At 48.4% G+C, this 68,152-nt stretch overlaps 12 non-coding genes across 12 annotated transcripts; 1 reads left to right on the plus strand and 11 right to left on the minus strand.

Annotated features, from left to right (window-relative positions):
* Positions 1 to 21,538: 21,538 nt before the first annotated feature.
* On the minus strand, positions 21,539 to 21,625 carry trnay-gua (transfer RNA tyrosine (anticodon GUA)). The gene is given in 2 exon segments: positions 21,539 to 21,574; positions 21,589 to 21,625. It is a non-coding gene; the product is annotated as a tRNA-Tyr (tRNA).
* A 617-nt stretch (positions 21,626 to 22,242) lies between these two features.
* On the minus strand, positions 22,243 to 22,324 carry trnal-cag (transfer RNA leucine (anticodon CAG)). The gene has a single exon. It is a non-coding gene; the product is annotated as a tRNA-Leu (tRNA).
* Positions 22,325 to 22,765: 441 nt separating this feature from the next.
* On the minus strand, positions 22,766 to 22,838 carry trnav-aac (transfer RNA valine (anticodon AAC)). Its single transcript has one exon. It is a non-coding gene; the product is annotated as a tRNA-Val (tRNA).
* Positions 22,839 to 26,748: 3,910 nt separating this feature from the next.
* On the minus strand, positions 26,749 to 26,821 carry trnav-cac (transfer RNA valine (anticodon CAC)). Its single transcript has one exon. It is a non-coding gene; the product is annotated as a tRNA-Val (tRNA).
* Positions 26,822 to 35,437: 8,616 nt separating this feature from the next.
* trnat-ugu (transfer RNA threonine (anticodon UGU)) lies at positions 35,438 to 35,511 on the minus strand. The gene has a single exon. It is a non-coding gene; the product is annotated as a tRNA-Thr (tRNA).
* A 3,662-nt stretch (positions 35,512 to 39,173) lies between these two features.
* On the plus strand, positions 39,174 to 39,255 carry trnas-gcu (transfer RNA serine (anticodon GCU)). Its single transcript has one exon. It is a non-coding gene; the product is annotated as a tRNA-Ser (tRNA).
* A 281-nt stretch (positions 39,256 to 39,536) lies between these two features.
* trnak-cuu (transfer RNA lysine (anticodon CUU)) lies at positions 39,537 to 39,609 on the minus strand. The gene has a single exon. It is a non-coding gene; the product is annotated as a tRNA-Lys (tRNA).
* An 879-nt stretch (positions 39,610 to 40,488) lies between these two features.
* On the minus strand, positions 40,489 to 40,562 carry trnat-agu (transfer RNA threonine (anticodon AGU)). Its single transcript has one exon. It is a non-coding gene; the product is annotated as a tRNA-Thr (tRNA).
* A 342-nt stretch (positions 40,563 to 40,904) lies between these two features.
* Positions 40,905 to 40,975, minus strand: trnag-gcc (transfer RNA glycine (anticodon GCC)). The gene has a single exon. It is a non-coding gene; the product is annotated as a tRNA-Gly (tRNA).
* A 1,361-nt stretch (positions 40,976 to 42,336) lies between these two features.
* On the minus strand, positions 42,337 to 42,417 carry trnas-cga (transfer RNA serine (anticodon CGA)). Its single transcript has one exon. It is a non-coding gene; the product is annotated as a tRNA-Ser (tRNA).
* Positions 42,418 to 43,409: 992 nt separating this feature from the next.
* Positions 43,410 to 43,483, minus strand: trnan-guu (transfer RNA asparagine (anticodon GUU)). The gene has a single exon. It is a non-coding gene; the product is annotated as a tRNA-Asn (tRNA).
* Positions 43,484 to 45,036: 1,553 nt separating this feature from the next.
* On the minus strand, positions 45,037 to 45,110 carry trnat-agu (transfer RNA threonine (anticodon AGU)). The gene has a single exon. It is a non-coding gene; the product is annotated as a tRNA-Thr (tRNA).
* Positions 45,111 to 68,152: the final 23,042 nt, after the last annotated feature.

Here is a 68,152-nt window from a genome sequence, read left to right on the forward strand (position 1 = left end):
AAATGGCCTTGTCCGGTCTTCTCTTATCTGGGTATTTATTAAATATGTATTTGACTGCTGCTAGTCCGGCTTTCGTGTCTATGTTCGTGTACATGTTGTTAACGTCCAGGGAAAAGAAAAATGAATTCACTGGGATTTTAAAGTTTTTAACTAATTCGATGAAATGATAAGTGTCCTTGACATACGCCGGGTGTTTGGTCGATAAGGGGTTCAAAAAATGGTCGATGTATTGCGCTGTTCCGTAGGTCTCGCTTCCGCAATCCGAAACGATAGGCCTGCCTGGTGGAGTCACAAACGGCGGATTCCATTGTTCCGGCTTTTTATGGATTTTGGGTAACATATAAAATCTCCTTGCCCTCGGTTCCCCGGTTCCAATCAGGTAATTTCTTTGTTTGGCCGTAATAAATTTTTTTCGATACAATTCCATCATAATTCTTTGTACCATTGGGATGGTCTCCAAATAAATCGGGCCGTCTAATTTTTTATAGTATTCCTGATCCTTTAATTGTCGATAACCTTCTTGAATGTATTGGTCTCGTCCCATAATTACTACCGAACTTCCTTTATCATCCGGTTTTATTATTATATGTTTGTTAGACATCAATTCCCTTAACGCCCTTACTTCGGCCTGGGAGATATTTGGTCTCTCCCGTCGTGTCCATCCGAAACGTGCCAAATCTTTTTGGTCACCCTCAATCAGTGCTTTTAGTTCCGGTGACATCATTTCCGGGGGTGGCAACCAAGTGGACGGCCCTGAGAACGGTCGTTGTTCCTGCTCCGCCCTACCTTCAAAATATTCCATAATTCTAAGTTTCCGGTGGTAATCCTGTAAGTCCAATTTTCTTTGAATTTTTTGATTTTTGTATAAGTCAATCGTAGGTACAAATGTCAACCCCTTGCCTAATAATTTTAAATGTGCCTCCGTAGGGTGAAAGTCCTTGGTCAAAACCACTACATTCTCCGCCCCTCTGGGCAGTGTCTCCGGTATCCCCCTCCCTTCAAGGTTTAAGGGGGACACAAGTTTAAATAATCGATCCAATGCTCCAGCATGTGTAATGCTGTCAACTCGGTCCAATGAATGCAATCCCCCACCGTCTCAAAGTGTACCTCCGGCAGTAGGGGGATGCAGGGCATATGCCGGGAAATATGGTCGTTCATCTGCAACAGTACCCCCTGATGTTCTTCCTGGAGGTCGGTGGAGAAATTGATTAACGGGATCCAGATGTCTGCCTGTGGAAACCGCTTCTTGGCTTCCTTGAACGCACCCTGCAGTTGTTTGCAGGCTGTGGCCCTAAAGTTTTGCTCTTTACAGTTGATTCCGAATGACAACACTACTTTCTCCACTATGCCCACCACCTTCGCCTTCGCCATCAACAGTTCGGCATTGCGAAATGTGGCCCCCGGGAAGCTATCTATCTGCAAATCCGGGAGAGTGTGTTGTGGGAACCTGGACACATTCGAGTCTCCCAGAATCAACCACCGTTTGTTGACCGTCAACTCCCATTGTGTGTTTTTACGGTTGGTATTTGCATGCCTTGTTACTCTGAATCTCGGCCATTCCGGGGTGGGTGCGCAGTCCTCTTCTTCCTCGGATTCCCGAGTGTCTTCCTCTCTCGCCGATTCCGAATCCGAAGTGCTCTCTGTATCCTCTAATTCCAGTTCCATATTCTGTTCTTCCATCATCTCTGTATATATGTCGGCTCTTCTTCCACTGCCTATCAGAGGTAACGTGGGCGTCGTATCTAGGTCTGCCCCATGTGTGTCATCCATCAAACAACTCTGTTCCCCTTCACTCCTCGGTCCGTCTCTTTGTGTCGTGTTATCTCTCCCCCCTACATCTATCAGTTGTTCGACCGCCTGTGTGCTTGCTGTTCTTTCTTTTGTTTTTTCTCTTTTCCTCTCTCTCCTCTCTCTCCTCTGTGGCTTGGGCGAATCACCAAATTCCTGCTGGGGTCCCTCCGAAGCCACCGGTGCTTGCGTTGGTGGCCCCTCTACTTCATTCCTCTGTAGGGTTACGGGATCTTCCCCCGGCTCCGTCATGGTTCCAACGGAATTCCTAGCCACAGGTTCGGGTCTCGGCTGGTCAGGTTGTCGGACTTCTTGGTTGGATTGTTGGACTTCCTGTTGATCCGGGACTCCATCTTCTCCTAACGACTGGCCTATTCCCCCTGCCACTGGCGCACATGAGGCAATCCTTGCCCTTGCATGTTCGATGACTTGTCTCCTCAGTCGGGGAAGGTTTCGTTGGGCCCATCTCACTGCAACCTCAAATAGTTGGTTCCAATCTTGGATCCAATTGTCCGTTATTTCCCTCAATGTTTCCTCTAGGGAAGCCTGGTAATGGTCTTGGAGAATCACCAATGTTGTGTGGCCCCAATTTTTGGCATTCCCCCAAATTAACTCCTCCGTTATCGAGGAAGGGGAAGCCGGTTTGATCATCGTGGTCAAGATGTCCACCACCCTGTTGATCACTCTCGGCCCCTCGTAGTCTGGTCCGGGGGTCACATTTTCCAAGTGGTGTATCATCTTAATCACTTTTAGGAATCTTCGCACCCTCTGTCCCATTGCCGGATCCATTGGTTGTTGGTGCGTTCGAGTCTCCGTTCTCCATCTTGGCCATTGGTGATTCCTCCCCACTCCTTGACTCACTACAGATGCGTAGGAGCGAGACTGCGTGCGAGCTTGTCTTGGCGGACGACGGGAGGAGGTCCATTGACCTGAAGGTGGCACTGGCCAGTTAGGCGTGTAGGGCTGAGCCCCCCTGCCCCCTCTATTCGGGGGGGCAGTAGAGAATGCTCTGGCCCCCCTCCAGTTGGGACCTCCCCCCTGTCGGGACTGGGAGATGGCCCCTTGCGGTCGTGTGTCCCTCCTGTGGGCACGGGCACGACGCCTCCCGTGCTGCACTAGTGTCCAACCCCCCTCCCTTGGGTCCATGTTGGTACACCGAGTATGAAATTGTATGTATTTTTTTATGATTTTTTATGTTTTGTGATTTTTTTCTTTATTTTTATCTGATTTTGTAAATTTTTTTGGATTTTTTTTATTTTAAGAAATGTAAAAATAAACAAATAAACAAACACACAAACAAACAAGTAAACAAGCAAACAAATAAAGTTCTTAAACAAAAAAGACCTTAAAAGGCTTGGTGGGTGTGTTCTCGCGACGTTTCGGCCGCTGTGGGCCTTCTTCAGGCAAACACACCACTGATCAATTCACACAACTAATGCAGCTGGTGTTGATCCAACAAAAGCAAAGTGCAAAGTGAGGCACTTTCAACTTGCACTCCAACTTTAAAGTGTCTAAACCAAACTTGAAAGTTTCACTTGTCTTTTAACTTCTCCATTCTCTTTTTTCCTTCCTTCCCTTTCCCCATGAATTGAACCTTATAGATGATGTCTACCCATTCATGTATTTATATATTTATGTGTTTTTAGATATTTATTCATTTATTGATATATTTACATATTTATATAATTATATATTTATATGTTTATTTATTTATTTATTTATTGGGGTTAGGGTTAGGGTTAGGGTTGGGGGTAGGGTTAGGGTTAGGGTTGGGCCTAGGGTTAGGGTTAGGGTTAGGGCTAGGGTTAGGGTTAGGGTTAGGGTTAGGGTTAGGGTTAGGGCTAGGGTTAGGGTTAGGGTTAGGGTTAGGGTTAGGGCTAGGGTTAGGGTTAGGGTTAGGGCCAGGGTTAGGGTTAGGGTTAGGGCCAGGGTTAGGGTTAGAGTTAGGGTTAGGGTTAGGGCCAAGGTTAGGGTTAGGGTTAGGGTTAGGGTTAGGGTTAGGGGTTGGGGCTAGGGCCCCCATTCCTCCTCCCGTTCATCCACCTTCCTTCCCACCCTTTCTTCCTTTTAAGCCTTATTTAGTCCCCCCGGCATTTTAGTACCCAGAATCCGAATCCAATTCCTTTCTGCCCTTTTTCTATCCCTGTCTTCCCATCCCAAATTAGTTTGCAATCCCGCCACTCGCATTTCCCTTAACCCATGTCGTCCAAAATGGCGAACCAATGGCTTATCCATTCCTTTTTTGTTTTTAATGTTATATCTATGTTGCCACATTCTGATTCTAATCGAATTTTTGGTCTCGCCGACATATTGTTTTCTGCATTTTGCGCAAAATAGTACATATACACAATTGGATGTACTTAAAGTGAAATTTTGTTTGATTTTAATTACTCTGTTGTTCGTCCTATTAGTTATGAATTTAAGTTTATAAAAGTATTTCGGCGTGGGTTCCTTGGTCTCTCTCCGGAATGGTTTTATTCTTGCCTTGACCAACATGTCTCTGAGGCTTTTGTGTTTTCTGTAGGCTCTGATGGGGGTACATTTTGACCAGGCATCCATGTTCCCAAGTTTCTCTTTGTAGTTTTTCTTTATTATGGAGGTGATTACCCTACTTGCCGTGGAAAAATAGGTGATTATCGGAATGCCTCTTGTATCATCCTTTCTTGTCCTGTCCCTGAAAGTCTTCAGACAATGTTGCAGCATTGGCCTTCTATACCCCCGTTGTCTTAATGCCTTAAATAGAATCCTTACTGCTTCCCAAAAGTCTTCCTCCTGTGTACAAATCCGGTCAAATCGTAACAGTTGGGATTTAACTATGCCTCTAAAAGTATGTTTTGGGTGAAAACTATTCTTGAACAGAAGTGCGTGCGTGTCCGTTTCTTTAAAGAAAACTTTAATGTCTAATGTATTGTTTGTCCAAAATTTGGGTCCCTTATACACCGTTGTGTCCAAAAAATTGATTGAATTGTCATTGATTTCGTATTTTAATTTTATGGAGGGATCGTGTGAATTTAAAATGTCTATGAATTTTAGAAAGTCTTCCTTTGATCCCGACCAAATGCCCCATATATCGTCCAAATACCTTAAATAATGTAACGGCTGTATCGGGCATTTTCCTAAGGCCTCCTCCTCCCACTTGGCCATAAAAATGTTTGCATATGCGGGGGAGAACCTTTTCCCCATCGCCGTCCCCTTAATTTGCAAATAAAATTCAGAGTTGAATTCAAAGTCGTTCCGGGTTAAATTTATTTCCAATAGTTCCAAAATGGCCTTGTCCGGTCTTCTCTTATCTGGGTATTTATTAAATATGTATTTGACTGCTGCTAGTCCGGCTTTCGTGTCTATGTTCGTGTACATGTTGTTAACGTCCAGGGAAAAGAAAAATGAATTCACTGGGATTTTAAAGTTTTTAACTAATTCGATGAAATGATAAGTGTCCTTGACATACGCCGGGTGTTTGGTCGATAAGGGGTTCAAAAAATGGTCGATGTATTGCGCTGTTCCGTAGGTCTCGCTTCCGCAATCCGAAACGATAGGCCTGCCTGGTGGAGTCACAAACGGCGGATTCCATTGTTCCGGCTTTTTATGGATTTTGGGTAACATATAAAATCTCCTTGCCCTCGGTTCCCCGGTTCCAATCAGGTAATTTCTTTGTTTGGCCGTAATAAATTTTTTTCGATACAATTCCATCATAATTCTTTGTACCATTGGGATGGTCTCCAAATAAATCGGGCCGTCTAATTTTTTATAGTATTCCTGATCCTTTAATTGTCGATAACCTTCTTGAATGTATTGGTCTCGTCCCATAATTACTACCGAACTTCCTTTATCCGCCGGTTTTATTATTATATGTTTGTTAGACATCAATTCCCTTAACGCCCTTACTTCGGCCTGGGAGATATTTGGTCTCTCCCGTCGTGTCCATCCGAAACGTGCCAAATCTTTTTGGTCACCCTCAATCAGTGCTTTTAGTTCCGGTGACATCATTTCCGGGGGTGGCAACCAAGTGGACGGCCCTGAGAACGGTCGTTGTTCCTGCTCCGCCCTACCTTCAAAATATTCCATAATTCTAAGTTTCCGGTGGTAATCCTGTAAGTCCAATTTTCTTTGAATTTTTTGATTTTTGTATAAGTCAATCGTAGGTACAAATGTCAACCCCTTGCCTAATAATTTTAAATGTGCCTCCGTAGGGTGAAAGTCCTTGGTCAAAACCACTACATTCTCCGCCCCTCTGGGCAGTGTCTCCGGTATCCCCCTCCCTTCAAGGTTTAAGGGGGACACAAGTTTAAATAATCGATCCAATGCTCCAGCATGTGTAATGCTGTCAACTCGGTCCAATGAATGCAATCCCCCACCGTCTCAAAGTGTACCTCCGGCAGTAGGGGGATGCAGGGCATATGCCGGGAAATATGGTCGTTCATCTGCAACAGTACCCCCTGATGTTCTTCCTGGAGGTCGGTGGAGAAATTGATTAACGGGATCCAGATGTCTGCCTGTGGAAACCGCTTCTTGGCTTCCTTGAACGCACCCTGCAGTTGTTTGCAGGCTGTGGCCCTAAAGTTTTGCTCTTTACAGTTGATTCCGAATGACAACACTACTTTCTCCACTATGCCCACCACCTTCGCCTTCGCCATCAACAGTTCGGCATTGCGAAATGTGGCCCCCGGGAAGCTATCTATCTGCAAATCCGGGAGAGTGTGTTGTGGGAACCTGGACACATTCGAGTCTCCCAGAATCAACCACCGTTTGTTGACCGTCAACTCCCATTGTGTGTTTTTACGGTTGGTATTTGCATGCCTTGTTACTCTGAATCTCGGCCATTCCGGGGTGGGTGCGCAGTCCTCTTCTTCCTCGGATTCCCGAGTGTCTTCCTCTCTCGCCGATTCCGAATCCGAAGTGCTCTCTGTATCCTCTAATTCCAGTTCCATATTCTGTTCTTCCATCATCTCTGTATATATGTCGGCTCTTCTTCCACTGCCTATCAGAGGTAACGTGGGCGTCGTATCTAGGTCTGCCCCATGTGTGTCATCCATCAAACAACTCTGTTCCCCTTCACTCCTCGGTCCGTCTCTTTGTGTCGTGTTATCTCTCCCCCCTACATCTATCAATTGTTCGACCGCCTGTGTGCTTGCTGTTCTTTCTTTTGTTTTTTCTCTTTTCCTCTCTCTCCTCTCTCTCCTCTGTGGCTTGGGCGAATCACCAAATTCCTGCTGGGGTCCCTCCGAAGCCACCGGTGCTTGCGTTGGTGGCCCCTCTACTTCATTCCTCTGTAGGGTTACGGGATCTTCCCCCGGCTCCGTCATGGTTCCAACGGAATTCCTAGCCACAGGTTCGGGTCTCGGCTGGTCAGGTTGTCGGACTTCTTGGTTGGATTGTTGGACTTCCTGTTGATCCGGGACTCCATCTTCTCCTAACGACTGGCCTATTCCCCCCGCCACTGGCGCACATGAGGCAATCCTTGCCCTTGCATGTTCGATGACTTGTCTCCTCAGTCGGGGAAGGTTTCGTTGGGCCCATCTCACTGCAACCTCAAATAGTTGGTTCCAATCTTGGATCCAATTGTCCGTTATTTCCCTCAATGTTTCCTCTAGGGAAGCCTGGTAATGGTCTTGGAGAATCACCAATGTTGTGTGGCCCCAATTTTTGGCATTCCCCCAAATTAACTCCTCCGTTATCGAGGAAGGGGAAGCCGGTTTGATCATCGTGGTCAAGATGTCCACCACCCTGTTGATCACTCTCGGCCCCTCGTAGTCTGGTCCGGGGGTCACATTTTCCAAGTGGTGTATCATCTTAATCACTTTTAGGAATCTTCGCACCCTCTGTCCCATTGCCGGATCCATTGGTTGTTGGTGCGTTCGAGTCTCCGTTCTCCATCTTGGCCATTGGTGATTCCTCCCCACTCCTTGACTCACTACAGATGCGTAGGAGCGAGACTGCGTGCGAGCTTGTCTTGGCGGACGACGGGAGGAGGTCCATTGACCTGAAGGTGGCACTGGCCAGTTAGGCGTGTAGGGCTGAGCCCCCCTGCCCCCTCTATTCGGGGGGGCAGTAGAGAATGCTCTGGCCCCCCTCCAGTTGGGACCTCCCCCCTGTCGGGACTGGGAGATGGCCCCTTGCGGTCGTGTGTCCCTCCTGTGGGCACGGGCACGACGCCTCCCGTGCTGCACTAGTGTCCAACCCCCCTCCCTTGGGTCCATGTTGGTACACCGAGTATGAAATTGTATGTATTTTTTTATGATTTTTTATGTTTTGTGATTTTTTTCTTTATTTTTATCTGATTTTGTAATTTTTTTTGGATTTTTTTTATTTTAAGAAATGTAAAAATAAACAAATAAACAAACACACAAACAAACAAGTAAACAAGCAAACAAATAAAGTTCTTAAACAAAAAAGACCTTAAAAGGCTTGGTGGGTGTGTTCTCGCGACGTTTCGGCCGCTGTGGGCCTTCTTCAGGCAAACACACCACTGATCAATTCACACAACTAATGCAGCTGGTGTTGATCCAACAAAAGCAAAGTGCAAAGTGAGGCACTTTCAACTTGCACTCCAACTTTAAAGTGTCTAAACCAAACTTGAAAGTTTCACTTGTCTTTTAACTTCTCCATTCTCTTTTTTCCTTCCTTCCCTTTCCCCATGAATTGAACCTTATAGATGATGTCTACCCATTCATGTATTTATATATTTATGTGTTTTTAGATATTTATTCATTTATTGATATATTTACATATTTATATAATTATATATTTATATGTTTATTTATTTATTTATTTATTGGGGTTAGGGTTAGGGTTAGGGTTGGGGGTAGGGTTAGGGTTAGGGTTGGGCCTAGGGTTAGGGTTAGGGTTAGGGTTAGGGTTAGGGTTAGGGCTAGGGTTAGGGTTAGGGTTAGGGTTAGGGTTAGGGCTAGGGTTAGGGTTAGGGTTAGGGCCAGGGTTAGGGTTAGGGTTAGGGCCAGGGTTAGGGTTAGGGTTAGGGTTAGGGTTAGGGTTAGGGCCAAGGTTAGGGTTAGGGTTAGGGTTAGGGTTAGGGTTAGGGTTAGGGGTTGGGGCTAGGGCCCCCATTCCTCCTCACGTTCATCCACCTTCCTTCCCACCCTTTCTTCCTTTTAAGCCTTATTTAGTCCCCCCGGCATTTTAGTACCCAGAATCCGAATCCAATTCCTTTCTGCCCTTTTTCTATCCCTGTCTTCCCATCCCAAATTAGTTTGCAATCCCGCCACTCGCATTTCCCTTAACCCATGTCGTCCAAAATGGCGAACCAATGGCTTATCCATTCCTTTTTTGTTTTTAATGTTATATCTATGTTGCCACATTCTGATTCTAATCGAATTTTTGGTCTCGCCGACATATTGTTTTCTGCATTTTGCGCAAAATAGTACATATACACAATTGGATGTACTTAAAGTGAAATTTTGTTTGATTTTAATTACTCTGTTGTTCGTCCTATTAGTTATGAATTTAAGTTTATAAAAGTATTTCGGCGTGGGTTCCTTGGTCTCTCTCCGGAATGGTTTTATTCTTGCCTTGACCAACATGTCTCTGAGGCTTTTGTGTTTTCTGTAGGCTCTGATGGGGGTACATTTTGACCAGGCATCCATGTTCCCAAGTTTCTCTTTGTAGTTTTTCTTTATTATGGAGGTGATTACCCTACTTGCCGTGGAAAAATAGGTGATTATCGGAATGCCTCTTGTATCATCCTTTCTTGTCCTGTCCCTGAAAGTCTTCAGACAATGTTGCAGCATTGGCCTTCTATACCCCCGTTGTCTTAATGCCTTAAATAGAATCCTTACTGCTTCCCAAAAGTCTTCCTCCTGTGTACAAATCCGGTCAAATCGTAACAGTTGGGATTTAACTATGCCTCTAAAAGTATGTTTTGGGTGAAAACTATTCTTGAACAGAAGTGCGTGCGTGTCCGTTTCTTTAAAGAAAACTTTAATGTCTAATGTATTGTTTGTCCAAAATTTGGGTCCCTTATACACCGTTGTGTCCAAAAAATTGATTGAATTGTCATTGATTTCGTATTTTAATTTTATGGAGGGATCGTGTGAATTTAAAATGTCTATGAATTTTAGAAAGTCTTCCTTTGATCCCGACCAAATGCCCCATATATCGTCCAAATACCTTAAATAATGTAACGGCTGTATCGGGCATTTTCCTAAGGCCTCCTCCTCCCACTTGGCCATAAAAATGTTTGCATATGCGGGGGAGAACCTTTTCCCCATCGCCGTCCCCTTAATTTGCAAATAAAATTCAGAGTTGAATTCAAAGTCGTTCCGGGTTAAATTTATTTCCAATAGTTCCAAAATGGCCTTGTCCGGTCTTCTCTTATCTGGGTATTTATTAAATATGTATTTGACTGCTGCTAGTCCGGCTTTCGTGTCTATGTTCGTGTACATGTTGTTAACGTCCAGGGAAAAGAAAAATGAATTCACTGGGATTTTAAAGTTTTTAACTAATTCGATGAAATGATAAGTGTCCTTGACATACGCCGGGTGTTTGGTCGATAAGGGGTTCAAAAAATGGTCGATGTATTGCGCTGTTCCGTAGGTCTCGCTTCCGCAATCCGAAACGATAGGCCTGCCTGGTGGAGTCACAAACGGCGGATTCCATTGTTCCGGCTTTTTATGGATTTTGGGTAACATATAAAATCTCCTTGCCCTCGGTTCCCCGGTTCCAATCAGGTAATTTCTTTGTTTGGCCGTAATAAATTTTTTTCGATACAATTCCATCATAATTCTTTGTACCATTGGGATGGTCTCCAAATAAATCGGGCCGTCTAATTTTTTATAGTATTCCTGATCCTTTAATTGTCGATAACCTTCTTGAATGTATTGGTCTCGTCCCATAATTACTACCGAACTTCCTTTATCCGCCGGTTTTATTATTATATGTTTGTTAGACATCAATTCCCTTAACGCCCTTACTTCGGCCTGGGAGATATTTGGTCTCTCCCGTCGTGTCCATCCGAAACGTGCCAAATCTTTTTGGTCACCCTCAATCAGTGCTTTTAGTTCCGGTGACATCATTTCCGGGGGTGGCAACCAAGTGGACGGCCCTGAGAACGGTCGTTGTTCCTGCTCCGCCCTACCTTCAAAATATTCCATAATTCTAAGTTTCCGGTGGTAATCCTGTAAGTCCAATTTTCTTTGAATTTTTTGATTTTTGTATAAGTCAATCGTAGGTACAAATGTCAACCCCTTGCCTAATAATTTTAAATGTGCCTCCGTAGGGTGAAAGTCCTTGGTCAAAACCACTACATTCTCCGCCCCTCTGGGCAGTGTCTCCGGTATCCCCCTCCCTTCAAGGTTTAAGGGGGACACAAGTTTAAATAATCGATCCAATGCTCCAGCATGTGTAATGCTGTCAACTCGGTCCAATGAATGCAATCCCCCACCGTCTCAAAGTGTACCTCCGGCAGTAGGGGGATGCAGGGCATATGCCGGGAAATATGGTCGTTCATCTGCAACAGTACCCCCTGATGTTCTTCCTGGAGGTCGGTGGAGAAATGGATTAACGGGATCCAGATGTCTGCCTGTGGAAACCGCTTCTTGGCTTCCTTGAACGCACCCTGCAGTTGTTTGCAGGCTGTGGCCCTAAAGTTTTGCTCTTTACAGTTGATTCCGAATGACAACACTACTTTCTCCACTATGCCCACCACCTTCGCCTTCGCCATCAACAGTTCGGCATTGCGAAATGTGGCCCCCGGGAAGCTATCTATCTGCAAATCCGGGAGAGTGTGTTGTGGGAACCTGGACACATTCGAGTCTCCCAGAATCAACCACCGTTTGTTGACCGTCAACTCCCATTGTGTGTTTTTACGGTTGGTATTTGCATGCCTTGTTACTCTGAATCTCGGCCATTCCGGGGTGGGTGCGCAGTCCTCTTCTTCCTCGGATTCCCGAGTGTCTTCCTCTCTCGCCGATTCCGAATCCGAAGTGCTCTCTGTATCCTGTAATTCCAGTTCCATATTCTGTTCTTCCATCATCTCTGTATATATGTCGGCTCTTCTTCCACTGCCTATCAGAGGTAACGTGGGCGTCGTATCTAGGTCTGCCCCATGTGTGTCATCCATCAAACAACTCTGTTCCCCTTCACTCCTCGGTCCGTCTCTTTGTGTCGTGTTATCTCTCCCCCCTACATCTATCAGTTGTTCGACCGCCTGTGTGCTTGCTGTTCTTTCTTTTGTTTTTTCTCTTTTCCTCTCTCTCCTCTCTCTCCTCTGTGGCTTGGGCGAATCACCAAATTCCTGCTGGGGTCCCTCCGAAGCCACCGGTGCTTGCGTTGGTGGCCCCTCTACTTCATTCCTCTGTAGGGTTACGGGATCTTCCCCCGGCTCCGTCATGGTTCCAACGGAATTCCTAGCCACAGGTTCGGGTCTCGGCTGGTCAGGTTGTCGGACTTCTTGGTTGGATTGTTGGACTTCCTGTTGATCCGGGACTCCATCTTCTCCTAACGACTGGCCTATTCCCCCTGCCACTGGCGCACATGAGGCAATCCTTGCCCTTGCATGTTCGATGACTTGTCTCCTCAGTCGGGGAAGGTTTCGTTGGGCCCATCTCACTGCAACCTCAAATAGTTGGTTCCAATCTTGGATCCAATTGTCCGTTATTTCCCTCAATGTTTCCTCTAGGGAAGCCTGGTAATGGTCTTGGAGAATCACCAATGTTGTGTGGCCCCAATTTTTGGCATTCCCCCAAATTAACTCCTCCGTTATCGAGGAAGGGGAAGCCGGTTTGATCATCGTGGTCAAGATGTCCACCACCCTGTTGATCACTCTCGGCCCCTCGTAGTCTGGTCCGGGGGTCACATTTTCCAAGTGGTGTATCATCTTAATCACTTTTAGGAATCTTCGCACCCTCTGTCCCATTGCCGGATCCATTGGTTGTTGGTGCGTTCGAGTCTCCGTTCTCCATCTTGGCCATTGGTGATTCCTCCCCACTCCTTGACTCACTACAGATGCGTAGGAGCGAGACTGCGTGCGAGCTTGTCTTGGCGGACGACGGGAGGAGGTCCATTGACCTGAAGGTGGCACTGGCCAGTTAGGCGTGTAGGGCTGAGCCCCCCTGCCCCCTCTATTCGGGGGGGCAGTAGAGAATGCTCTGGCCCCCCTCCAGTTGGGACCTCCCCCCTGTCGGGACTGGGAGATGGCCCCTTGCGGTCGTGTGTCCCTCCTGTGGGCACGGGCACGACGCCTCCCGTGCTGCACTAGTGTCCAACCCCCCTCCCTTGGGTCCATGTTGGTACACCGAGTATGAAATTGTATGTATTTTTTTATGATTTTTTATGTTTTGTGATTTTTTTCTTTATTTTTATCTGATTTTGTAAATTTTTTTGGATTTTTTTTATTTTAAGAAATGTAAAAATAAACAAATAAACAAACACACAAACAAACAAGTAAACAAGCAAACAAATAAAGTTCTTAAACAAAAAAGACCTTAAAAGGCTTGGTGGGTGTGTTCTCGCGACGTTTCGGCCGCTGTGGGCCTTCTTCAGGCAAACACACCACTGATCAATTCACACAACTAATGCAGCTGGTGTTGATCCAACAAAAGCAAAGTGCAAAGTGAGGCACTTTCAACTTGCACTCCAACTTTAAAGTGTCTAAACCAAACTTGAAAGTTTCACTTGTCTTTTAACTTCTCCATTCTCTTTTTTCCTTCCTTCCCTTTCCCCATGAATTGAACCTTATAGATGATGTCTACCCATTCATGTATTTATATATTTATGTGTTTTTAGATATTTATTCATTTATTGATATATTTACATATTTATATAATTATATATTTATATGTTTATTTATTTATTTATTTATTGGGGTTAGGGTTAGGGTTAGGGTTGGGGGTAGGGTTAGGGTTAGGGTTGGGCCTAGGGTTAGGGTTAGGGTTAGGGTTAGGGCTAGGGTTAGGGTTAGGGTTAGGGTTAGGGTTAGGGTTAGGGCTAGGGTTAGGGTTAGGGTTAGGGTTAGGGTTAGGGCTAGGGTTAGGGTTAGGGTTAGGGCCAGGGTTAGGGTTAGGGTTAGGGCCAGGGTTAGGGTTAGAGTTAGGGTTAGGGTTAGGGCCAAGGTTAGGGTTAGGGTTAGGGTTAGGGTTAGGGGTTGGGGCTAGGGCCCCCATTCCTCCTCCCGTTCATCCACCTTCCTTCCCACCCTTTCTTCCTTTTAAGCCTTATTTAGTCCCCCCGGCATTTTAGTACCCAGAATCCGAATCCAATTCCTTTCTGCCCTTTTTCTATCCCTGTCTTCCCATCCCAAATTAGTTTGCAATCCCGCCACTCGCATTTCCCTTAACCCATGTCGTCCAAAATGGCGAACCAATGGCTTATCCATTCCTTTTTTGTTTTTAATGTTATATCTATGTTGCCACATTCTGATTCTAATCGAATTTTTGGTCTCGCCGACATATTGTTTTCTGCATTTTGCGCAAAATAGTACATATACACAATTGGATGTACTTAAAGTGAAATTTTGTTTGATTTTAATTACTCTGTTGTTCGTCCTATTAGTTATGAATTTAAGTTTATAAAAGTATTTCGGCGTGGGTTCCTTGGTCTCTCTCCGGAATGGTTTTATTCTTGCCTTGACCAACATGTCTCTGAGGCTTTTGTGTTTTCTGTAGGCTCTGATGGGGGTACATTTTGACCAGGCATCCATGTTCCCAAGTTTCTCTTTGTAGTTTTTCTTTATTATGGAGGTGATTACCCTACTTGCCGTGGAAAAATAGGTGATTATCGGAATGCCTCTTGTATCATCCTTTCTTGTCCTGTCCCTGAAAGTCTTCAGACAATGTTGCAGCATTGGCCTTCTATACCCCCGTTGTCTTAATGCCTTAAATAGAATCCTTACTGCTTCCCAAAAGTCTTCCTCCTGTGTACAAATCCGGTCAAATCGTAACAGTTGGGATTTAACTATGCCTCTAAAAGTATGTTTTGGGTGAAAACTATTCTTGAACAGAAGTGCGTGCGTGTCCGTTTCTTTAAAGAAAACTTTAATGTCTAATGTATTGTTTGTCCAAAATTTGGGTCCCTTATACACCGTTGTGTCCAAAAAATTGATTGAATTGTCATTGATTTCGTATTTTAATTTTATGGAGGGATCGTGTGAATTTAAAATGTCTATGAATTTTAGAAAGTCTTCCTTTGATCCCGACCAAATGCCCCATATATCGTCCAAATACCTTAAATAATGTAACGGCTGTATCGGGCATTTTCCTAAGGCCTCCTCCTCCCACTTGGCCATAAAAATGTTTGCATATGCGGGGGAGAACCTTTTCCCCATCGCCGTCCCCTTAATTTGCAAATAAAATTCAGAGTTGAATTCAAAGTCGTTCCGGGTTAAATTTATTTCCAATAGTTCCAAAATGGCCTTGTCCGGTCTTCTCTTATCTGGGTATTTATTAAATATGTATTTGACTGCTGCTAGTCCGGCTTTCGTGTCTATGTTCGTGTACATGTTGTTAACGTCCAGGGAAAAGAAAAATGAATTCACTGGGATTTTAAAGTTTTTAACTAATTCGATGAAATGATAAGTGTCCTTGACATACGCCGGGTGTTTGGTCGATAAGGGGTTCAAAAAATGGTCGATGTATTGCGCTGTTCCGTAGGTCTCGCTTCCGCAATCCGAAACGATAGGCCTGCCTGGTGGAGTCACAAACGGCGGATTCCATTGTTCCGGCTTTTTATGGATTTTGGGTAACATATAAAATCTCCTTGCCCTCGGTTCCCCGGTTCCAATCAGGTAATTTCTTTGTTTGGCCGTAATAAATTTTTTTCGATACAATTCCATCATAATTCTTTGTACCATTGGGATGGTCTCCAAATAAATCGGGCCGTCTAATTTTTTATAGTATTCCTGATCCTTTAATTGTCGATAACCTTCTTGAATGTATTGGTCTCGTCCCATAATTACTACCGAACTTCCTTTATCCGCCGGTTTTATTATTATATGTTTGTTAGACATCAATTCCCTTAACGCCCTTACTTCGGCCTGGGAGATATTTGGTCTCTCCCGTCGTGTCCATCCGAAACGTGCCAAATCTTTTTGGTCACCCTCAATCAGTGCTTTTAGTTCCGGTGACATCATTTCCGGGGGTGGCAACCAAGTGGACGGCCCTGAGAACGGTCGTTGTTCCTGCTCCGCCCTACCTTCAAAATATTCCATAATTCTAAGTTTCCGGTGGTAATCCTGTAAGTCCAATTTTCTTTGAATTTTTTGATTTTTGTATAAGTCAATCGTAGGTACAAATGTCAACCCCTTGCCTAATAATTTTAAATGTGCCTCCGTAGGGTGAAAGTCCTTGGTCAAAACCACTACATTCTCCGCCCCTCTGGGCAGTGTCTCCGGTATCCCCCTCCCTTCAAGGTTTAAGGGGGACACAAGTTTAAATAATCGATCCAATGCTCCAGCATGTGTAATGCTGTCAACTCGGTCCAATGAATGCAATCCCCCACCGTCTCAAAGTGTACCTCCGGCAGTAGGGGGATGCAGGGCATATGCCGGGAAATATGGTCGTTCATCTGCAACAGTACCCCCTGATGTTCTTCCTGGAGGTCGGTGGAGAAATGGATTAACGGGATCCAGATGTCTGCCTGTGGAAACCGCTTCTTGGCTTCCTTGAACGCACCCTGCAGTTGTTTGCAGGCTGTGGCCCTAAAGTTTTGCTCTTTACAGTTGATTCCGAATGACAACACTACTTTCTCCACTATGCCCACCACCTTCGCCTTCGCCATCAACAGTTCGGCATTGCGAAATGTGGCCCCCGGGAAGCTATCTATCTGCAAATCCGGGAGAGTGTGTTGTGGGAACCTGGACACATTCGAGTCTCCCAGAATCAACCACCGTTTGTTGACCGTCAACTCCCATTGTGTGTTTTTACGGTTGGTATTTGCATGCCTTGTTACTCTGAATCTCGGCCATTCCGGGGTGGGTGCGCAGTCCTCTTCTTCCTCGGATTCCCGAGTGTCTTCCTCTCTCGCCGATTCCGAATCCGAAGTGCTCTCTGTATCCTCTAATTCCAGTTCCATATTCTGTTCTTCCATCATCTCTGTATATATGTCGGCTCTTCTTCCACTGCCTATCAGAGGTAACGTGGGCGTCGTATCTAGGTCTGCCCCATGTGTGTCATCCATCAAACAACTCTGTTCCCCTTCACTCCTCGGTCCGTCTCTTTGTGTCGTGTTATCTCTCCCCCCTACATCTATCAGTTGTTCGACCGCCTGTGTGCTTGCTGTTCTTTCTTTTGTTTTTTCTCTTTTCCTCTCTCTCCTCTCTCTCCTCTGTGGCTTGGGCGAATCACCAAATTCCTGCTGGGGTCCCTCCGAAGCCACCGGTGCTTGCGTTGGTGGCCCCTCTACTTCATTCCTCTGTAGGGTTACGGGATCTTCCCCCGGCTCCGTCATGGTTCCAACGGAATTCCTAGCCACAGGTCCGGGTCTCGGCTGGTCAGGTTGTCGGACTTCTTGGTTGGATTGTTGGACTTCCTGTTGATCCGGGACTCCATCTTCTCCTAACGACTGGCCTATTCCCCCTGCCACTGGCGCACATGAGGCAATCCTTGCCCTTGCATGTTCGATGACTTGTCTCCTCAGTCGGGGAAGGTTTCGTTGGGCCCATCTCACTGCAACCTCAAATAGTTGGTTCCAATCTTGGATCCAATTGTCCGTTATTTCCCTCAATGTTTCCTCTAGGGAAGCCTGGTAATGGTCTTGGAGAATCACCAATGTTGTGTGGCCCCAATTTTTGGCATTCCCCCAAATTAACTCCTCCGTTATCGAGGAAGGGGAAGCCGGTTTGATCATCGTGGTCAAGATGTCCACCACCCTGTTGATCACTCTCGGCCCCTCGTAGTCTGGTCCGGGGGTCACATTTTCCAAGTGGTGTATCATCTTAATCACTTTTAGGAATCTTCGCACCCTCTGTCCCATTGCCGGATCCATTGGTTGTTGGTGCGTTCGAGTCTCCGTTCTCCATCTTGGCCATTGGTGATTCCTCCCCACTCCTTGACTCACTACAGATGCGTAGGAGCGAGACTGCGTGCGAGCTTGTCTTGGCGGACGACGGGAGGAGGTCCATTGACCTGAAGGTGGCACTGGCCAGTTAGGCGTGTAGGGCTGAGCCCCCCTGCCCCCTCTATTCGGGGGGGCAGTAGAGAATGCTCTGGCCCCCCTCCAGTTGGGACCTCCCCCCTGTCGGGACTGGGAGATGGCCCCTTGCGGTCGTGTGTCCCTCCTGTGGGCACGGGCACGACGCCTCCCGTGCTGCACTAGTGTCCAACCCCCCTCCCTTGGGTCCATGTTGGTACACCGAGTATGAAATTGTATGTATTTTTTTATGATTTTTTATGTTTTGTGATTTTTTTCTTTATTTTTATCTGATTTTGTAAATTTTTTTGGATTTTTTTTATTTTAAGAAATGTAAAAATAAACAAATAAACAAACACACAAACAAACAAGTAAACAAGCAAACAAATAAAGTTCTTAAACAAAAAAGACCTTAAAAGGCTTGGTGGGTGTGTTCTCGCGACGTTTCGGCCGCTGTGGGCCTTCTTCAGGCAAACACACCACTGATCAATTCACACAACTAATGCAGCTGGTGTTGATCCAACAAAAGCAAAGTGCAAAGTGAGGCACTTTCAACTTGCACTCCAACTTTAAAGTGTCTAAACCAAACTTGAAAGTTTCACTTGTCTTTTAACTTCTCCATTCTCTTTTTTCCTTCCTTCCCTTTCCCCATGAATTGAACCTTATAGATGATGTCTACCCATTCATGTATTTATATATTTATGTGTTTTTAGATATTTATTCATTTATTGATATATTTACATATTTATATAATTATATATTTATATGTTTATTTATTTATTTATTTATTGGGGTTAGGGTTAGGGTTAGGGTTGGGGGTAGGGTTAGGGTTAGGGTTGGGCCTAGGGTTAGGGTTAGGGTTAGGGTTAGGGTTAGGGCTAGGGTTAGGGTTAGGGTTAGGGTTAGGGTTAGGGTTAGGGTTAGGGTTAGGGCTAGGGTTAGGGTTAGGGTTAGGGCTAGGGTTAGGGTTAGGGTTAGGGCCAGGGTTAGGGTTAGGGTTAGGGCCAGGGTTAGGGTTAGGGTTAGGGTTAGGGCCAAGGTTAGGGTTAGGGTTAGGGTTAGGGTTAGGGTTAGGGTTAGGGGTTGGGGCTAGGGCCCCCATTCCTCCTCCCGTTCATCCACCTTCCTTCCCACCCTTTCTTCCTTTTAAGCCTTATTTAGTCCCCCCGGCATTTTAGTACCCAGAATCCGAATCCAATTCCTTTCTGCCCTTTTTCTATCCCTGTCTTCCCATCCCAAATTAGTTTGCAATCCCGCCACTCGCATTTCCCTTAACCCATGTCGTCCAAAATGGCGAACCAATGGCTTATCCATTCCTTTTTTGTTTTTAATGTTATATCTATGTTGCCACATTCTGATTCTAATCGAATTTTTGGTCTCGCCGACATATTGTTTTCTGCATTTTGCGCAAAATAGTACATATACACAATTGGATGTACTTAAAGTGAAATTTTGTTTGATTTTAATTACTCTGTTGTTCGTCCTATTAGTTATGAATTTAAGTTTATAAAAGTATTTCGGCGTGGGTTCCTTGGTCTCTCTCCGGAATGGTTTTATTCTTGCCTTGACCAACATGTCTCTGAGGCTTTTGTGTTTTCTGTAGGCTCTGATGGGGGTACATTTTGACCAGGCATCCATGTTCCCAAGTTTCTCTTTGTAGTTTTTCTTTATTATGGAGGTGATTACCCTACTTGCCGTGGAAAAATAGGTGATTATCGGAATGCCTCTTGTATCATCCTTTCTTGTCCTGTCCCTGAAAGTCTTCAGACAATGTTGCAGCATTGGCCTTCTATACCCCCGTTGTCTTAATGCCTTAAATAGAATCCTTACTGCTTCCCAAAAGTCTTCCTCCTGTGTACAAATCCGGTCAAATCGTAACAGTTGGGATTTAACTATGCCTCTAAAAGTATGTTTTGGGTGAAAACTATTCTTGAACAGAAGTGCGTGCGTGTCCATTTCTTTAAAGAAAACTTTAATGTCTAATGTATTGTTTGTCCAAAATTTGGGTCCCTTATACACCGTTGTGTCCAAAAAATTGATTGAATTGTCATTGATTTCGTATTTTAATTTTATGGAGGGATCGTGTGAATTTAAAATGTCTATGAATTTTAGAAAGTCTTCCTTTGATCCCGACCAAATGCCCCATATATCGTCCAAATACCTTAAATAATGTAACGGCTGTATCGGGCATTTTCCTAAGGCCTCCTCCTCCCACTTGGCCATAAAAATGTTTGCATATGCGGGGGAGAACCTTTTCCCCATCGCCGTCCCCTTAATTTGCAAATAAAATTCAGAGTTGAATTCAAAGTCGTTCCGGGTTAAATTTATTTCCAATAGTTCCAAAATGGCCTTGTCCGGTCTTCTCTTATCTGGGTATTTATTAAATATGTATTTGACTGCTGCTAGTCCGGCTTTCGTGTCTATGTTCGTGTACATGTTGTTAACGTCCAGGGAAAAGAAAAATGAATTCACTGGGATTTTAAAGTTTTTAACTAATTCGATGAAATGATAAGTGTCCTTGACATACGCCGGGTGTTTGGTCGATAAGGGGTTCAAAAAATGGTCGATGTATTGCGCTGTTCCGTAGGTCTCGCTTCCGCAATCCGAAACGATAGGCCTGCCTGGTGGAGTCACAAACGGCGGATTCCATTGTTCCGGCTTTTTATGGATTTTGGGTAACATATAAAATCTCCTTGCCCTCGGTTCCCCGGTTCCAATCAGGTAATTTCTTTGTTTGGCCGTAATAAATTTTTTTCGATACAATTCCATCATAATTCTTTGTACCATTGGGATGGTCTCCAAATAAATCGGGCCGTCTAATTTTTTATAGTATTCCTGATCCTTTAATTGTCGATAACCTTCTTGAATGTATTGGTCTCGTCCCATAATTACTACCGAACTTCCTTTATCCGCCGGTTTTATTATTATATGTTTGTTAGACATCAATTCCCTTAACGCCCTTACTTCGGCCTGGGAGATATTTGGTCTCTCCCGTCGTGTCCATCCGAAACGTGCCAAATCTTTTTGGTCACCCTCAATCAGTGCTTTTAGTTCCGGTGACATCATTTCCGGGGGTGGCAACCAAGTGGACGGCCCTGAGAACGGTCGTTGTTCCTGCTCCGCCCTACCTTCAAAATATTCCATAATTCTAAGTTTCCGGTGGTAATCCTGTATGTCCAATTTTCTTTGAATTTTTTGATTTTTGTATAAGTCAATCGTAGGTACAAATGTCAACCCCTTGCCTAATAATTTTAAATGTGCCTCCGTAGGGTGAAAGTCCTTGGTCAAAACCACTACATTCTCCGCCCCTCTGGGCAGTGTCTCCGGTATCCCCCTCCCTTCAAGGTTTAAGGGGGACACAAGTTTAAATAATGGAGGCTTTGCAAACCAGGACAAAAACTTTGCTCTCTGATGAGCGCAAAGCACAAAGTATTTTCGGGTACAATCCAGGGGTCTTGTGCTCTCATGGAAATGGCTGTTCTTTTCCAGCAGGAGTTGAGATGAAACGTATTCACATAGACACTCAAATGATCACTCAATCAGAATTTGCTGTTTGCCAATTTCAGACTGCGTGACAAAGACTCAAGTCCAACTCCATTGACAGGGAAGCGGAGGTCCTTCAGACAAGACGGTATTGCCATTCTTTGCCGGCAGACATAACACAAGACGCAGCTTGTCCTTCGAGCCGGACTTGAACCAGCGACCTAAGGATGCCAGCTTGAACCACTACAGTCCTCCGCTCTTCCAACTGAGCTATCGAAGGTCTTGTTGTTTTGGTGCGAATGAGTACAGCCAAGCGTTTGACAGCGTCTTCACTGTGTACTGCTTTCCTTTCCTGAGACGCCGGATCCAGAATCTCTTCGAAGCCGTCCGGAAGTCCTTCTCCATGGCTTCTCCAAACTCCTCCCATGTCAGAGTTTTTGGCTCAGCGAATGCCAAAGCCGCGGACCGCTTGGCCTGTCAGTTCCTGTCAGCTGAAGTCCCATGAGCCAAAAAGGCCCAATAGAACTCCTTCAGCTTGACGGCATCCCTCACCAATGGTATCCGCCAATGGGTTCTAGGATTACCGCCACGATAGGCCCTGACCACCTTAGGGCCACTGCCGCCTCGACAATGGAGGCACAGAACATCCCTGCCTCCCTCTGGATCTTGCAGGTCACTGGGAAGATATTCGGCTCGAAGGACCATTTGGTCCCGAACATGAAACTTTTGATCTGAGTGTCCCGGATTCAAGTCCCTGTTCAGGTGACCAGGTCTGAGGTCCTCTTGCAAACGCCTCCTTTTGCCCTCAAAATACAAGGACAACACCTTGGTACTTTATGGAAACTACATGAGGAGCCCGGCTTTTAACTGGAACTGTAAAGACTTGCGGCCCCGAACTGTCAGAAGTGGGATTTGAATCCACGCCTCATTAGAGACTGCAACCTGAATGCAGCGCCTTCGACCGCTCGGCCATCCTGACCCTCCAGGTCTCGCGCCTTCTGTTCCCTGAGAAACTAGGTCAGCTGTGGAATTGATCAAACATCAGGATGGCCACATCAATAAAAACAGAACAAAAAATGATATCTAGAGCAGCAAAAGGACTGATTAGCTCAGTCGGTAGAGCATGAGACTCTTAATCTCACGGTGGTGGGTTCGAGCCCCATATTGGGCGATTCAGCACTTTTATTGATACATCTGAAAGATATCTTTCCTGTTGAAAACTGTTCAACATGCAGAAAACATTTCATTGCAAATACACAAAAACAAGTCTTTTGACCAAAGGCCTGGGGGCTCACTTCGTAGGGCATCAGACTTTAAATCTGAGTGTCAAGAGTTCAAGTCCCTTCAGAGAACAAGCACATGTCCTTGTTCCTATTTGTCACCTTAACTTTTTTTTGTAAAAGAAGGACTTGAATGGCCATGTTTCCACCCAGTTTCGAACTGGGGACCTTTTGCGTGTTAGGCAAACGTGATAACCGCTACACTATGGAAACCTGAAGGAAGGGGCTTTTAAGGGGACTGAGCTCAATTTTATTCCACACATTAAAAATGTTACAAAAACAGGATTTTATTTTTCATTTAAAGAATACAGCCAGAGTCCGCCCGTTCCTCTCTCGGGCAAATAGAGAGATGCTGATGCATGCTTTTATTTCCAGTCGTATTGACTATTGCAATGCCCTGCTTTCTGGTCTTCCTAAAAGAAACATCACAAGTCTACAACTTTTACAGAACAACTTTTGCTGCACGTGTGCTGACGAGGACCAGAAGGCAGGCGCATATTACACCGCTTCTAAAATCACTGCATTGGCTCCCTGTATGTTTCAGGATCCATTTGAAGGTTCTCTTAATGGTTTTTAAATGCCTTGGGGGTTGTGGGCCTTCTTATTTTTCTGAATTTCTTTTACGTTATGAACCCTCGCGGTCCATCAGGTCCTCCAACACCGACCTGTTATGTATTCCCAGCCCATCAGAATCAGAATCAGAATCAGAATCAGAAAAGGTTTATTGCCATGTATGATCAAACACATACTAGGAATTTTTTTTGGTGTAGTAGGTGCATACACATCTATTAAAAAAGAATGAGGATACAAAATATGCAATACAAAATATACAGAATAACAGTATAAATATATGTACACAGTCTGTTTTTGTTTGTTATTCCGGAAGTGCAGTCTGATTGTTTTTCCTAAGAGTCCAAACTGAGCGTTAATGTAACGTATACAATGAAAGTGTCAAAGTGGCAGGATGAGGCAGAGGTGGGGTGTGAAGAGTGTCAGGTGGGGTTCCGGGCCTTGTTGATGAGGCTGACAGCAGACGGGAAGAAACTGTTCTTGTGGCGTGAGGTTTTGGTCCTGATGGACTGCAGCCTCCTGCCAGAGGGGAGCGTCTTGAAGAGTCTATGTCCGGGGTGAGAGGGATCGGCCACAATCCTTTCTGCACGCCTCAGGGTCCTGGAGGCGTACAGATCCTGGAGGGACGGGAGATTGCAGCCAATCACCTTCTCTGCAGACCGAATGACACGCTGCAGCCTGCCTTTGTCCTTAGCAGTGGCAGCAGTGTACCAGATGGTGATGGAGGAGGTGAGGATGGACTCAATGATGGAGGTGTAGAAGTGCACCATCATTGTCTTTGGCAGGCTGAATTTCTTCAGCTGCCGTAGGAAGTACATCCTCTGCTGAGCCTTCTTGATGAGGGAGCTGATGTTCGGCTCCCACTTGAGGTCCTGGGAGATGATGGTACCCAGGAAGCGGGAGGACTCCACAATGTCAATTGTGGAGTCACAGAGGGTGATGGGGACAGGAGAGGCTGATTTCTTCCTGTTGTCCACAACCATCTCCACTGTTTTTAGGGCGTTGAGCTCCAGGTTGTTCAGGTTGCACCAAGTCGCCAGATGGTCAACCTCCCACCTGTAGGCGGACTCGTCACCGTCAGAGATGAGTCCGATGAGGGTGGTGTCGTCCGCAAACTTCAGGAGCTTGACAGACTGGTGACTGGAGGTACAACCGTTCGTGTACAGGGAGAAGAGCAGAGGAGAAAGAACGCAGCCCTGGGGGGATCCGGTGCTGATGGTTCTTGTATCGGAGAAGTGTTTCCCCAGCTTCACACACTGTTTCCTGTCAGACAGGAAGTTGTAATCCACCCGCAGGTGGAGTCAGGCACGCTCAGCTGGGAGAGCTTCTCCTGGAGCAGAGATGGGAGGATGGTGTTGAATGCAGAGCTGAAGTCCACGAACAGGATCCTAGCGTAGGTTCCTGCGGAGTCCAGGTGCTGGAGGATGTAGTGGAGGGCCAAGTTGACTGCATCGTCTACAGACCTGTTGGCTCTGTAGGCAAACTGCAGGGGGTCTAGGAGAGGGTCGGTGATGACTTTGAGGTGAGAGAGCACAAGGCGCTCAAAGGACTTCATGACCACGGAGGTCAGGGCGACGGGTCTGAAGTCATTAAGTCCTGCGGTCCTTGGCTTTTTGGAAACCGGGATGATGGTTGCGGTCTTGAAGCAGGCAGGCACGTGGCATGTCTCCAGTGAGGTGTTGAAAATCTCTGTGAACACTGGAGACAGCTGGTCAGCGCAGTGCTTCAAGGCGGACGGAGACACAGAGTCCGGTCCAGCTGCTTTCCGGGGGTTCTGTCTCCTGAAGAGTTTGTTTACGTCTCTCTCGTGGATGGAAAGAGTCGTCACTGAGGTGGTTGAGGAGGGGGAAGGGAGGGCCATTAAGGCAGGTCTTGGTGGAGATGGCTGGAGCTGGAGCTGTTGGAAGGTGTCGAGGGGGATGGTTGCTGGACTGTCCGTTTGTCTTTCAAAGCGGCAGTAGAACTCGTTCAGGTCGTTGGCTAGGCGTCGATCGTTGATGGAGTGGGGGGCTTTAGGCTTGTAGTTGGTGATCTGCCTGAGCCCTTTCCAGACAGACGCAGAGTCGTTAGCTGAGAATTGGTGTTGGAGCTTCTCAGAGTACAGTCGTTTAGCCTCTTTCACCGCCTTGCTAAACTTGTACTTTGACTCTTTGTATTTGTTCATGTCCCCACTCCTGAAGGTCTCCTCCTTCGCCAACCTTAAATGTTTGAGTTTGGCTGTGAACCAGGGTTTGTCGTTGTTGTAACTCACCCTGGTGCGTGATGGAACGCAGCAGTCCTCACAGAAGCTGATGTAGGACGTCACAGCCTCTGTGTACTCATCCAGACTGTTGGTAGCAGTCCTGAACACATCCCAGTCAGTGGAGTCCAAACACGCCTGGAGATCCTCCACAGCCTCACTGGTCCACTTCCTTGATGTCCTCACTACAGGTTTGCAGAGCTTTAGTTTCTGCCTGTACGCAGGAATCAGGTGGACCATGATGTGGTCAGAGAGTCCCAGAGCAGCACGGGGGACGGCGTGATAAGCATCCCTGACTGTAGTGTAACAATGATCCAGAATATTCTCCTCTCTGGTCGGGCATTTGATAAACTGTTTGTATTTAGGGAGTTCGTGGGTGAGGTTGCCTTTGTTAAAGTCACCAAGGACAATAACTAAGAAGTCCGGGTAGGTCCGCTCCACACACAGTATCTGGTCGGCGAGCATGCGCTGTGCGTCCTGCACGTTGGCCTGCGGCGGGATGTAGATGCCAACCAGAATGAATGAAGCGAACTCACGGGGTGAATAAAAAGGCTTGCAGTTAATGGTGAAAGATTCCAGGTCAGGAGAACAGTGCTGCTGGATCACTGTCACATCGTTGCACCAACCACTGTTGATATAGAAACAGATTCCTCCACCTTTGGTTTTGCCGGAAAGTTCCGTGTCTCTGTCCGCGCGATGGAGTTGGAAGCCAGCCAGCTCCAGCGCAGAGTCCGGTATTAATCCACAGAGCCACGTCTCAATAAAGCACAAAACCGCAGATGAAGAGAAGTCCCTGTTTTTTCCCAACAGCAGTTGTAGTTCATCTAGTTTGTTGGGAAGTGAACGCACGTTAGAGAGAAATATCCCGGGTAGCGACGTGCGTAATCCCCGCTTACGAAGGCGCACGAGCGCGCCGGCCCGTTTTCCTCTCCTCCGGCGTTTCGCTGCGTGTGCAAGGGTGAGCGCACCTTTGACCAATATATCCAAAATTTCCGCTGTTGGAAGCAGGAATTTAGGAAATAAATCCTCTGGTGTTGCTCCCCTGATGTTCATGAGCTCTTCCCTGGTGAAAGAGCTCCCGGTACCGGCGCAAAAAACAGTTTTATAACATAAAACAAAGCAAAACAATGCGCACCAACACACCGAGGCAGCCGTCCGCGGCGCCATCTTGGGTAGATCAGTCATCCGGGAAATATGGATTGTGTGTCCAAACTGGGGATGGATGCTCGTGTACACACCTTCAGACATCAAGCAAATATCCTTGTTCCCATTTGTCATCTTGATTTTTTTGTAAAAGGAGGTCTTGAAAGGCCATTTTTCCACCCAGTTTCGAACTGGGGACCTTTTGCGTGTGAGGCAAACGTGATAACCACTACACTATGGAAACCTGAAGGATAGGGCTTTTAAGGGGACTGGTGAAGTCACAAAGCAGTTGCCAAACAATGAAACACGACGATGTGTCCAAAGTGGGGGCAGATTGACAATTGTCCAAATGGACAAAGATTTCTCCTTTGTAGGGAAAATTGTTCCAGAAATAATGGGCTTTTCTTCAACAAAACAAGACATCACAATCGCGGCTTGAAAGAAACACCTTAGCCACCCTCGGGGTCACTTTGATATCTCGGTGGACTCAACTTGTGCCCTTGGAGTCAATGGTTTGTAACCTCCTCTAACATTGTCTGGATGGCTGGATGTCTGGCCTTTTGAAGAATGAAGTTAAGGTCCTTTCAGCCAGCCAATAAGCCTTTTCAAATGATTTACCAAGTCACAACCTAAACAGGGATTGTTCTGAAAACCGGTCTTGAACCAGGGACCTTTAGAACTTCAGTCTAACGTTCTCCTAAGTGAGTATTTCAGCTTCTCAGGTGGTGTTCTGCTTTTTCAGTCGTGGGTAAAAGTGGGGGCAGGGTGAAGCTGTGTCTGTGCCACGTATGTTGCTGTGTACCTGGTCCAGTGTGTTCTCAACTTGGGTTGGAATGTCCCCATGCCGGTAACGGGTGGGGAATACAGTCCGTTGATGAGGATAAGAGCTACAGAAAATAGGAAGGATTTCACTGGTTGAAGTCTCCAGCTACCATAAAAACGGTCATGGGCCACAAGCCTGTTCTGAATTCCGCTTTGGCCAATCGACACTACATCAAGTCAGCAGCAGTCCTTGTTAGTATAGTGGCCAGTATCTCCGCCTGTCACATGGAAGATTACGCGGTTCGATTCCCAGACGGGGAGTTCCTGTTTTGTGTGTCACGTTGAACCTTGAGCAGGGTTGCGGTTGCAACAACCAGTCCGGGAGAACAAGACCTCTATTCATCTTCTTCTCCAAGTGCTCAGCTGTGTTGTACAATCTGACAGTCCTTTGCTACCAAATCATTCCACTCGTGGATAATGGACCTGACAAGGAAAATGACAGCTGTGGGATTTCAACCAGTGGCTCCTGAGCGAAAGGAGCCTTAATCTGGTGCTTCAGACACTCATCCGCACAACCCAAAACAGTGCCCTGATCAGGAAAAAACTGTGACCTTGTGAGGTTCGCTGACAACGGAGGACACTGAAATGGAGCCGCACAAAGGAGGGTACCTGCACTGTTTACGTGTCCGTCGACCAGGTAGACCGGGATTCGATTGGCGGACTTGGAATTGTTTTTATGTGCAGTGACAGCAGTTCACAGACAGCGCTGAAAGATGACCCGAACCATTCGACCAAGGACCAAGACAAATCCTATCTCCAGTCAAAACCTAACCAAATGTCAGTTCCCTGACCGGGAATCGAACAACGGCCGCGGTGGTGAGAGCACCAAGTCCCAGCCACTAGACAACCAGGGACTGCATCATGTCTGCACTCTGAAAGGCAGAGACTGTGTCGCTTTGATGTACTCCAGCAAAGGAACCAAAATAGTTCTGAGACTGGACCTTCTCTGCCAACACTGCATCAGCAGGGGAATTAGCTCAAATGGTAGAGCGCTCGCTTAGCATGTGAGAGGTAGCGGGATCAACGCCCGCATTCTCCATAAACTCCTTTGTTTTTTTGATGAAATGTTCCCAAGTAGCGAATACTAATCCGGGCCCCACTCCCGATATCTAGGCCAAATACAGCCATAGGTATCACCCTAAACTGGATTCAGAGTCCAGAGTGCTAACCATTACACCATGGAACCCTTTGTTTTGGATGTGACTGGCACCTTCTGGCGTAACAATGGAGGCTTTGCAAACCAGGACAACAACTTTGCTCTCTGATGAGCGCAAAGTATTTTCGGGTACAATCCAGGGGTCTTGTGCTCTCATGATTACTTACACTCCATGTGGGCATGTGCCCCCATTAGTAATTTCTGGCAAGCAGTGTGCGAGGACCTTTCTTTGGCACTTGGGACCTCTATTCCTTCCTCACCTGTATTATGCTTGTTGGGTGATCTTTCTACAGTCAACGTAGAAACAAATCACACACAACTCCTCATCACAGCGTTAAGCATTGCCAAGAAAACCATTCTTATCAATTGGAAATCCAAAAAAAAACTGAACATAGCCTTTTACAAAAATCTTCTGTTAGATCATATAGCAATTGAGAGAATGTCTGCTGAATCCAAAGAACAACTGTCAGAATTTCAATCTATATGGGCTCCAATAATTAATCTCTTAAATTAATCTCTTAATGTAATTCTCGAAGGGCTGAGTGTGCCTGTCTCTGCCCCTGGCGGTCTCGTTCCTCTGGCTTGGGGCATGGTCTTGGTCGCCGGGTTGCCCTGGCGTCTGGGGGGTGGGCGGGTGGGTGCCGTGTATCTCTGTCCCTTCCTGCTGGGCTGACCCCCTGGAGGTTCTGGTGGGGGTTGGTGGGGGGCTGTCCGGATCTGGGGATGGGGCGTGGGTGGGGTGGTGGTGGTCGTCCCGGGGGTGGTGCAGGCCGTCCCTCGGGGTGGTGGGTAAACGGGGAGCCGCATCCTGTGGGTGGTGGGCGCCTGCTGCTGCTGGGGGGGGCCTGTGTGCGTCCGGTGGCGCTGGTTCCTCCGCGGCCTTATTATTATTATTGTTATTATTATTATTATTGTTATTATTATTACTATTATTATTATGGTTACTATTATTATTATTATTATCAATTACTTTACTTTATTTTTATTTTTTTTATTTATTATTTTTATTCTCAATTTTAATTTTTGTGTATGGTAGGTGTATGGCCCCGGGTGGGGCGCCTGGTAAGCTCATACGGGAGGGGGGGTCTCGTTTGTGCAGCTTGGGCTCTGGGTGGGGAGGTGCGGTGCTGGGGTGGGGCATTACCTGCTTCCCTCCCTTCGGTGGAGGGATGGCTGGGTTGTGGTGGATGTGGGGCGGGCGGGTGGGGGGCTGGCTGTGGGTGCGTGGGTAGCGGGGCGGATAGCGGTGGGGGTGGTGCTCTGCGCGGCGTGGGCCGGGATTAGCGGGGGGCTTGCTTGGGGGGCGGGGTGGTGGGCTCTGGGTCGTGGGGGGGCCTCGACCAAGGGTTGGGGGGTGGGGCTGGCCGGTGGCTCACGGGCGCTGTGGTGGAGGGTGGGACTGGGGGGGGCATTCACTTTTTGCGGCTGTTGGGGTATCGTCTGCCTGGTGGGCTCTGCTGCCTGGTGTGTGTGTCTCTGTCCCGCCCTGGCACTCTTGGCTCACGAGCCCGGGGGGTGGGGTTGGGCTCTTCCCCATGCGGGTCCCGGTTCTCCTGCGGTCTCTGTGGTGTCACTCCCTGGGCTGCCATGGTGACGGATGTGTTGCCGGGGCGCGGTTCCTGCTGTTCTGGTGGTTGTAGGAGCAGCCTCGGGGCGTGTGGTTTGTCCGCGGCTCCTGGTGGTCCGGGGGTGGCATAGCTGGCTCAATCTCTGGTGGGGCCCTCCGGGGGGGAGCTGGCAGGCCGGACTGGCCGCCACGATGGGCTGGGTGGGGCCCGTGGTTGGTCCTGTGGCCCAGGGCTTGCTCCGGGCGGCTGGCTTGCCCGGCTCGGTTGGCCGGTAGTGCGGGGTGGGCGTGTGTGGGGCCCCGATCCTCCCTGCTGCACTGCACCACCTCACATACATGTAGGACTTTGGGGGGTGGCTTGCAACTGGTTTTGCCGGGGGCGAAGGGTTTCCTTGCGGATGCCCTTTTGTCCTCGGCATTCCTCTGGCTGGTCACCCTTCAATTTTAACCGCACCTTAGACACTCAGTTCTGGGGGGGGTCTGGGCAGGCAGGGGACCCACCATTGCTCAGCTTCCTTCCACACACACACACACATACACATACACCACACACATAGGTCAGCCCTATGGGACAGGCCTATTTTTAATTGCACTATCTACACAATACCATCTTCACACACACAGGTGTAGCGGGCTGGACCGGAGAGCCTACTGCCTACCCCCGCGATTGGCCCGCTGGCTGCTGGGGCTTGGCGGCTCGCTCGGGGTGCCCTGGGCTGCAGGATATTTTGGTCTGGTCTGCCTGGCCTTCCTGGGGGTCCCGCTGGAACCAGCTGACGCCGGGGCTTGCCCTGGTGTCATGATTGGCGCTACCTCCCTGGATCTGTCCTGGGTCGCGGGCGCCAACGTGCCCTTGGGGGGGCGTTCACCGGCCTCCAGGCAGTGGGGTCCGCGCTGCTGGTGGCCTGAAGTCTACGGTGGTGGCTTGGGGTTGTTGCGCTGTGGTGGCTGCTGCGGGGACCGGGCTGTGTGTTGGGAGGGGACCTGATCCTGCTCGTGGGTACGGGGGCCGGGGTGGCGTGTGGGGATGGGGAGCATGCTCCTCGGGGTGGGGCCTGCTGGGGGGGCGGTGCTCTTTCGGGCGTTTGGGTGTCTGCTGCCACTGGTCCTATGCTCTGCCGCATCGCTGTCCCTGTCTTTGCCCATCCCCAGTCTTGCCTTAGGGCTCGTCGGGGATGGTTCTCCGGTACGTGGGCGGAGCGCTGCTGGTTCTGGGGGCGGGGGGGGGGGCTGGCCCTCCCGGTGGATGGTGGGGTCCTTCGGGGGCCTTGCGCTGGTCTTAACTCCTCGGCTCTGGTGCGTGGCCTCCCCGTGACTTGGAGCTATGGCTCTCCCTCACGGGGGTGAGCTGCCCGGTGGATGTCGGCCGGCGCAGTGGAGCGCCTCACCACTCGCCTGCTCGCCCCCTCCACTTGCTCTTGTGCGGGCCTCCTCCCCTCGCCCGCTCCTTTGTCTGCCACACTGCAGTAGCCCTGATGCCGTGGTCGAGGGGAGTCTGGGGGTGCTATGCCTTGGCGGTCCGTACCTCCCTGGGCTCGGGGCCTGGTTGTGGGTCTGGGACCCCTGGGTCCCCCACCCTGTGATGCCCCGGACGCCCCACCCGGGGACGTCCACAGCATGTGTGTGTATTGAGTGGATGGGGTGTGCATGTGTCTGAGTTTATTTTATGTATTTATTGTTTTAAATACTTAGATAATTAATGATCAGTTTTATTATAATTATATATATATGTATATATATATATGTATATGTGTGGATGTGTATGTGGGTATATGGCCATGTAGATATACGGGGGGGGGGGCTCGGCGGGGGTCTGGCGTAGGGTGTTCCATCTCAACCGCCCGGTCCTCCATGGGGCAGTGTGCCCGGGCCTCTTCTGTCCTGGCCGGGGCGGTCCTATGTCGGTGGTCGGGCCTGGGGTTACCTGGGGCGGGCCGGGTTCTGCTTCCTGGGGGTGTGTGGGGGGCGGGAGGCGGTGCCTCCGGCCGTGGACGGGCTCCCTTCCGGCCGGCAGGGGCGCCCCTGTGCCCACGGGTGTGTGGCCTTCGATGCCCTTCTGCCCTAGTAGGGTATGGTCTCCCGCTGGTCTCGGGGGTGCGGCTCTCCTCCGGCCTGCTGGCGCCCTGTTGCCGGTTGGGATTGCTCCTCAATGGCCTCTTGCTGGTCTCTTCGGGGAGTTGCTTCGGGGGCGGGTCTTGGGGAGTCGGCCCTGGCTTTGCCCACACCCACGGGGCCGGAGGATCTCTGGCGGTGGGAGCTTGACCTGACTGCGTGGGGCGGGGTTTGCTGGGTGGTAGAAGGCAGTCTCTCTCCTTTTGTCATTCTCAGTGACAATTACACATTCACACACTCGCATTCACATACACAACACACCTCCATATGGGCACTCACAGCACATGGGTGCTTCTCTATACAATCTACTATCTTATCCCTGATGTTTATATAGTATTGGTATGCTATTATTACAGTAATAATGATGTCAAGCAATGAGATTTTAATTACTGTAACTGTATGGTTGCAATTGTGTTTACTATCATGGTTCATGTCTTCATTGTTACTATTGCTACTGGTAAGTTGGACTGTTTCATTCCACTGATATCATCTCCAGTGTGACCCTTAGCCATCATTGACATTTAACTGTTCTGTTTGTCACTGTTGTTGTTTTGGGAATTCTTGTTGCTGCTGTTTTTGTCTCTCCCTCTACTGCCCCCCCCCCCCCCCCCGACCCCACCTTTCTCTTCTCTCTTCTTCTTTTCTGTTCTTCTTCTTGCTCCGGTCCGGTCGTCCCAAATGGCATAACAAAGACATCAAATAACGGCAAATAAAATTTCATGGTACAGGGAAGTTGTAGCCAACACCTTTCCTGACACAGAGCAAATCTGTCTAGCATGTAAGGGCATTTAGATCAACAATACTATCTGCCCCAATGGCTGGACGGGACAAAAAAAAAAAAAAATAAAAAGAACAGTTTCTTCCCGTCTGCTGTCAGCCTCATCAACAAGTCCCGGAACCAGCCAAGGTGTTGAGGGAATCTGTTTCAGGGGCCTTAAAATCTCATCTCTCTTATTTGCAGATGATGTGGTTCTTATGGCCTCTACGGGCTGTGACCTTCAGCGCTTACTGGGACGGTTTGCATCTGAGTGCGAAGCGTCTGGGATGAGACTCAGTACCTCCAAATCAGAGGCCGTGGTTCTCAGTCGTAAAAGGGTGGAGTGCTCCCTCCGGGTTGGGAATGAGGTCCTACCCCAGGTGGAGGAGTTTAGGTATCTTAGGTATGGTCACGAGTGAGGGAAAGTGGGAGCGTGAGGTCGACAGATGGATCGGCGCAGCCTCGGCAGTAATGTGGTCGCTGTAACAGACCGTCGTGGTTAAAAAAGCTCTCAATTTACCGGTCGATCTATGTTCCCACCCTCACCTATGGTCATGAGCTTTGGGTCATGACCGAAAGAATGACATCTCGGATACAGGCAGCTGAAATGAGTTTCCTCCGTAGGGTAGCTGGACTCACCCTAAGAGATAGGGTGAGGAGCTCAGTCATCCGGGAGGGCTCAGAGTAGAGCCGCTTCTCCTTCACATCGAGAGGAGTCAGTTGAGGTGGCTCGGGCATCTAGTCCGGATGCCTCCCGGACGCCTCCCTGGTGAGGTGTTCCGGGCATACCCAGCCGGGAAAAGGCCCCGGGGCAGACCTAGGACATGCTGGAGGGATTATGTCTCACAGCTGGCCTGGGAACACCTTGGTGTCCTCCCGGTGGAGATGGAGGAGGTGGCCGGGGACCGGGAAATCTGGGCTTCCCTACCAAGACTGCTGCCCCCCGCGACCTGGACCTGGATAAGCGGAGGAAGACTGATGGATGTGGAGGTGGAGAGGTGTGACATTTCTGATCAAATTCAGAGGTCATGTGTTGGTCCCGAAAACGGTCTTTGCACTTTTTTACACCGATGAAAGGTATAAAAACAGCCCTGTTGCATTCGGAATCGGACCCGGGTCTCCGGGTCTGCTGAAACGACCGAAACATTCCCCATTCATTTCCAATTATAGCGAAAGCCCATTATGAATGTAATATACTTTTGTCCAGGAGTGGCGCTGTGGCCGCTTTTTCCTCCATCCATGTTGAACTTTGGGTAATAAACAGCACAATTGCTTTTTCCGAGCGAGCGAGCGACGAGACGGACAAAACTACAGTAAAAGAAAACAGCACAAATACTTGAAAATATTTTGTCTTTGAACTGTTCTGCTTTCATGTTTTTATGTGGCTGTTTGTGGTGTGGCGGTGCCACTTCCGCTATTGTTCGTTATTTACGACCGCCGCAGTATACCTATTACCCGTAGTATACCTATTAGCATTAGCAACAGTTACATTACATTAGCAACAGCTTCAGCCAAAGCAAAGCCAGGTAAAAACTTAATCATGTGTCCCTTTGTTCTCATAGTTGCATCTTGTTTGAACCAAATTACAAATGTGTATTTCATGGTTTTATTTGCCAAGAGCCCAAAAAAGATTGTCCATCCAAACTTCTCCAACTGCTGCCCACACTGGACCAGTGAAGACTGGAGGGAGGGTATTTCTCCTTTCTATGAAAAGGAGAAACAAAGACGGCAAAATAAGTGAACAATACGTATATTTATTATTCATAACTGCTTACATGTAGATTATTATTTATTTTTTATTATTGAGAGTGTTCTTGAGTGTGGTACCCTGATAAATAAATATTCTTTGTTACATTGCATTGATCCTCTCGCCCGAAGACAGCTGGGATAGGCTCCAGCACCCCCCGCGACCCTTGTGAGGAAAAGCGGTAGAAAATGAATGAATGACATTGCATTGATTTTGTATTTTATTTCAAGCACTGGTATCAATATAAGCCTGATAGGAATAGTTTGTAATGATATAGGGATTAATTGGAAAACAATAATATTGTGGAGAAGAAAACAGTCACTTGACTGATGACTTAGACGGGATTTGAAAACCTGAATTCATTTCTCTGAAGTCTCTCTGCTTCTCCAACGTCTCTCTTGCATCCCGATTGGCTGGCAGCAAATGTCAACACCACACGCGCGGCCCCCGCTTGGCAAGTGAGAATTCTACCACTGAACCACCAATGCCACGTGGGAACACACTGTAAGAGAAAAAAATTAAACTATCAAGTGGATGAGCCTCTGCAAAGTGGCGCTGAATGACAAAACATGGCGTAACGGGATCCACAACAATCATGTCAGCTGTGGATGCACCATTGACTCGTTTTTGAAGGGCAAGTGACAAAAAGAGGTACGTGGGTCAGAAATCAGCTGCCAAAGTTTCACGGACTAAGCAGCCAGGCACTGCTGGGATTTGAACCCAGGATTTCCTGTTTACAAGACAGGCACTTTGACCAGCTAAGCCACAGCGCCAGCCGAGGAAGTCACCCTGGCAATGCTACCTTTACTCTTCTAGACATAAACTGCTCCAACGCTGAGATGATGCCATTTGTCGTGTGTCATTCGGTCAGCAGGGGGAGAATCCCGTATATTTGGCACCAATACAAAGGGTTTACCAATTGGGAAGAATGCAAGGGCTCTCCACAAGTGTCACACAAGGGTCTAGAAACGGTCCCTGGGACTGACACAAATAACTAGGCTGTTAATCTGGACTAACTGTTAGAATAAAAAGTAAATTCAATTATTATAGTGTTAAGTTATCACCCTTATATCCGTTTGCTTAGACGATAGACAATAGTCTTGAGTGTTTTAAAGCAGGAACATTCCATGACGCTGACCAGCAACTCCCAGCACCACTAATCTTGCAGGTGCCTGGGAATATCAGTAGCTACCTTGAAGATGTTCCTGTTCATCATGCAAAATGGGCCAAGATAAGAACACATAAGAACACAAAAAGTAATTGCTCTCACATACACACACACACATAGACAACAAGTACAGCTCGTGCAACTGCTTGCTTCCCCCTCCCCTTAGAGTTGCACGACCATGTATTAGGGACCTCCTAAAGAAAATAAAAAGAGAGGAGCATGAATGGCATCCTCAGAGTGGAGCGGCATGTCACTGGGTTTGTTTTTTCACTCTTCTCGCTGCGAGAAATTTTGAATTTTGTTGTCTGTCTCTTCTGTAATTAAAGTGTCACAGGAGTTTGAACCTGAACCTGAAGTTTGGTGCTGCATTCAGGTTGCAGTCTCTAATGAGGCGTGGGTTTGAGTCCCACTTCTGACAGCTTCTTGCATCTTGAAGTGGCGTCACCCTTCATTCTAAAGTGGCCGAGGCTGCTCCTCATGGGCAGTAAACCAGGGGTGCTTTTCAAAATGACCGCTGCTGAAAAGTATACAAAGCAGACCTATTGCATTCTGGGGTCTTGCGTTTCTCCAGAAAACAGTCTTTGTTCTTCAACATGACCTCTGATAAAAAGTATGAAAACCAGAGTCATGGAAATACCAGTAGAGGACTGCTGGAATTAGAACCAATGAGCCCCTCTTTGCTTGGCATGTAATTTGACCAACTAAAGCATAGTGCCTGCGAAGCATGCAAACTTGACAATGATGCCTTTAGTAAAAAAGGAAATCCTGTGCATCTGGCACCGACACAAAAACAGTTCACCAATGGGGAAAAATGTTCATAAAAGGGAGGGAGCCCAAAGCCAAACACATGTGTCAATTGAGCGGCCCTGGGTGGGCTCTAACCACCAACCTCTCAGTTAACAGCCGAACGCGCTGACCAATTGCTGCATAGAGACTACATCCGCATCACTGCAGTAAGGTTTCAGTAAGTTTCCACTTTTGACAGAAAGTTGCAAATACTCAAGTGCTGTCCACCTTAACTCTCAGGTGGTCCGGTCTGTTACTTTTCAGGTGTCATTCTGAATTCTGCCCTTTGGCAGGAAAAGAGCCTTTGTCCTTTTTCAACATGAGCTCTGGGTAAAAGCTTAGATATACTGTATTGGCCGGGAATCAGACCCGGGCCTCCCGCTTGGCAAGCGAGAATTCTACCACTGAACCACCAATGCCCGCCTGAGGTGCCTACCTTTTAACTGGAACTGGAAAGGCTTGTGTAGCCCCGCACACAAACCAAGTGTCTTCCTCACATGCACACCCAATGTGGGTCTCAAACCCAGGACCCTGAGAGTAAGAGTCTCATGCTCTACCCACTGAGCTAACCAGGCCTTTTTCTGCTGTAGATATAATTTTTTGTTTTTCTTTTTTATCGATGTGGCCATCTTGATGTTTGATCAATTCCACAGACAACCTTGTTTCAGAAGGAGTGAGACTTTCAGTCATCTGTAGTTCTACAGTCTCCGACTCAGGCAACATCTTTGTACCCGACATTTCCAATTTATGATCACTCTGCAACCGCCCCTGAACAGACACCCATGTCCACCCTCTCTTGGGGAACTATTGACTCGACTCAATTAAATGACTAAAACTAAAACCAAAAGACCATAGTTGGAATCCTCCCAGCCTCGTTGGCATATCAACGAGTATGTCCACACCCCGAGGTTATCAAACTCGCTCCCAAGGAAATGTTGGAACTCGGGAAAGCATTAATGGCAAGAAGTAGGATTAAGAATCCTACTTCTTGCCAAAACCTACCCTTTGAAGTAGAAGGAGAAGCCTACCCTATGGTAGAAGATAAGATATGCCTTTATTCACCCCTCAGTGGGAAAATTTGCAAGTTCCTGCAAGTTCCGCAACAGCAGGGGGAGTACCTCAGTATGTTTACAGACCATGGACTCCTCCTAAATTTAGATAAATAGCCTTATCCATGCCAAAACCACACAACAACCTTGACCAAATCCTGACTGACATAACTGACTTGGTACATAATCACCGTCTCAACGGCACTGAATTAGCCCAACTGTTGACATTGACCACAGGCTCCAAGTATGGTGCTTTTTGTACGGCCATTTAGCCAATTCTGCCAAAGAGGAATTCAGAACACGCTCGTGGCCCATTGCCATTTTTATGGTACCTGGCGACTTCAACCAGTGAACTCCACTGTACCACTTATCCTCATCAACGGACTGTATTCCCCACCCTTTACCAGCATGGGGACATTCCAACCCAAGATGAGAACACACTGGACCAGGTACACAGCAACATAGTACGTGGCACAGACACAGCGTCACCCTTCCCCCACTTTTAGCCCAGACTGAAAAAGCAGAGAACCCCCTTTGCAGCTGAAATTGTTCAGTTGGGAGAGCGTTGGATTGAATCTCTAAAGGTCCCTGGTTCAATCCCAGTTTTCAGCACAATCGCTGTTTACATCGTGAGTTGGCAAATAGTTTGTAAAGGGGTGACTTTGTTCTCTTGATTTCATCAACATCGATCACGACAACACAGCCAGACAATTACATATTAAGACCAGACAAGTGCAGTTGGGAGGTGACGTACAACAAATGTTCACAGCATTAGGTCTGCAAAGTGTTCAGCTGATGCACATTTACTGGAAAGGAAAATGGGCTTTTGTCACGGTAGCCATGCCGACACAAGCTAAAATGTTTCTCCCGCCAGGACAACACCCACATGAAATTCAAGCTTTGCTCGCAGACAAATAAGAACCAGCTGAAATGAGCAATCTGCACCTCCAAGTCTGAGTTTATGGTTCTTGCCCAGAAAAGCATAGCTCACAGCCGTAATTGTATAGTGGTTCCTACTCTGTGTTGTGGCCACATCAACCCCGGCCGATTCAGGGTCATGGCAGGTGTGTGTTGCTTTTGTAATTGTATTGTCTGAAAAGACAAGATTGTCTGTCCACTTGAAGTGTGGTGATGTAAGAGTACACTAGTTTTGACCACACCTGTATTTTTAGTAAACATTATTAGCATGCAATGAATCAAAGTATAAGGTACGATGTCGGAGATCGAGAACGCTTTTGTTGGCAAAAAAGCCATAACATATCATTTCGACAATAAGGATATCAAACCCGCTATTTCTTGCATGTAAAGCAAGAAACTCTGGCCTTTGAGTTAAATCCCCCCGCTGCACAGGAAGGCTGCCACAATTTCTGCAACACCAAAACACTAACTAAGATGTGTCATTTTGAGTCAACAAGACCATGTCCACAAAGGAGATGAGGTGACCGAGAGGTTAAGGTGATGGACTGCTAATCCATTGTGTTCTGCACGCATGGGTTCGAATCCCATCCTCATCGGACTATACTAATGCACCAGTTTTGACACCACCTGTGTTTTTAGGAAACATCATTAGAATGCAATTAATCCAAGCATCCGGTACGATGTGGGAGATTGAGAATGCTTTTTGCAGGCAGGCATCGATTCCACTTCATCTCACATGCGAAGTGAGCGCTCTACCATTTGTGGTCCTACAAGAATGGGATTTGTTTTTGTGTACTTCGAATGAAATGTTTTCCGCATGTTGCAGAATTTTCCACAGGAAAGAAATCTTTAAGATGTATCACCAAAAGAGCTGAACCGCCCAATGTGGGGCTCGAACCCACGACCCTGAGATTAAGAGTCTCATGCTCTCCCGACTGAGCTAACCGGGCATTTTTCTGCCACGATATCACTTTTTAATTTTTTTGAATTGATGTGGTCTTCTTGATGTTTGATCAATTCCACACCCAACCTAGTTTCTCAGGGAACAAAGGAGCGAGAGGTTCAGTCATAGCTGAGAACTTTGGAAGTGTAGTCATCTTAACCCTCCTGTTATGTTCATTTGCCAGGAACAGCCATGATGTTCCCGGGTCAGTTTGCATGTTTATTTATCTGAAAGATGTCCAACACCAAAAAAATCCCCACAAGCATTGTTAGTTATTCACTACTAACTCCATTACTAACTATTCTATCAATGTTTAGAGCAATGGTGTACCTTACCTCTCACAGGTAGTGGTTTAATTAATTTTAATTAATTAATTAATTGAATGAATCAGAGGCATCATGAACAGTCTGCATCAAAACATTATCTGAAATCCTGTGGCAGGTTTCTGGCATTGATTCTTAATTCAGTTGCCATCCCTGATAGATGGTAATGGTAATGGTAATCATGCCCGCGTGGCAGGCGAGTCTCTTTGCTTGTCTGACGTCTGTGTCGCATCCTGATTGGCTGGCAGCAAATGTCAACAACACGCGCGCGGCCCCCGCTTGGCAAGTGAGAATTCTACCACTGAACCACCAATGCCACGTGGGGACACACTGTAAGAGAAAAAAAATTCAACCGTCAAGTGGATGAGCCTCTGCAAAGTGGCGCTGAATGACAACACATCACAATGTCATACTCTTTGGATTCAAGCACCTTCTGGCGTAATGGGATCCACAACAATCACGTCAGTTGTGGATGCAACGTCAATTCGTTCTTGAAGGGCACGTGACAAAAAGAAGTACATGGTTCACAAATCAGCTGCCAAAGTTTCACTGACCAAGCACCCAGGCACTGCTGGGATTTGAACCCAGGATCTCCTGTTTACTAGACAGGCACTTTGACCAGCTTAGCCACAGTGCCGGCAGTGCATCTGGCACCAACACAAAAACAGTTTGCCAATGGGGAAAAATGTTCATACAAGGGAGGGAGTCCAAAGTCCAACAAATGTGTGAATTGAGAGTCCCTGGGTGGGCTCGAACCACCAACCTCTCAGTTAACAGCCAAACGTGCTGACCAATTGCGCGACAGAGACTACAACAGCATGACTGCAGTAAGGTTTCACTAAGTGCTGTCCACCTTAACTCTCGGGTGGTCCGGTCTGTTACGTTTCAGGTGTCATTCTGAATACTGCCCTTTAGCAGGAGAAGAGCCTTTGTACTTTTTCAACATGAGCTCTAAAGAAAGGTACAAGCTAAGATATACTGCATTGGCCGGGAATCGGACCCGGGCCCCCCGCTTGGCAAGCGAGAATTCTACCACTGAACCACCAATGCCACATTGGGAAACACCATCGGAGAACAAATTAAATTGTCGAGTGGATGTGCCTCTGCAAAGTGGCGCTGAATGACAAAACATCACAATCACAACACACGCACGGGATGCCAGGGGAGGCCGAGTACTAACAGAGCTGAGCGAGAGGGCATAAGAAAAAAAATTGTGACCTTGTGGTGGTTACCCGACAGCACCAAGGATATGGCGCACGTCTGATGCGTAATGCATGCCAGGTGATGTTCATCTAGCGAGCGGACATTCTTGTGGGGGACAAGCTCAACAGTAGGAATGTTGAGAGAACTGACCAGTCCGCTATCAATGAAGTTCTCGTCCGCCCCAGAGTCAATTAATGCTGTGGTAGGAGAAGCTTCCCCCGCCCAGGATATCTGAAGTCGGCCCACCAAAGCGGATGATGCAGCCGGTGTGGTTGGAGCGGGCAGTGCCAGCAGCTGGGGAATATCCCTGGTGGAGGAAGAGCGTTGGCGTGCTGGGCGAACTGGACAGCGGGAAATTGTGTGTAGGACTCCCACAATACAGGCACAGCCACAGGCGTGGACGGTGACTCCTCTCCGCTGACGAAAGGCGACTGGCTCCCAGTTGCATGGGGACGACACTCCCGACGTCATCAGACGGCGCTCCGATGCTGGAGCAGGGAGGGAGGAGTGGTGCCAGAAGAGCCCCAGGAGGTGGGATTTGGAGCCGACGTGTGGGTCGGCGAGGCTCCGCCCTCCGCTGTGCGCTGCGCTCCCGCAGCCGGTTGTCGAGTCGAATGGATAGCGACAGAGAGCGGCTGGAATGACATGGCGCTGCGGAGCGCATATCGGGCGAGCCTCAGCCAACAAGTGCAAGATGAGCTGGCCGCTCGGGATGAGACCCAGACGCTGAGGCTCGCCCGATACGCGTTTCGTAGCGCCTTGTCATTCCAGCAGCTCTCTGCCGCTATCCCGGTTAGCTCAGTTGGTCAGCGTGTGGTGCTCATAACGCCAAGGTCATGGGTTTGACCCCCCGTACTGGCCACTCTTCTTTATGTGCTCCAGGAACAACAAAAGGGCGACAACCCACTGGCCCCCATATCCAGCATCACACCACCCACCCACCTGTGAAACACCCTCGACAAGGCCGCTGAAAGACCGGGGAGAGGTAAAGAAAACAGCATGTCAAAGCAGAGTGGCAACAAAACTCTCGGCCACCGAGACTGCAAGAAGCAGATCAATGGGGACAGTGGACCCCATTATCCTCTACCCAAAATTTAGACCTCCAAAGTAGAGAATGCGGACTGTGAAAGGACAACACCCGGCCCTCATAACCAACAGTACTCCACCACAAGGTAAACAGCATGGCGGCAACAAATGCCCAGCCAAAGCGTCACAGACAGGATTCCAACCTGTGCGGGGAAACCCATTGGATTTCGAGTCCAACGCCTTAACCTCTCGGCCACCGTGACTCCTTGGAAAAGACCAATGGGGGCAGGTGACCCCATTGTCCTAGAACCAAAATTTTGCTGATGTCAAGGATCAGCTGGCAACATGTGCATGGGAGGAAGACACATGGTTTGTGTGAGGGGCTACACAAGTCTTTCCACTTCTAGTTAAAAGCCAGGCACCTCACATTGTTTCCATAAAGTACCAAGTGATTGTCCTGTTGCCCTTGTATTTTGTGGGCAAAAAGGAGGCGTTTGCAAGCGGACCTCAGACCCTATCACTGGTCACCTGAACAGGGACTTGAATCCCGGACACTCAGATCAAAAGTCTAATGTTCAGGTGACTGGCTCAAACTTTGTCTTGTCTGACCACTCTTTTGTCCGGAAGATATTTGGCTAATGTGGTCTGTTTTCTTAAACCTGCAAATGTCCAAATACACAAGGGTATTGTCTTTGTAGGGAGCATTGTAGTACATGTGACATGTATACTACATATGACATCAGAAATGATGGGTCTTTATTCAACAGAAGAAGAACAACATTTCTTTTAAATAACAGCATAGGAGCTGCTGAAACACAGAGAAGGCACTGCTGGGATTTGAACCCAGGATCTCCTGTTTACTAGACAAGTCTGTCAAAAAATCACAACAGTATCTTGTAACAGTAAGAGGTGTCTTCTCTTAAGGGCCCCTGCTTACCAGTTGATGGGGTTTGACTTGATTCCTTTTAACATAAAAGCATTCTGTCGTCTCTTAATCTATAATCCTGGCTGGCGCTTTTGCAAAAGCTAATATTTTCAAGCAGAGCTTCTGTGTTTCACCAGACCTGTGCAGAAACAAACTGAAATCTGTGACTTGATCAACCTAACTTCTGATCAAATGTGTTAGACCATGGAAGCTGGAATGTGCTTTTGAAAAGTCATTGACACGCAGTTTGCCAATTTGGAACCACACAAGTGCTGTGCAAGAGTGGAGCGCAAACATGAATGAACAGTGACACTGGTGACATCCAGAGAACGTCCCTGGGTGGGCTCGAACCACCAGCCTCCCGGTTAACAGCCGAGCGCGCTGACCGATTGCGCCACAGAGACGGACACACTGCCAACTTCTGTTCAGTTGAAGCCATACTAACGCATGCTATGCGTCCAGCATGCCCTTTGTTTTGGATGTGACTCGCACCTTCTGGTGTAACAATCGAGGCATTGCAAACCAGGACACCAGCTTTACTCTTTGATGAACGCAAAGTATTTTTGGGTACAATCCAGGGGTCTTGTGCTCTCAGGGAAATGGCTCTGTCCTTTTTCAACATGAGTTGAGACGAAATGTATTAAAATAGACAGACTGCATTGGTCACTCAATCAGAATTTCTCCGTTTGCCAATTTCAGACTGCGTGACAAAGAATCAAGTCAAACTCCATCGACAGGATGGACAGGGGACAACAAAGCAGGGAAGATAAGGGATATGGAGGAGAGGGGAAAGATGAGACCGCCTTTGTTAAGAGCCAGAGAAGAAGCTCTCATCTCTGCAAGGTCAAGTACAGTATGCCAGAAGATTTTACCTTGTGAGTTGTCCTCATTCAACAACGGCCTGGATAGCTCAGTTGGTAGCGCATCAGACTTTTAATCTGAGGGTCCAGAGATCAAGTCCCTGTTCAGGCGGTGAAGGTAGGCCCCTTCCCTGAATAACTTGTTTAAGTAAACCTTTGCGATCTTCCAGGACTGTGGGTAAACGCCATTCTCAATAATTAAATTGAAGATACAGTGCGAGACAGGCACTTTGACCAGCTTAGCCACAGCGCCAGCTGTGCATCTGGCACCAACACAAAAACAGTTCGCCAATGGGGAAAAATGTTCATACAAGGGAGGGAGTCCAAAGTCCAACACGTGTGAATTGACAGTCCCTGGGTGGGCTCAAACCACCAACCTCTCAGTTAACAGCCAAACGCGCTGACCAATTGCGTGACAGAGACTACAACAGCACACAAGGAATAACTTGTTTAAGTAAACCTTTTCGACCTAGCACCTTTGCGATCTTCCAGGACTGTGGGTAAACACAATTCTCAATAATTAAATTGAAGATATGAGTTTCTCATGGAACACAAGGAGTGAGAGGTTCAGTCATCACTGGGAACTTTGGAAGTGTAGTCACCTTAAGTCAGGTCTGCTTTGGTGAACTTCAGAGGCATCATGACCAGTCTGCATCAAAACATTATCTGAAATCCTGTGGCAGGTTTCTGGCATTGGTTCTTAATTCAGTTGCCATCCCTGATAGATGGTATTGGTAATGGTAATCATGCCCGCATGGCAGGCGAGTCTCTTTGCTTGTCTGACGTCTGTGTCGCATCCTGATTGGCTGGCAGCAAATGTCTGAGAATTCTACCACTGAACCACCAATGCCACGTGGGGACACACTGTAAGAGAAAAAAAATTCAACTGTCAAGTGGATGAGCCTCTGCAAAGTGGCGCTGAATGACAAAACATCACAATGTCATACTCTTTGGATTCAAGCACCTTCTGGCGTAATGGGATCCACAACAATCATGTCAGCTGTGGATGCAACGTCAATTCGTTCTTGAAGGGCAAGTGACAAAAAGAAGTACATGGTTCAGAAATCAGCTGCCAAAGTTTCACTGACCAAGCACCCAGGCACTGCTGGGATTTGAACCCAGGATCACCTGTTTACTAGACAGGCACTTTGACCAGCTTAGCCACAGTGCCAGCTGTGTATCTGGCACCAACACAAAAACAGTTCGTCAATGGGGAAAAATGGTCATACAAGGAACAGAGTCCAAAGTCCAACACATGTGTGAATTGAGAGTCCCTGTCAGGTTCAAACTCCTCCAGGTCTCTGGTGGTGAAGAAGGGGAAAGTCACAGACCAGTTTCGCTTCTCAGTCAGAGGCACCCAGATTCCATCGGTGGGGGAGAAGCCAGTTAAGAGCCTGGGCAAGATCTATGACTGTACCTTGAAGGACACCGGAGCACTCCAAGCAACATCAGAGGAGTTGGGAACCTGGCTGACCGCAGTGGATAAGTCAGGATTACCAAGTTTACCAAGTTTAAAGCCTGGATCTACCAACACGGTATCCTGCCACGCCTACTCTGGCCGCTGCTGGTCTACAATGTGCCACTGACCACCGTCAAGGGCTTCGAGAGGAAGGTCAGCTGTTTCCTGCGGAAGTGGTTGGGCTTACCGCGAAGCCTCAGCACCATCGCCTTGTACGGGAGGAGCAACAAGCTGAAACTGCCCTTAACTTAACACTATAATCATTGTATTTACATTTTATTCTAACATTTCCCTCCTGTTTATCACACATTTTCTGTTTGCAGTCCCTCCTAGGCTCTCCTCTCGGTTTTCACCTAGCAGGTCATTGTTAGGGTTAAACCCAAAACATTATCACCAACTGTGAAAGAAGACACAAAGACGTGAGATATAGGCTTGCAAGGAGAGTGATCAGAGACTGTTCAGTAACATTCATCCAACCTACTCTGAAAAACAGTCCCTGCTCCCCTTCTTTTATTAAAGTTTAGGTGTGCCCTATTACATAGGTCTCAATCGTCTAAGGGAGGGGGAACAGTTCACACGGTTGAGACTGGTTTCAACATCAAGCAAGCATATTTTGAGAAAGCAAAGCAGAGACAGATAGTTCAAGGATATCAAGAGAAAGCAAAGAGAAAGCAGTGTCTAAAGGAATGTGATGCTCTATGCAAGCGTGTGATCTATGTGCATGTAATAGTAACTTGGATAATATGAAGAATGTGATTACATGATATTAACTTGGATAATATGAAGCAAGCTTATTAAATGTGAGTACATGATATATTCAGTTTTATTCCAACAGTCATCTATGTCAGAAATTGTGCTTACACCTGAACGGAAGTGTTCTCGTCGTCTGAGTCAAAGTACTTGTCTTGGTCAGGAAACAAGTCAGGGGCATGTCCATGATGGCTATCTGAGTCGTCACTGTCATCGCTGCCACCTGCCACCAGTAGGGGGTACATTTCATTTACCTTGTTGTAATTGGTGCCATGGCTAAATCCACAGTCCATGTGATTGTAACCTTCAGGATAGGGATACAACAACATCCACATAAGGCACACAAAAGAAGGGCAACAGCGAGTGCAATAAGCACGGACATCACATAAGGAGACCATTGTCCCACAAGTTTTCTCCAGTCACCGAACATCTCAGTGTCAACACCAGTGTTCCTTCATCTTGGTGTTTAGCACCTTTAAACCAGAAATCGCACGCAACAGCATTCCTGTGGAATCTGTATTGTTGGGGATGGACATGCCACATTGGTCGCCAAGCATGGCGCACACTCCTTGCTGATGTGCCAGCAGTCCATCCAAGGCGATACGATTCTGGAAGGCCATGAGTGACGTGGCATGGAGTTGTTCTCCAATTGCTGTGAGTCCGGCCTCGGTGTAGTTCCCAAGCTTTTGTATGTTATAGTGGAGGTAGTTAATCCTATCCGCATTTTTGTTAACTGTTATCCATGGGATAATACTTTTCAAACCTGATGCAACCTGATTTACTAGTTTGTATTCGTCTGGTACCCCTCGTGGCACGCTGATGGCATCGATGTCGGTGGGATTGTCTTGCATCATCCAGTCGGGGGCTGGAACTTCTCTCTTCCTTTGGAAGTAGTTTGGGATGTGGTGTTTATCTGCTTCAATGATAGCACTTAGTAACATGTCAACATTCATAGGGTAAATAGATACTGGAATCAGTAATGTCACTACTGCACATGTTCCGGTCATGTTATAAACGATGTCATCGAGGTATTCGTCCTCGCACCACTATCACACGTCTGCTCTAAAGTACTAAGTTGATGGGGGTGTGTTTCCTCCTTCTGTGTTGTAGGTAGCTTGATTTTTTTTACATGTCTACAATATTTGAACTCAACGTGACCTACATTTTTTTGCGGTTCCTTTTAGCTGTACACTGGTGAAATTTGCTCGGGCTACTTTAGTAGAGAATGGTGGGGGCCTTTTTGTCTCATTGACTACTGGGAATATAGTGTTTATATCATATAAACATTCTCGACAAAAACATTCTAATATTCTGAACATGATGGTGACAGTGTGGACATTTTTGTCATTACTTCAGGGACTCAAGTAGCATTGATCAGTGCTGGTACAATCTGGAGAAGTGGGGTCATGGTCATACATGCAACACAACTAATATTTTTAACATAGTTTGCTGCACTTTTTGCTGCTTGTTCAATGTTTAAAACCCAGTTGTTAAAAGTTCCTGAAATGGTTCCATGGTGATGCCTTCCATTTTTACTATTGGATTCATTACAATAATCATATAGACATAAACATTTATTAATTATTATATTATTTATAGCTTAACCCGACTACAATAGTTATTGTTAAGCCGGGGGACATTTTGGTTACTGTTTCATTTTTGTGCCATTCTGCTACAGTGCCCTCAAAACCAGGATGCATTGTTGGGTTTTCTGGCCAAGGGTATGTGCTATAATCTTCACTGCTCAGCACGATGCCCCAGAGTCTAGGACTCTGAAGTCCCCTGCGTCACAGACGGGTCTTTACCTTCCTCGTCAGACTCCCGAACAATGACTAGTTTACAATGCGATTGATGTACCTCTTTTTGCAATTTCAATGTCGTCAATGTCGTTAACAATACTTGATAAGGTCCTTCCCACTTGGAAAAGTGTCAGTGTTTTCTTTTTACACTTATAAAACAATAAAGTCCATGTGTATTACTTGAAATAAATATTGTGGTTTTTGAAATTGGCCACACCGAGGTCGGAAGCTGCCCTGGGCTTTGTGTTTTGCACACATTAAACACGCTCTACAAATTTTTTGGAATAAGAATTAAATTCATACATAGTAAAGTGGGTGTTAATAGTGTGGCACATCCCTCCTGTTGAAACATGTGCAAAACCATGGCTCAAAATAGCGTCCCACTTATGCAAATTTTTTGGCAAGATTGTTTTATTATCTGTCGACATATTAACCTTTTTGTCCAGGGTTGCTTTATTCCTAAGACAGTGGTCAATTCCTTGCTTTGGACTCTGTTGTTGCATGTCTGCCAGAATCTCAAAGTCTACTTGTAATTTTTTAGTGTTAAGATGGTTCAGTTCCTTTAGTGCTGCTTGTTTTATCATTTTATCAGCGAACGCATTTCCTAAGGATATCGGATCAGTATTATTTGTAATATGTGTCATGCATTTACATACAGCAATTTGTTTTGGCAATTGCACTGCTTCTAGTAATGCTGTTAGTAATCCGTCATGAGTTACTGGTTTTCCCGTTGATGTTATCATACCTCTGTTTTGCCAATATTGTGCAAAGGTATGTACTGTTGAATATACATATTGGCTATCAGTATAAATTGTCACCTTTTGACCTTTCATTAATTTGCATGCTTCTGTAAGCGCTACTAATTCTGCTGCTTGCACAGAATAAGAGGATGGTAAATGTTCTGCTTCCAACACCATATCTTGTGTAACAACTGCATAGCCTGTTATTGTTTGTCCAAAATTATTTTTCTTCAAGGAACCATCTTCAAAATCTCCTCTTTTTGTTAGTGCCTGATCTAATATGTCTGGTCTACACTTTGCAGTTTGTGTTGTTAGTTCATAACAATCATGTGGTTGGCCTTCCTCAGGGAGTGGTAGAAGGGTAGCTAGGTTGAGCGTGGTGCATCGCTCAAGTGTTAAATGTGGTTGGGACAAAAGTGTTGCCATGCAAGACAGATGTCCAGCAGGAGACAAAAATGTCACGTTAGTCTGTAATAGCAGGGTGGAAACCGCATGAGGTACTTTCAGTACGAGTAGATGGAATAATACAATGGTTGCACTTGTTTCCACGGCTATAGATGCTGCTATTACAGCCCGCACACAAGGTTATGTAAGACCTTTACAATCTACTGTTTGTATAAATGTTTTGCTGTAATCAGGTAGTGCTAGAATCGTACTTCCTACCAGTATATATATATATTTTTTTTTTGAACACAGAATGCTTTTTCTGCCTCATTCGTATTTACGTTTGCAAAAAAAAACAAATATATATATATATATATATATATATATATATATATATATATATATATATTGGGGTGTTCAGCCCTTATATGGTGATTTTTTTTCTTTCGAAATTTGAAGCGGCTAAGTGCTGAATCGGTTCCATTTCGTAAAACCATTAACTGAGCAAAATAACAGCTTTTTTCACACACGCATTCCCGTGCCTCACTATACCCAGGTATGTGATAACAACGTTGTACCAGTACCAGGTGCCCACTGAAGGACGAAGTTGCATGCACTGCCAGCCGAGCCCAGTCCAGTTTGCTGCCCCTAGGCGAAAGCTCCTATAGTCCGCTGCCACAGGGGCGAGAAGCCGATGCCTTTATTGTCACATTACACATAGGTAGACACCATTACACGCAGCCAATGCCATTACCATGTGTTGCTATAGTGTGAAGGTGCGTTCACTGTACATGCTGTTAACTCGTAAAGTAACTGTTTTGTTTGCGTGTTCTGTTTGTTCTCTGTTCAGTATGCACACTCGGCATACTAAACACGGACCAACAAGGCCAGAATGGTGTCACTACAGACCATCGGATCGGTTCACGAAGGATTTTTTGGTTGGCTGGTACTCCTGACGGTGATGCTGAACCACTCGGAAGATGAACTGCCGCTCCTCTTCAGACTTGGTAAGAGCCACGTTGTAGTCTGTGGCGAGCTTTACAGCTCGTTCAGCGGCGTCATTGACCACCTTTAGTGCTGCCAGAGCCTGAGGCATGATCTCCAGGTCCTCCAGAGTTCGCGGCGTGTCGACCATCAACTTCAAGAATAGGTTCTGAGACCGTTGTGTGACGAACAGACTTAACTTCAAGTCAGCTGTTTTTGGACCAGCCTTCACGTTGAGGTTCACCCGACGGAGGTCCTTCTTTGTTGGCGGCACAGATGCCATGTTCTCCAGCATCTCCTTCTTCTCGTCCGGCGACACCTTCTTGGAGAACAGGGCAAGACCAACGAGATCCTCGCTCAGGTACCATAAGTGGCCCTTTACTTTCTGCATCGCCTTCCCCGCCACGTCAGCATCGACCAGTTGACCATAGGCTTCGATTTCCTTCACTAGAAGCAGGTCGTTGATCGGAGCGTCCGCGGCGTAGGGAGCCTCGAACCAGTGGCGCACATAGACAGAGACCAGGAAGGTACACAACCACTGGATGGCCTGTTCCTGGTGCTTGCTGATGGCGAAGTTCGCTGCTTCCTTCAGCTGCCGTCGGAAGAGGCATATCTTCAGACAGTAAAGCCCCTTTGCCATCCAGCGGGCTCGGTGGTAGGCTCCAGGTCGGCGGAATGCCATCTTGGTCTTCTTCCCCAAGTAGGCCAGTGTCAGGTTCAGCAGCTCCAGGTAGTCGTCCCTGGTTTCGGCCTTCTCCCAACTCTGCCATGTGATGACGGCATGCCAGGAAGAGGAGTCGGGATCCAATAGCTCGCTCCACTACAGCACAAGCGCCACCGTGAACGCCTGTGTTGGCAGCTGTCGTATCAAAGCAGAGTCCCGCCAGCCAAGGTTTGACTTGAGGCCATTCTTTACAAAACCTTCAGGATTGCTCCTCCCATGGCCACGCCAGTCCCTGCCGGGATGGAGGGGACGGACAAAATCTTCTCCAGACCCATTCCTGTCACCACAATCGCCAAGCGATCGCTTCGCCCACCCTCAGGATCCGGGAGGAGCTTGCCGTCGAAGTGGAGGATCAGGGGGACTTCTGGTTTGAACTCTTCTTGAAGGCTCTTCCCCAGTTCAGTACGCACCTCTTTTCTAGCTTCATGGAGTGATCCAACAGACAGAGTCAGTTCTCCAACGTTGACCCCCGCAGCCATGAGGGCAGGAGTGGCCCTCGTGGATACCCCGGCTCGGTCGCAGGAAGCAACGAAGAGTGGATCATCGATGACGCGGCGCCGATTGACTGACGGCCCTGGCTGAGGTTCATTCCCCAGGGGTGATACTCATCGTCGTCGTGATCGTCTTCAGATGAAGTGGCTTGAGATCGCTCACACTCAACCGCTGATTTGGCCAAAAGTCTGTCGATTTCACTCTTCGACTTCCAGCGACGCCTCTCGAGGTCCTTTTGTTTCTTGTCTTTTGCCTTGATTCTCGCCTCGTACTTCTTATCAGATCCACCTAGGAACATCACCCGGGCACCGCGTTGATCCCTCAGGAAGTCCCTGTCTTCTTGAATTTCAATGTGGGACATCACGTTCCCTTTGGCGATGTCGAAAAGACCTAGACAATACTTATTGTACTCTGCTTCTTTCTTTTCCTGTGCTTCCCCTCCCCTGTGTCACGCCGAGGAGAGGGTAAGACCCAAGAGAAGCACGCAGGCAGGAGTAGTTTGCAATAAAAGGTCTTTATTGCCTCCTCAAAAAGCAGGATAGTGACAACAAAAAACTATGGTGCAAAAATGGAGAGCAAACAGAAAAGGCACCACGAAAAAGACTAGCAAGGCTATACAAAACTAACTTCTTAGTGCAGGTAGGGAGCAGCTACCTGGCTGGCAGGAAGGCGTCGGGCAGGAGACTATGTGGTGGTGGAAAAGACGGAAAAAGGCTCAGGTCCAAACAGGCAAGTGGCGTGCGTCCATGTGGAACAATACTACGACGCCTTCCTGCTGCCACAGGTGTGCCTAAATGGAAGGTGGTGATTGAGAACACCTGTGGCTGGCCGGGTAGCTCCTCCCATCAGGGCGAACTGGGGCCTGAGGGGAGAGAGAGAGCATGAGTGACAGGCAAGTGCAAATGGTGACAAAACCAGTAGGCTGCTCCAGGAGCAGTAAGATGGTGTCACGCAATGGCGTGACAGTATTCCCCCCTCCCAACTAACCGGGCGGGCCTACCGGGTTACCTGGTTTATCGGGAAATCTCTGATAAAAGTCGGAGATGAGGGACGGGTCAAGGATAAGGGCGCGCGAAACCCACGAACGCTCCTCGGGGCCGTAACCCTCCCAGTCTATGAGAAATTGCACCCCTCTGCCACGCCTCCTGGCGTCGAGGATGGACTTAACAGAGAATGCCGGATGGCCGTCTAGAAGCCGGGGGGGTGGTGGAGGCACGGGTGGAGGGCTAAGCTCGCAGGAGGCAACTGGCTTCAGGAGGGACACGTGAAACACTGGGTATCTCTTGATGGACGGAGGGAGTTTGAGCCTGGACACAGGGACACAGGGTTGATCATGCGCACCACCTCGAAGGGACCAATGAACCGAGGGGACAGCTTCCTGGATCCACCAGCCAACGTGAGGTCCCGAGACGACAACCAAACCCTCTGACCGGGCCTGTAGTCAGGAGCTGGTCTGCGGTGACGATCGGCCAACCTCTGGTTACGTCTGGATGACCGCACAAGTGCTGCCCGAGTGTCTCGCCATACCCGGTGAACACGGCGTAGCAGGGAGGCCACCGAGGACACGGAGGACTCCGCCTCTTGGGTGGGAAACAGGGGTGGCTGGAATCCTTGGGCGACGTGAAAAGGAGAGCGGCCCGTAGAGGAGCAAACGAGGGTGTTGTGGGCGTACTCCACCCACGGCAGGTGGAGGGACCAGGAAGTGGGGTGCTGGTGGCATACACACCGCAGGGCTGCCTCCAAGTCCTGGTTTGCTCGCTCCGTCTGGCCATTGGTCTGTGGGTGGTATCCAGAGGAGAGGCTCGCTGTGGCTCCCAGAGACTTGCAGAATGACCTCCAAGTGGCTGCTGCAAATTGCGGACCCCTGTCCGATACCACGTCCAGTGGAATGCCATGGATACGCACCACATGTTGGACCAAGAGTTGGGCTGTCTGCATGGAGGATGGCAGCTTGCGGAGCGGAATGAAGTGAGCGGATTTCGAGAATCTGTCGACGAATGTGAGAATGACGGTGAAGCCCTTCGAAGCCGGTAGTCCAGTGACGAAGTCCATGGCCACGTGAGACCACGGGCGGGAGGGAATGGGAAGGGGCCGCAACAACCCCGCCGATGCCAGACTAGAAGACTTGTTCCGAGCGCAGGTGGTGCAGGCCGCTACGAACCGCCTGATGTCGGAGTGCAGGGATGGCCACCAGAACCTCTGAGCAAGCAAAAAGGCGGTGCGTCTAGCCCCCGGATGGCAGGCGAGTTTGGAGCAGTGAGCCCAAACCAGGACTTCCGAGCGAAGGTCTTGGGGAACAAACAGACGGTTGGGTGGGCAGCCAGGGACCGGAGGTGCTTGACTGTTTGCTTCTTTCACCCGCCTCTCCACCTTCCATTGGAGCGATCCCAGGATGCGCGACTCGGGTAGGATGGTCTCCCAAGGGCGGGGCTCCACCGGAGGTGCGAACATCCTGGACGGGGCATCGGGTTTTCCATTCTGGGAGCCTGGGCGGTAAGTGAGGGTGAAATCAAACCGAGTGAGGAAGAGGGCCCAGCGTGCCTGGCGGGGGTTCAGCCGTTGGGCGGCGCGGATGTAGGACAGGTTCCTGTGGTCCGTGACAATGACAAAAGGGTGAGCCACCCCCTCCAACCAGTGCCTCCACTCCTGCAGGGCGAGGATGACTGCCAGGAGTTCACGATTGCCAATGTCATAATTACGCTCGGCGGAGGACAGACGTCTGGAAAAGAATGCACAAGGGTGCCATCTCTGGTCCGTGCTAGTGCGCTGGGAGAGCACGGCCCCGACCCCCGTATCTGACGCGTCCACCTCAACAAGAAAGGGACGAGAAGGGTTAGGGTGAACAAGTAAAGGAGCGGTAATGAAACATGATTTGAGGTGGTTAAAGGCTGCGTCGGCCGCAGGGGACCATAAAAAGGGTGTCTTGGAGGATGTGAGCTTGTTCAGAGGTTCCGCGACCTTGCTAAAGTCTTGGATAAAGCGCCTTAACGAACAGTCGGTTGGCTAAGAGCCTCTGGAGCACCAGGCGAACGTGTTGGAAGTGAGCGGAGGCAGAGGGGGAGAAAATGAGGATGTCGTCGAGGTAGACGAACACGAAACGTCCAATCATGTCACGTAATACGTCATTAATGAGGGCTTGAAAAACAGCGAGTGCATTAGTGAGGCCGAACGGCATGACGCGGTACTCGAAATGTCCCAGCGGGGTGTTGAAAGCAGTTTTCCATTCATCGCCCTCACGGATGCGCACAAGGTGGTAAGCGTTGCGTAAATCCAGTTTAGTAAACATGACAGCACTATGGAGGGGGGTGAAGGCAGCGTCGAGCAGGGGCAGAGGATATTTGTTCTTTATCGTGATTTTGTTAAGGGCAGGGTCGCAAGGAGCCGTCCTTCTTCTTAACAAAGAAGAACCCTGCCGCCAGGGGTGAGGAGGAGCGACGTATGTGGCCAGCCGCGAGCGAAGAAGAAATGTAATCCTCCAAAGCCTTTTGCTCAGGCAGAGAGATATTATAAAGGCGCGAAGAGGGGAGTGGCGCTCCCGGCAACAAATCGATAGCGCAATCATAAGGACGGTGGGGTGGAAGTGACATGGCACGATCCTTACAAAAAACCTGGTGAAGGGAGTGATATTGCTCGGGCACAAAAGAGAGGTCGGGAGGAACCGGTGGCGACAAGACAGAGTGAGAACTGGGAGACGAGGCGGAACGCAGACAATTGGAGTGGCAGAAATCACTCCAATTGGTAATTTTAAGTCCAGACCAGTCAATTACAGGGTTATGCTGTCTGAGCCAAGTAAGACCAAGGACCACCGGCGCCGAACGAGAAGGGATGACAAAGAAGCTAATAGTCTCTAGATGGTTACCAGTGAGACTCAGAGCGCACATACAAGTCTGGTGAGTGATACTAGCGAGGTGACCCCCGTCGAGAGAGCGAACGGACTTGGGAGGATGTAACTTGACAGTGGGTAATTTGAAGCGTGAAACTAAGTTACAGTCAATGAAATTATCATCAGCTCCAGAGTCAATAAGTGCCTGGACAGGTACCGCCTCCCCCCGCCACGACAGCGTACCTTCAATCTGGAGGCGTCCGATGACTGGTGAGGTCCTCTGTGATCCCTCGCTGGAGGGGGAGCGGCGTCGGCTCCTGGGACACACGGGGCACCTGTTGACGGAATGCCCCGCCTCTCCGCAATACAGGCAAAGACTAAGTCGCAGCCGTCGGGCCCTCTCTGCCGATGACAGGCGGCTGGCCCACAGCTGCATGGGTTCGGTCCCGCCAAGAGCCTCCAACGGGGGTCCGCTGATGTCCGAAGGGGGGATGAGGGGGTCCGGGAGGTTGTCTGGAGGGGCTGGCAGCGCCAGGCGTGGGACGACGATCCGTCCTGGCCTACGTTGGAGAGCGCGCTCCCGCAGGCGGCCATCCATCCGAATGGAGAGGGCGATGAGCTCCTCCAACGTGTTTGTCTCGTCCCGCGCGGCCAGTTCATCTTGCAGGTGAGGGCTGAGGCTCCCCAGGAAACTGCAGCGGAGCGCCTTCTCATTCCAATCGCTCTCGGTTGCCAGAATGCGGAAGGTGACGGAATGGTCCGCGACGGAGGCGCCGCCCTGGCGAATAGACAGCAGGCGCATTCCAGCCTCCCGCTCTCGCATGGGGTGATCAAACACCCTCCTCATCTCAGCCACGAACAAGGTTAAATTGACCAGTAGCTCCGGTCTCTTCTCGGAGATGGCCATGGACCAGCGAGCCGCGCGGCCAGAGAGGAGGCTGAGCATATATGCCACCCTGGCTGCGTCCGTAGTGTACGTGGCGGGCTGCTGGGCGAAGGTGAGGGAACACTGGTGAACAAACAACCCGCACTGGCCGAAGTCTCCTCCATACCGGGCCGGGTGGGGAATGCTGGGTTCGCGGGAAGAGGCGCCAAGTGGTGGGAGAGGGGGCATGACTGTCGGAGGCTCGTCGGAGGAGGGGGCAGGAATACGGGCATGGATCTCCTTAATAAGGCTAGCCATGCCTTCAAGCATCTGCTCGTGACGGCTGATGGACTCACCGTGAGCTTTGAGGGCAAACAAAATCTTCTCCTGCTCTGCGGGGTCCATGCTTCATTTGGTCGTAGTATTCTGACACGCCGAGGAGAGGGTAAGACCCAAGAGAAGCATGCAGGCAGGAGTAGTTTGCAATAAAAGGTCTTTATTGCCTCCTCAAAAAGCAGGATAGTGACAACAAAAAACTATGGTGCAAAAATGGAGAGCAAACAGAAAAGGCACCACGAAAAAGACTAGCAAGGCTATACAAAACTAACTTCTTAGTGCAGGTAGGGAGCAGCTACCTGGCTGGCAGGAAGGCGTCGGGCAGGAGACTTGGCACCACTATGTGGTGGTGGAAAAGACGGAAAAAGGCTCAGGTCCAAACAGGCAAGTGGCGTGCGTCCATGTGGAACAATACTACGACGCCTTCCTGCTGCCACAGGTGTGCCTAAATGGAAGGTGGTGATTGAGAACACCTGTGGCTGGCCGGGTAGCTCCTCCCATAAGGGCGAACTGGGGCCTGAGGGGAGAGAGAGAGAGCATGAGTGACAGGCAAGTGCAAATGGTGACAAAACCAGTAGGCTGCTCCAGGAGCAGTAAGATGGTGTCACGCAATGGCGTGACACCCTGGCGTGGTTTTTCATCACTTTCCGGTATTTCTCGTATTCCACCTTCAACTTTTGAACGGCGTTACGTTTTTCTGCAGTAGTAATGGAGGATTGGTTCCACAAACGGATGACCTCCTCAATGACCAGCGCTGATGCTGAACTCAGATCCTGTTTCTCATTCTTGAGGAAGAAGAAAAGTCGCAGGAGGACCTCCTTGACTGTCGGGAGCTGTTTTAACGAGGACAAACTCTCTTTCCGAGCATTTCCTAGAAGCACAACGTCTCTCTTGGATCGTGTGCTAGCCATCTGGAAAGAAAGAGAACGGGTAAAGCATTACAGTAAGAGTAACTTCTCCCAAGCAATAATACACGCTAGGCTGATGTGGTGAGGCACGGGATAGGGATGTCGCGGGAGAAATTGCAAACTGTGGTGCAATACTCTCGGGTAGTAGAGCTGAATCAAAACTCAGCACAACGAATATCACAAACTTTTATTTTTCTGAACACCCTAATATATATATATATATATATATATATATATATATATATATACATATATATATATATATATATATATATATATATATATTCCTAGCCTAGCATGACCGTCAACTCCGTCTTTGCACAAAGAACTGCTAACTCGGTCTTTTTTTTTTTTGTCCCGTCCAGCCATTGGGGCCATTGTTGATCTAAATGCCCTTACATGCTAAACAGATTTGCTCTGTGTCAGGAAAGGTGTTGGCTACAACTTCCCTGTACCATGAAATTTTATTTACCGTTATTTGATGTTTTTGTTTTGCCATTTGGAAGAAGAACAGAAAAGAAGAAGAGAAAGGTGGGGGGGGAGTAGAGGGAGAGACAAAAACAGCAGCAACAAGAATTCCCATAACAACAACAGTGACAAACAGAACAGTTAAATGTCAATGATGGCTAAGGGTCACAATAGAGCTGATATCAGTGAAGTGAAACAGTCCAACTTACCAATAGCAATAGTAACAATGAAGACATGAACCATGATAGTGAACACAATTACAGCCATACAGTTACAGTAATTAAAATCTCACTGCTTGACATCATTTTTACTGTAATAATAGCATACCAGTAGCATATAGACATCAGGGATAAGATGGTAGATTGTGTAGAGAAGCACCCATGTGCTGTGAGTGTCCATATGGAGGTGTGTACTTCTGTGTATATATTCATATATGTGTGCGTAAGCGTGCTTGTGTATGTGAATGCGAGTGTGTGAATGTGTAATTGTCACTGAGAATGACAAAAGGAGAGAGACTGCCTTCTACCACCCAGCAAACCCCGCCCCGCGCAGCCAGGTCAAGCCCCCACCGCCAGAGATCCTCCGGCCCCGTGGGTGTGGGCAAAGCCAGGGCCGACTCCCCAAGCAACTCCCCTAAGAGACCAGCAAGAGGCCATGGAGGAGCAATCCCAACCGGCAACAGGGCGCCAACAGGCCAGAGGAGAGCCGCACCCCCGAGACCAGCGGGAGACCATACCCCACTAGGGCAGAAGGGCATTGAAGGCAACACACCTGTGGGCACAGAGGCGCCCCCGCCAACCGGGAGGGACCCCATCCACGGCCGGAGGCGCTGCCCCCCACACACCCCCAGGAAGCAGAACCTGGCCCGCCCCAGGTAACCCCAGGCCTGACCACCAATTTAGGACCGCCCCGGCCAGGACAGAAGAGGCCCGGGCACACTGCCCCATGGAGGACCGGGCAGTAGAGATGGAACACCCTGCGCCAGACCCCTGCAGAGCCCCCCCCCCCCCCCCCCCCCCGTATATCTACATATATGGCCATATACGTACACACACCTATATATATATATATATATATATATATATATATATATATATATATATATATATATATATATATATATATATATATATATATATTATAATAAAACTTATCATTATTTATCTAAGTATTTAAAACAATAAATACATAAAATAATCTCAGACACACGCGCACACCCCATCCACTCAATACGCACACACGCAAGCACACACTGTGGACGTCCCTGGGTGGAGCGTCCGGGGCATCACAGGGCGGGGGACCCAGGGGTCCCAGACCCACAACCGGGCCCCGAGCCCAGGGAGGTACGGACCGCCAAGGCATAGCACCCCCAGACTCCCCTTGACCACGGCATCGGGGCTACGGCAGTGTGGCAGACAAAGGAGCGGGTGAGGGGAGAAGACCCGCACATGAGCAAGCGAGGGGGCGAGCAGGCGAGTGGTGAGGTGCTCCACCGCGCCGGCCGACACCCGCCGGGCAGCTCACCCCCGTGAGGGAGAGCCATAGCTCCAAGTCATGGGGAGGCCAAGCACCAGCGCCGAGGAGAGGACCAGCGCAAGGCCACCGACGGACCCCACCATCCACCGGGAGGGCCGTGCTAACTCGGTCTTACTGCGAGAGACCGCCAACTCCGCCTCATTACAAAGGACCGCCAACTCCGTCTTTTACAAAGGAAAGCCCGTCAAAAGGGCTCCTTCCTCTTGCACAAGACTGCCAAGTCCGCCCTGTTGCAAAACACTGCCAAGTCCGCCTTGTCACAGAAGACCGCCAGCTCTGTCTTTCTACAGAAGACTGCCGAATTCGTCTCTTTGCTTGCCAGCGAATAGTATACACAAGGCTTTAGCACCGGGTGACAAACCTTATTGACCCGAGGGACGCACTCAGTTCTAGGGGTCAAGAACCCTTCTGGCCTCCCTGCATTGGTTGCCTGTTCGCTTTAGGATTCAATCTGAGATTTTGTTGTTTCCTATTTGACCTTTTAGTTTTGGATTAAATTCAATTTGTACCTTCATTTATTGTATTTTATTTTTACCTTTTATTTTACTAGCCTGTCCAGCACTTTAGAAACTGTGTTCATAAAATGTGCTATATCAATAAAGTGGATTGGATTAATGGGCTGCATGCAGCCCCCAGGTCTCAGTTTTCCCACCCCTGCTTTAACACAAAGGGACGACGCCCTTTCACTCACACTCTGATCAAAATTGTCTTACTGTTTGTTGTCTTCTCTTCCGTCGGTATCCCATCAACCTTCAGCTTCCAGTTGTTGAACTGAGAAGACAGCCCATCAAAGGGTTTTGTCTGCCGTGGCCACGGTCTTTCTGTCTCGTCCGCTCCACAACTGGACTCCTCAGGTGTCTTGGGATCCGGCTCGAAGGACCAAGTAAAGGTCAGGTTCAAACTCCTGTGATATCCAAGATGGCGCCGCGGACGGCTGCCTCGGTGTGTTGGTGCGCATTGTTTTGCTTTGTTTTATGTTATAAAACTGTTTTTTGCGCCGGTACCGGGAGCTCTTTCACCAGGGAAGAGCTCATGAACATCAGGGGAGCAACACCAGAGGATTTATTTCCTAAATTCCTGCTTCCAACAGCGGAAATTTTGGATATATTGGTCAAAGGTGCGCTCACCCTTGCACACGCAGCGAAACGCCGGAGGAGAGGAAAACGGGCCGGCGCGCTCGTGCGCCTTCGTCAGCGGGGATTACGCACGTCGCTACCCGGGATATTTCTCTCTAACGTGCGTTCACTTCCCAACAAACTAGATGAACTACAACTGCTGTTGGGAAAAAACAGGGACTTCTCTTCATCTGCGGTTTTGTGCTTTATTGAGACGTGGCTCTGTGGATTAATACCGGACTCTGCGCTGGAGCTGGCTGGCTTCCAACTCCATCGCGCGGACAGAGACACGGAACTTTCCGGCAAAACCAAAGGTGGAGGAATCTGTTTCTATATCAACAGTGGTTGGTGCAACGATGTGACAGTGATCCAGCAGCACTGTTCTCCTGACCTGGAATCTTTCACCATTAACACCATTAACATTAACACCTTTTTATTCACCCCGTGAGTTCGCTTCATTCATTCTGGTTGGCGTCTACATCCCGCCGCAAGCCAACGTGCAGGACGCACAGCGCATGCTCGCCGACCAGATACTGTGTGTGGAGCGGACCTACCCGGACTCCTTAGTTATTGTCCTTGGTGACTTTAACAAAGGCAACCTCACCCACGAACTCCCTAAATACAAACAGTTTATCAAATGCCCGACCAGAGAGGAGAATATTCTGGATCATTGTTACACTACAGTCAGGGATGCTTATCACGCCGTCCCCCGTGCTGCTCTGGGACTCTCTGACCACATCATGGTCCACCTGATTCCTGCGTACAGGCAGAAACTAAAGCTCTGCAAACCTGTAGTGAGGACATCAAGGAAGTGGACCAGTGAGGCTGTGGAGGATCTCCAGGCGTGTTTGGACTCCACTGACTGGGATGTGTTCAGGACTGCTACCAACAGTCTGGATGAGTACACAGAGGCTGTGACGTCCTACATCAGCTTCTGTGAGGACTGCTGCGTTCCATCACGCACCAGGGTGAGTTACAACAACGACAAACCCTGGTTCACAGCCAAACTCAGACATTTAAGGTTGGCGAAGGAGGAGGCCTTCAGGAGTGGGGACATAAACAAATACAAAGAGTCGAAGTACAAGTTTAGCAAGGCGGTGAAAGAGGCTAAACGACTGTACTCTGAGAAGCTCCAACACCAATTCTCAGCTAACGACTCTGCGTCTGTCTGGAAAGGGCTCAGGCAGATCACCAACTACAAGCCTAAAGCCCCCCAATCCATCAACGATCGACGCCTAGCCAACGACCTGAACGAGTTCTACTGCCGCTTTGAAAGACAAACGGACAGTCCAGCAACCATCCCCCTCGACACCTTCCAACAGCTCCAGCTCCAGCCATCTCCACCAAGACCTGCCTTAATGGCCCTCCCTTCCCCCTCCTCACCCACCTCAGTGACGACTCTTTCCATCCACGAGAGAGACGTAAACAAACTCTTCAGGAGACAGAACCCCCGGAAAGCAGCTGGACCGGACTCTGTGTCTCCGTCCGCCTTGAAGCACTGCGCTGACCAGCTGTCTCCAGTGTTCACAGAGATTTTCAACACCTCACTGGAGACATGCCACGTGCCTGCCTGCTTCAAGACCGCAACCATCATCCCTGTTCCCAAAAAGCCAAGGACCACAGGACTTAATGACTTCAGACCCGTCGCCCTGACCTCCGTGGTCATGAAGTCCTTTGAGCGCCTTGTGCTCTCTCACCTCAAAGTCATCACCAACCCTCTCCTAGACCCCCTGCAGTTTGCCTACAGAGCCAACAGGTCTGTAGACGATGCAGTCAACTTGGCCCTCCACTACATCCTCCAGCACCTGGACTCCGCAGGAACCTACGCTAGGATCATGTTCGTGGACTTCAGCTCTGCATTCAACACCATCCTCCCATCTCTGCTCCAGGAGAAGCTCTCCCAGCTGAGCGTGCCTGACTCCACCTGCAGGTGGATTACAGACTTCCTGTCTGACAGGAAACAGTGTGTGAAGCTGGGGAAACACTTCTCCGATACAAGAACCATCAGCACCGGATCCCCCCAGGGCTGCGTTCTTTCTCCTCTGCTCTTCTCCCTGTACACGAACAGTTGTACCTCCAGTCACCAGTCTGTCAAGCTCCTGAAGTTTGCGGACGACACCACCCTCATCGGACTCATCTCTGACGGTGACGAGTCCGCCTACAGGTGGGAGGTTGACCATCTGGCGACTTGGTGCAACCTGAACAACCTGGAGCTCAACACCCTAAAAACAGTGGAGATGGTTGTGGACAACAGGAAGAACTCAGCCTCTCCTGTCCCCATCACCCTCTGTGACTCTACAATTGACATTGTGGAGTCCTCCCGCTTCCTGGGTACCATCATCTCCCAGGACCTCAAGTGGGAGCCGAACATCAGCTCCCTCATCAAGAAGGCTCACAGAGGATGTACTTCCTACGGCAGCTGAAGAAATTCAGCCTGCCAAAGACAATGATGGTGCACTTCTACACCTCCATCATTGAGTCCATCCTCACCTCCTCCATCACCATCTGGTACGCTGCTGCCACTGCTAAGGACAAAGGCAGGCTGCAGCGTGTCATTCGGTCAGCAGAGAAGGTGATTGGCTGCAATCTCCCATCCCTCCAGGATCTGTACGCCTCCAGGACCCTGAGGCGTGCAGAAAGGATTGTGGCCGATCCCTCTCACCCCGGACATAGACTCTTCGAGACGCTCCCCTCTGGCAGGAGGCTGCGGTCCATCAGGACCAAAACCTCACGCCACAAGAACAGTTTCTTCCCGTCTGCTGTCAGCCTCATCAACAAGGCCCGGAACCCCACATGACACTCTTCACACCCCACCTCTGCCTCATCCTGCCACTTTGACACTTTGACACTTTCATTGTATACGTTACATTAACGCTCAGTTTGGACTCTTAGGAAAAACAATCAGACTGCACTTCCGGAATAACAAACAAAAACAGACTGTGTACATATATTTATACTGTTATTCTGTATATTTTGTATCTTCATATTTTGTATTTCATATTTTGTATTCTCATTCTTTTTTAATAGATGTGTGTGCACCTACTACACCAAAACAAATTCCTAGTATGTGTTTGATCATACATGGCAATAAACCTTTTCTGATTCTGATTCTGATAAGCCCCTTCGTGCAGCCCAGTGACGCACCCGATCAGTCATCCGGGAAATATGGATTGTGTGTCCAAACTGGGGACAGATGCCCGTGTACACACCTTCAGGGATCAAGCACATATCCTTGTTCCCATGTGTCACCTTGATTTTTTTGTGAAAGAAGGAATTGAACGGCCTTGCTTCCACCCAGTTTCCAACTAGGGACCTTTTGCATGTAAGGCAAACGTGCTAACCACTACACTATGAAGGGTGAGCCCTTTAAGGGGACTGGTGAAGCAGTTGCCAAACAATGACACAAGACGATGCGTCCAAAGTGGGGGCATATTGACAATTGTCCAAATCGACAAATGTTTCTCCCTTGTAGGGAAAATTGTTCCACAAATTATGGGCTTTTCTTCAACAAAACATGAAATCACAATCACGGCTTGACAGGTTTGGCTTGTAACCTCCTCTAACGTTGTCTGGAGGGGTGGCCCTTTGATGAATGAAGTTAAGGTCCTTTCAGCCTGCCAATAAGCATTTTCAAACTATTGGCAAAGTCGCAACGTAAACAGGGATTGTGCTCAAACCCAGGCTTGAACCACGGACCTTTAAATCTTAATTCTCGCACTCGCCCAACTGAGCGATTTCAGCTGCAAAGGTGGTGTTCCGCTTTTTCAGTAGAGGCTAAAAGAGGGGCCAGGGTGAAGCTGTGTTTCTGCCACATATGTTGCTGTGTACCTGGCCCAGGGTGTTCTCATCTTGGGTTGGTATGTCCCCATGCTGGTAATGTGGGGTCTACTCTTCTCCACCTGAACAGGGACTTGAACCATGGACAATCAGATTAAAAGTCTGATGCTCTACCAACTGAGCTTTCCAGGCGCTTGATGAATGAGGACAACTCACAAGGCAAAATCTTCTGGCATACTGTACTTGACCTTGCAGAGATGAAGAAGCCCCTGTCCCGAAATTGCCACCTCCAAGATCGACGGAGGTCTTAAACTGCCCACATGGACAAGCCTAATATCTTCTGGAAAAAAAGAGTTAATGGTCAGACAAGACAAAGGTTGAGCCAATCACCTGAACAATAAACTTTTGATCTGAGTGTCCGGGATTCAAGTCCCTGTTCAGGTGACCAGGTGGGCACGAGCCCTCCAACTAATGCACCTGCAGTTTAAGGCTATGTTCTGGATTATCAGTGTTTTGCCAAGAGTAAAATTGGGTCGAGCGAGAAGTCCTTTCAGGCAAGAAAACAACAAAAAGCAACACACACCAGCCGTGACAAAACACGGAGCGCCGTCTGATGACGTTGGGAGTGTCGTCCCCATGCAACTGGGAGCCAGTCGCCTTTCGTCAGCGGAGAGGAGTCACCGTCCACGCCTGTGGCTGTGCCTGTACTGTGGGAGTCCTACACACAATTTCCCGCTGTCCAGTTCGCCCAGCACGCCAACGCTCTTCCTCCACCAGGGATATTCCCCAGCTGCTGGCACTGCCCGCTCCAACCACACCGGCTGCGTCATCCGCTTTGGTGGGCCGACTTCAGGTGGAAGGTACGATATCCTGGGCGGGGGAAGCTTCTCCTACCACAGCATTAATTGACTCTGGGGCGGACGAGAACTTCATTGATGGCGGACTGGTCAGTTCTCTCAACATTCCTACTGTTGAGCTTGTCCCCCACAAGAATGTCCGCTCGCTAGATGAACATCACCTGGCATGCATTACGCATCAGACGTGCACCATATCCTTGGTGCTGCCGGGTAACCACCACAAGGTCACAAATTTTTTTCTTATGCCCTCTCGCTCAGCTCTGTTAGTACTCGGCCTCCCCTGGCATCCCATGCGTGTGTTGTGATGTTTTGTCATTCAGCGCCACTTTGCAGGGGCACATCCACTCAACAATTTAATTTGTTCTCCGACAGTGTTTCCAAACGTGGCATTGGTGGTTCAGTGGTAGAATTCTCACTTGTCAAGCGGGAGGCCCGGGTCCTGTTCCCGGCCAATGCAGTATATCTTAGCTTATACCTTTCTTTAGAGCTCATGTTGAAAAAGTACAAAGGCTCTTTTCCTGCGAAAGGGCAGTATTCAGAATGACACCTGAAACGTAACAGACCGGACCACCCGAGAGTTAAGGTGGACAGCACTTAGTGAAACCTTACTGCAGTCATGCTGTTGTACTCCCTGTCGCGCAATTGGTCAGCACGTTTGGCTGTTAACTGAGAGGTTGGTGGTTCGAGCCCACCCAGGGACTCTCAATTCACACATGTGTTGGACTTTGGACTCCCTCCCTTGTATGAACATTTTTCCCCACTGGCGAACTGTTTTTGTGTTGGTACCAGATGAACTGCTGGCACTGTGGCTAAGCTGGTCAAAGTGCCTGTCTAGTAAACAGGAGATCGTGGGTTCAAATTCCAGCAGTGCCTGGGTGCTTGGTCAGTGAAACTTTGGCAGCTGATTTGTCAACCATGTACTTCTTTTTGTCACTTGCCCTTCAAGAACGAATTGACGTTGCATCCACAGCTGACATGATTGTTGTGGATCCCATTACGCCAGAAGGTGCTTGAATCCAAAGAGTATGACATTGTGATGTTTTGTCATTCAGCGCCACTTTGCAGAGGCTCATCCACTTGACAGTTGAATTTTGTTCTCTTACAGTGTGTCCCCACGTGACATTGGTGGTTCAGTGGTAGAATTCTCACTTGCCAAGCGCGGGCCGCGCTTGTGTTGTTGACATTTGCTGCCAGCCAATCAGGATGCGAGACGGATGTCAGACAAGCAGAGAGACTTTGGAGAAATGAAGTCAGGTGTCCGAATCCCGTCTAAGCATCAGTCAAGTCACCATTTTCTTCTCCACAAAATATATTTTTTTCCAATTAATCCCTATATGATTACAAACTATTCCTATCAGGCTTATATTGATACCAGTGCTTGAAATAAAACACACACTTTTGTGGCGCAATAAAAGTATCTGACAGGGCCCCGCTGATAAAAGTCATGTATTGATGTCCCATCCCCTTGATATTTTGATTTTGGTTGACAACAGCACAGACATGTTTTTGTTTGAGTTTTTTTGACACGGGAGGTGGTTGCTCCTGCTCCAATGGGGTATGAGCAGGTGGTGGTGGTGGTGGTGATGGTGGAATGACCATAGCTGCAGGCAGTGTCACGACAGGCACAGCAGAGGTAGTGCTTAGCAACTGCCAAAGCTGCTGTGTATGTTGCAGCTTCTCTGGGCTGGTATTTAGTGAAGATGATGTATTGAGAAATTTACTGTTGTGTTTCATGTATTTGGGAATATGCAATTTTGATGTTGGATGCAGCATGCTGTTGGGGTCTTTGCTGGACTTGTGGACAAGAGTGCCATACTCCCAAACCACAAGCTTGATCATGTCCTTGTGCCCGCGGTGTTTATTAAGGAGCTCGTCAATTGCCGACTTCTTTGGAGACGGCCAGCGCTTGTGGTCCAACACAAATACTCTCCATCCAGTCTTCACTGGTCCAGTGCAGGCAGCAGTCGGAGAACATTGGATGGGTAATCTTCTTGTGGGCTCTAGGCAAAGAAAACCAAGAGTTACACATTTGTTATTTGGTTCAAACAAGATGCAACACTATTAGAACAAGGGGACACATGATTAGGTTTTTACCTGGCTGTGGCTGAAGCTCAGAAACAGAAGCTTTATTGTCCAAGTCAGATGCTGGGATAGAGGCCACACGACTAGACGTAGTCACAGTAGCAGTTTGAAGAGGGTGAACAAAGCTGAAAAGCCTGGTGGGAGGTGTGGAGGAAGGCTGCACTGGGTCTGCTCCCTGACCAGCTCCCTGATCAGGCAGGATGCCTGGAGAAGGAGCACTTGTGGCGTGGCCGGGGTCCTTCTTGGTTTTATGTTTGTCCCAGTCTAAAGGGACCGGACAACATTCTGGCTCCCTGTACTCCAGGCCAAACCTCTCCCCGGTGTCTTCAGCTGCCAGACGAAGAGCAGGGTACTTTTCTTCGCCAAAGACCCGTCTGGAAACAGCATTCAGGGAGCACATCAGTGCAGGGTTGAAAACAGGCGGGAGAGAAACGCCTGGCAGTTTCAGGTCCAGCAGACGCTGATAGTTCCAGCGACACACTCCTGTCATGGCCTGGGCCTGGAACAGCTCTGGGGAGACCTGCGTGCCGGTCACCCATTTGGCCTGGTGAAAGTGGTAGCCCTCCTGCTGCGACGTGCCTCTGATGGGGATCCAGACGGGGACTGCTGCACGCTCACCTGGCACGTGGTTTAACTGTATCGTTCCTCCACGGCGGTACAGTATGCCCCCTTCCACCTCAGGATCACTGAGGCAACCGCGCAGAATGTGGACTCGTTGGATCCTCCATCTCTTTAGCATGGAGGGCTTATAAAGAGGGATGCCATTCGGATCTGTGGTCAGGTGAAAGTGCTTCAACACCCCTTCCACTCTCTGAATAAGCGTCCCGGGCGGAGGAATCTTTATCCTGCAGTGCTCACGAATATGCTGCTTGGTGGGATTTGCAGGCTGGATGCCACAGAAGACGTATGCATCCTGGAGCCTCTGCAGGTCTTCCTGGTCCACCACAGAGAAGGCAGCCGACAGGAACTGTGCGAAGGTGCCGTATAACGGGTGATATTCTGAGGCACACAGATGTGGCCTCAGTAACAATTGTGTCAGTTGTTTGCCATGCATCCCAGTTGAGGTGTTTCTCCGCAGAAGACTCTGCAACCCTGAACGGTGCGCAGCAATCTC

The sequence above is a fragment of the Doryrhamphus excisus genome, unplaced genomic scaffold (genome assembly GCF_030265055.1).
Source record: "Doryrhamphus excisus isolate RoL2022-K1 unplaced genomic scaffold, RoL_Dexc_1.0 HiC_scaffold_27, whole genome shotgun sequence".
Classification (NCBI taxonomy): Eukaryota; Metazoa; Chordata; class Actinopteri; order Syngnathiformes; family Syngnathidae; genus Doryrhamphus; species Doryrhamphus excisus.